Source organism: Odocoileus virginianus, chromosome 16 (genome assembly GCF_023699985.2).
Source record: "Odocoileus virginianus isolate 20LAN1187 ecotype Illinois chromosome 16, Ovbor_1.2, whole genome shotgun sequence".
NCBI lineage: Eukaryota > Metazoa > Chordata > Mammalia > Artiodactyla > Cervidae > Odocoileus > Odocoileus virginianus.
Genome location: NC_069689.1, coordinates 561,246 through 624,466, shown reverse-complemented (window position 1 = coordinate 624,466; position 63,221 = coordinate 561,246). Strand labels below are relative to the sequence as shown.

Sequence of the window (63,221 nt, the reverse complement as noted above, 5' to 3'; positions counted from 1 at the left end):
GATTTTGCTAGACAGACAAGGCCTCTGTCACAGTCAGCCTCTCTGGTCACCAAATATATTCACCTTCTCCCCAAGGGTGAAGACAAAAGTCTTATTCAGTTATTGAATTTCATATCAAAATCATGATTGCAGTCTTTTCTAATTAGCTTGGATGAATTGCCTCATGGTTTAGCAATCTGTGAGCTAAAAGTCAAGTTGTTGCTATCAATACTTCATTACTACTCCACCCAGTACCCAACGATAAGACAGAAAAACAGCAATAAAAGTCCCTATTTGGAAAAGGGAAAATGGGAAACAAAGCAGTCATATCCAAAGCTATCGTGGAATTCTGACATATATATTATGAAGATATTCTTGGGCAGAGGATCGGAATAGACATTTTTCTGAAAGAGACATACAGATGGCCAAGGGCACATGAAAAGATGCTCAACATTGCTAATCATTAGGGAAATGCAAATCAAAACCACAATGAGTTTAAAAGTTAAAAAAAAAAGAAACAATGAGGTATCATCTCATACCTGTCAGAATAGGTATTATCAAAAAGACAACAAATAACAAATGTTAACAAGGATGTGGAGAAAAGAGAACCCTTCTGAACTGTCAGTGAGAATGTAAATTGGTGCAACCACTGTGGAAAACAGCATGGAGGATCCTCAAAAACTGAAAATAGACCTACCATATGATCTAGCAATTCTACTTCTGGATATTTTTCTGAAGAAAAAAGAAACATTAATTTAAAAAGATAAGGTCTGGGGTTGCACTGCCAGGGACTGTCTTCTCTCTGGAGGGAGTATCCACAGTGACCTTCCATTCCCGGAGACTGGGCTGCACTACAAGAAACTCCCAGTTCACTCCTGGAGGGATCCTGACCATCTCCTGGCGAGAGAAATGGCTCCAGAGCAGCGCCTGCTGCACCTTTTCACAAGTGTACAGGGTCTATTTTTCACACCATTTGGTTGAGTTTTATCTGTTTATTTATTTTTACATGATTAAGAAGTTGAATATTTTATTATTAAATTGTTTATTCTCCTGCAAGGCTGTTGCTTCACTGTATAAAAATAGCACCAGCAAATACAGTATATTGCAACGTTAAGACAGTAATATTCTTCACTGGACACTATACAACTAACAAACTTTTCTTCACTGGCAGTTATTTCTAGTGGGAAGATCATTTTGACCCAAATCCAAGGATAGCTGTAAGCAAGTTACAATGTCATATAAGGTATAAGATGTTATCCTTGAATTACATAATTTTTGTAATTAGTTTTATCAGAGATAATTTCAGGAATTCTGAATATTATAACTGGAGCCTAGCCTAAAAATCACAGGATGCTGTGGAAAAGATACACAGTGTTTATCTCAAGACATTAGAAAGTTAAGGGGTATTTTCTTCAGGAAACATTGTTACAAGTAGTTTCTTTTGCTAAAAATTGCTTTTTAAATATCTATCCACCACTAATTTAAGACAACTATGCTAGATTAAGTTGTTTCAAAGTAGTTTATTTAGGGGTTCCATTTTCATTCCTCAATAGATTTTATGTATTTTTCATATGCTTCTTCACTCATTAGTTCATCTAGTTCTGAAGGGTTACTGAATGTCATCTTGATCAGCCAACCATCTTCATAACAAGACTTGTTGACAAGTCCTGGATTTTCTGCTAGAGCTTTATTAATTTCAGTTACTTCTCCTGATAGAGGGGAATAGAGTTCACTAGCAGCTTTCACACTTTCCAAAGCACCAAACTCCTCTTGTTTGTTCAACTTTGTCCCAACTTCAGGCAGACTACAGTAAACATCTCCCAAAGCTTCCGGTGCAAAATTGCTGATTCCCACTGTTTCAACACCGTTTTCTCTTGTTACCCATTCGTGTTTTTCTGTGAATTTCCGCACCGACAGCAGAGCAGGGCCGGTGCGCAGTGCGCGGACGGCACCCGCCCGCAGTCCCAGGGCCGCGGCGAGCAGGGCGCGCTGGGTGCCGAGATGGCGCGCAGGCTGCCGACCGCGCCCGCACGCTCCGCACCGCTTGCAGCGCCATGTTCGCGCGGGTGCAGAGGGTCTCCGCGCGGCTCCTAGAGCACCCCGGCCGGCGGGGGCGGGGCGGGGCGGCCCCGGGCCGGCGAGTTTCATCTGTTTAAAATTTACTCTTTTGTTTGAAAGCCTGAGGCAGTGGAATCAACGATAACACTTCCTACATCATTTAAGAGTAGAACTTATAGGAATTTTCTGCTTGCAATGTCTTCTCACAAGACTTTCAGGATCAAGTGATTCCTAGCCAAGGAACAAAAGCAGCATTGTCCCATTTCCCAATGGATTCAAATGAAAACTGGCAATAAAATTGGTACAACTCCAAGAGAAGACATTGGAGAAGAATCAAACTGAGTCTGTAAGAAGCCTCGCATATGCAGTGCTACTTACCTGCTGAAAGTCTATGTAGGATACATTTTAAGTTAAAATTTTTATAAAACAATATATGTATTATGAATCCATTTTCATAAGGTTCTCAAAATTGTGTATACACAGATATGCATACACACACACACACACACACACACACCCCTGTATGTGTGTATGTACATTAAAGAAACTGGAAGACTGGGACTTCACTGGTAGTGAAGTCCAGTAGTTAGGAATCGCCCTCCAGCGCAGGGGACATGGGTTCGAGCACTGGTCCGGGAAGATCGCACGTGTGGAGCAAGAAAGTCCCTGTTCCACAAACACTGAGCCCGTGCTCTAGGACCTGGAAGCCCCAGCTACCGAGCCACGTGCTGCCGCTGCTGAAGTGCGCCCTGAAGCCTATGCTCTGCAACGGGAAGCCGCCACCATGAGAGGCCCACGCACCGCAACTAGAGAGTGGCCCCTCTCACTGAAAGAAGAGAAAGCCCGGCACAGCAGTGAAGACCCAGCACAGCCAGAAATAAATAAATGAATAAATAAGTAAAATTTAAAAAAAACTGGAAGACTATATACCAAAGTCTTAACAATAGTTAACCCTGTATGGTCCTATTATAGGTGATCTTGATCTCCTTCTGGGTCTTTTCTACACCCTCTAATGACCTACTGTCTGAACACCTCATGAGTATTTTAAGGGAGAAATGGAATGTTTGGCTCTTAGTGTTTCCTCACTAGGGGTCCATCTGGCTCAGTAATAAATAAGTGAAACGTCTTGCTGGAAAAGGTCTACCCTTTAGTGGACCAGAAGGACACATCAAACGGTAAAGTGTGATTATGAGTGAAGTGACTTTGTTTTCTGCTTCTTGTGTTTTTTGGTTTCCTATTATGCACATGTTAACTTTTAAAAATGTTATCTTAAGAACCTTAAAAAAAATATGCATTCCTATGGCTTTGCAACCTTATTTACAATAGTCAATTTACAAAAGCAACCTAAGTGTCCATTAATAGATGAGTGGATGAAAAAGCTCTCTCTATATAAAACATATATATAACATATATAACATATATATAACACATATATATATCATGACATATACACATGCAATGTAATAGCCTAAAAATAATGAAATCTTGCCATTTGTAATAGCATAAATGGGCTTAGAGGGTATAGTGCTACATGAAATAAGTCAGAGAAAAACAAATATGGTTATTATCTCACATGTGGAACCTAAAAAACATAACAAATGAACAAACAACAAAACAGAAACAGACTCCAAGAGAGCAAACAGGTGGTTGTGGAGGGGAGGGGTGGGGGAGGGTGGGTAAGTGAAATGGATGGGGAGATTAAGAGGTACAGTTGTTTTTTTAAGAGGTGCAGTCTTTCGGTTACAAAATAAATGAGCCACAGGGATAAAATGAACCACATAGGGATTATAGTCAATAATTATTTAGTATCTTTGTATGGTGACAGGTGGTGACTAGACCTGTGGTGATCACCTTGTAACAGAAATATCCAATCACCATGCTGCGCACCTGGGGCTATTAATAACAAAATGTTGGGCAGTCATACATCAGTTAAAACGAAAAGTTAAAGGGAGTTATAAAAAAGATGCTCTATCCGGGCAGTGAAGGAAGTTCTCAGATTAGACCCAGTTCTGCTCTTGTCATTGTTATTCTCTTGTTGTTCTCTGTATGCCCTGCTTCTGCCCTCTGGCCAGTCCTTGCTCAGCCACTTTTCTCCCTGGCTCTGTGTGCAGTGGGAGCATGCCTTCCTTGAGGACTGTTCAGCTTTGACAACCTGCTTCCGGATGGTTGGAGACCCAAGCGCTGTTTTATGGTTTTACTTATTTATTCAGGCCAGGCTTGTGGGGGTTTCGGGCAATATAGTTCCCCCAGAAATTTCAGCTCTCTTTGCTTCTAAGCAGCTTGTATTCCCAAAGATCTCTCAGACAGGTTTTCAACATTAGCAAAAAAGTAAGAGAAACTTCAAAAAATTTCAAAAAGTAACAACCTGGTCAATACTCCTTATGTTATTCCCATAATTTAGGTCAAGAAGAGGATCTTTCCTGAGGGTTTAATCTGTAAAAATCTGGATCATGACTTTAGTGAACTTTCCAGTCCCTCTTTATTCTGCTAGTTGTATGTTTATTGATGTTGCAGTCGTATACTCTCTAGTTGGTGTTGGAAAAAGACCCTGATGCTGGGAGGGATTGGGGGCAGGAGGAAAAGGGGACAACAGAGGATGAGATAGCTGGATGGCATCACCAACTCGATGGGCATGGGTTTGGGTAGACTCGGAGTTAGTGATGGACAGGGAGGCCTGGCGTGCTTTGATTCATGGGGTCACAAAGAGTTGAACATGACTGAGTGACTGAACTGAACTGATGTAGTGGCTGCCTCATGAGATGGTGCAGCAGATGAGCCTGAATCAAAAACACATGATGATCACCACAACCACCATTTCACCTGGCAGGGAAAACCATAACCATATCTAAGAATGAATCTAAGAATCCATGTAATCTAGATGAATTAGATCTAGAATTCTAGACTAGGGCTCAGCAAACTGTAGCCTGTGGAGCAAACATGGCCAACCATCTATTTCTTTAAATAAAGTTTAATTGAACACTTACTTGTTTATATATTCATGATGCTTCTGTACTACAACAGCATAGTTGAGTATCTGCAACAGAGATAGTACGGGTCACAAAGCCTGCAATATTTACCTTCTGGCCCTTTGCAAGAAAATAAAAAATTACCCATTCTTTTTTTTTTTTCTAATTTTTGATAAGATGCATCCTGATATATCTGTGCATATATTTTTTAGCATTCTCTTTCATATCTTTTTAAAAAATTGAAGTATAATTGATATACAATTGTATATCAATTGTATAATTATATACAATTGCGTTAGTTTTGGGTGTACAGCACAGCAATTCAGTTATATATATATTTTTTCTTTTCCCTTATAGATTATTTCAAAATATTAAGTTCCCTGTGCTATACAGTAGGTCCTGTTGGTTTTATTTTATTTATTTTATATTTATTTATATATTATCATGTGTTATTTATATTTATTTATTTTATTTTCAATTTTATTTATTTATTTTTGGCTGTGTTGGGGCTTTGTTGCTGCAAACAGGCTCTCTGTAGTTGTGGTGATCAGGGCCTGCTCTCTAGCTGCAGTGTGTGGGCTTCTCCCTGCAGTGGCCTCTCTTGTTGTAGAGCATGGGCCCTAGGGCGCACAGGCTCCAGCAGTTGCCGTGCATAGACTCAGTAGTTGTGGCACACAGGCTTAGTTGCCCCGAGGCACGTGGGATCTTCCCAGACCAGAGATCAAACCCATGTCCCCTACACTGGCAAGTGGATTCTTAGCCACTGGACCCTCAGGCAGGTCCCAGTTACCTATTTTATACATAGTGGTGTGTATATGTTAATCCCAACCTCCCAATTTATCCCTCTCTCCACCCTTGTCCCTTTGGTAACTATACTTTCGTTTTCTATGTATGTGAGTCTCTTTCTTTTTGTATATAAGTTCGTTTGTATCTTTTTTTTTTTTTTAAAGAATTGCCCATTCTTGTTCTAGACAATAGTAGCCTCTTCCATGATCCGTCAATGAGGACCAAAAGGGAGAGAATGGAAAATTCCACTCTATATTACAAAACTACAGAAAAATTCCACTCTTTATACTACAAATCTCCCTACCAAAAGGGAGATGAGAATGGAAAGTTCTACTCTTTATATTACAAAACCAGTATGGTACCAGCACAAAAACAGAAATATAGATCAACAAAATAGGATAGGAAGTCCAGACATAAACCCACACACCTGTGGTCACCTAACCTATGACAAAGGAGGTAAGAATGTTCGATGGAGAAAAGAGTCTCTTCAATAAGCAGTGTTGGGAAAACTGGACAGCTACATGTAAGTGAATGAAATTGGAATACTCTCTAACACCATACATAGAAATAAAATGGATTAAAGACCTAATTATAAGGCTGGACACTATAAAACTCTTAGAGGGAAACATAGGCAGAACACTCTATGACATAAATCACAGCAAGAACTTTTTCAACCCACCTCCTAGTGTGATGAAAATAAAAACAAAAATAAATAAATGGGGTCACAGGTGAAAAATAAATAAATGGAAACTAATTAAACTTAAAAGCTTTTGCACAGCAAAGGAAACCACAAAATAAAAGACAACCTTCACAATGGGAGAAAATATTTGCAAATGAAGCAACCAACAAGGGATTAATCTTCAAAATATGCAGACAGTTCATGCAGCTCAATATCAAAGCCCCCAAACAACCCAATCAAAAAATGGGTGCAAGATCTAAACAGATATTTCTCCAAAGAAGACATACATGGCTAAAAACACATGAAAAGATACTCAACATCACTAATTATTAGAGAAATGCAAATCAAAACTACAGTGAGGTATCACCTCACACAGATCAGAATGGCCATCATCAAACAATCTACAAACAATAAATGCAGGAAATGGTATGAAGAATAGGAAATCCCCCTACACTTGGTGGGAATGTAAATTGGTACATCCACTATGGAGAACAGTATGAGGGTTTATTTAAAAACTAAAAACAAAGCTACCATATGATCCAGTAATCCCACTCCTATATCTGAAGAAAATCATAATTCAAAAAGATATATGCACCCCAGTGTTCATTGCGGCACTACTGTCAATAGCCAGGACATGGAAGCAACCTAAATGTCCACCAACAGAGGAATGGATAAAGAAGTGTGGTACATATATACAATGGAATATAACTCAGCCATAAAAAAGAATGAAATAATGCAATTTGCAGCAACATGGATGGACCTCAAGATCATCATACTGAGTAAAGCAAGTCAGAGAAAGACGAATATGTTGATATCACTTACATGTGGAATCTAAAAACTGGGTACAAATGAACTTATCGACAAAACAGAAATAGAGTTATAAACATAGAAAACAAACTTATGGTTACCGGGGGAAAGGGTGGGAGGAGGGATAAACTGGGAGATTGAGACTGACATATATACACTATTATGTATAAACTAGATAGCTATTGAGGAGCCATGTATAGCACAAGGAACCGTACTCAATAGTCTGCAATGGCTTATTTGGGAAGAGTCTTAAAAAGAGTAACTACATGTATAACTGATTCACTTTTGTACACCTGAAACCAACACAACACTGTAAATCAACTATACTCCAAAAAAATTTTTTTAAAAAGAAAAAAAAATTCCACTCTTGCCTGAAGAAACTTACTCATGCCCTCAGGAATTGAGTCAGGAAAAGGTAAGACTTTTCATTATCAATCTTGGGCTGAATCACCCATGGACACCAAACTTGTTACAGTAGGTCTGCTCTTGAAATCCACCTGATCAATGACTAACCCCACTTCAGTTTGAGCCAGTCATTGCCAGTCATTGCCAATCATTTAATCTAAACCCCTCATTTCCCCCCAAATCTATATAAACCCCATCTTTTACTGTGTTCATAGACATTATCTGTCTCCTTGCAGTTCTCCCTTGCCTGTCAAGAAATAATTTCCACTTGGTTTTTTTTTTTTTCTTTCTAGTTTTAAAGAATTGTGATTCCTTTAATACCGCAAATCTAAACTATTGGACTTAACAAAATAGAAGTTTATTTCCTGCTCACCTAGTAGTCTTGAACAGGTGTTCAGCTTTGTGGGGCAGCTCTTATCTGCCTTTTCATTCATGGATCCAGCTGCATCCAGCTGGCAGAAGAGGAAAGAGTTCCCCTGTGTGTGGATACTGTGGGAGGTATTTACTAGACCAGTCCTGGAAGTGGGACCTCACTTGTTGTAGTTGTTGTTATTCAGTCGCTAACTGTCTGACTCTGTGACTCCATGGACTGCAGCGCACCAGGGTCCTCTGACTCAGATTCATGTCCTTTGAGTCTGTGATGCTGTCTAACCATCTCACCCTCTGCTGCCCGCTCCTCCTTTTGCCTTTAATCTTTCCCAGCATCAGGGTCTTTTCCAATGAGTCAGCTCCTTGCATCAGATGGCCAAAGTATTGGAGCTTCAGCATCAGTTCTTCCAATGAATTCAGGACTGATTTCCTTTAGGATAGACTGGTTGGATCTCCTTGCAGTCCACAGGACTCTCAAGCCTCTTCTCCAGCACCACAGTTTTAAAGCATTAATTCTTTGGTTCTCAGCCTTCTTTATGGTCCTTCTTTATGCTCTCACATCCATACATGACTACTGGAAAAACCATAACTTTGACTATGTGGACCTTTGTTGGCAAAGTGATGTCTCTGCTTTTTAATATGCTGTCTAGATTTCCATGGGGTCGCAAAGAGCTGGACACAGATGAGCGACTAAGCACAGCACAGCTAGGTTTGCATAGCTTTCATTCCAAGGAAGATATATCTAATTTCTTGGCTGCAGTCACCGTCTGTGGTGATTTTGGAGCCCAGGAAAATAAAATCTGTCACTGCTTCCACTTTTCCCCCTTCTATTTGCCATGAAGTGATGGGACCAGATGCCATGATCTTAGTTTTTTGAATGTTGAGTTTTAAGTCAGCTTTTTCAGTCTCCTCTTTCACCCTCATCAAGAGGTTCTTTAGTTCCTCTTCACTTTCTGCCGTTATAGTGGTTTCATCTGCATATCTGAGTTTGTTGGTATTTCTCCTGGCAGTCTTGATGCCAGGCTGTGATTCATCCAGTCCAGCATTTCACATGATGTACTCTGCATGGAAGTTAAGTAAATAGGGTGACAATATACAGCTTTGTCATACAACTTTCCCAATTGTTCCATGTCTGGTTTTAACTGTTGCCTCTTGACCTACATACAGGTTTCTCAGGAGACAGGTAAAGTGATATGGTATTCCTATCTCTTTAAGCACTTTCCACACTTTGCCGAGATTCACACAAAGGCGTTCGCATAGTCAATGAAGCAGAAATATATGTGTTTTTTTTTTTTCCCCAGCCATTTCCTTGCTTTCTCTAGGATCCAACAAATATTGGCAACTTGATCTCTGATTCCTCTACCTTTTCTAAATCCAGCTTGTACATCTGGAATTTCTCATTTCCCATACTGCTGAGGCCTAGCTTGAAGGATTTTAAGCATAACCTTGCTAGCATGTGAAATGAGTGCAATTGTACAGTAGTGAACATCCTTTGGCATTGCCCTTCTTTGGGATTGGAATGAAAACTGACCTTTTCCAGTCCTGTGGCCACTGCTGAGTTTTCCAAATTTGCTGACATATTGAGTGTAGCACTTTAAGAGCATCATCTTTTAGGATTTGAAATAGCTCAGCTGGAATTCCATCCCTTCCACTAGCTTTGTTCATAGTAATGCTTCCTAAGGCCCACCTATTTGAATACCCCAACCCATCTTACATTTCATTGGACAAAATTTATTCTAGACGTTGTATCAAACTGCAAAGGACAGAATATATGTTAGTAGGGAGTCAGAGGTCTCTACTACAGAGTATAAATCAGAAAACATCTTTTTTAAAAAACTTTTTATTTTGTATTGGGGTACAGCCAATTAACAATGTTATGATAGTTTCAGGTGTTTAGCAAAGGGACTCAGCCATACATATACATATATCCGTTCTCCCCCAAAACTGCCCTCCCATCCTGGCTGCCACATAACATTGAGCAGAGTTCCCTGTGCTATACAGTAGGTCTTTGTAGAAAGAATCTTAATTTTTGTCTTCCACTGGCCCTTTAGTTTATTCTGTATGGCTGTTTTTCCCTTGCCCCTTTTACCTAGGTCAAGTCCATCAACTTTTCGAATCACTCTTAGGTGTTAAAAGTCCTCCTTAAACGCTAGTCTCCCTAATAACATTAACATCAGTTAATTAACAGAAATTAACATCAGTTAATTATCAGAAATGCCCAGCTCCCTCTAACAGTCATCGCTCTTAAATTGATTTAAAATTGAGGCCCCTTCCTCTTTCCCAGCCTGGGCCTCTAGGATGTGGGTCACCTCCTATGAAAAAATTTTATGTGATCAATTCCATTCCTTCTTCATTCAGTGCTTCCACTTTCCTCATCTTGTTGCTGTCTCATCCTTCTAAGCTGAGTGGCTGTTTATTCATCTGGTGTGTTTGTAGAGATTAGAAAAAGGTCCCCCTTCTGAGTGAATGCAACCCCATGTGAGACCACTGTGCCTCTGTTTGAAGTAGAAAAAGGCAACTGTTCCTCCAAGTAGGCACAGCCCCATGCCAGGGCATATGGTTTGGAGACTGAAAGCATGCTGGATTTCAGCCCCCTTTGGCACCGACAGCCAGGCACCCTTTACAGTGAATGACTTTATACAACCACGAAACTGGTTAAGGTTGGAACATATGGAGGAAGTAGCAGGGGAGACAGTAATGTTTGTACTTGACTTGTGCTGTCATGGGTGACATCTGCCTTCTCTAGGGTTCACAGATGTTTAAGGTTTACTCTTATTTTTTATTTTTTGCAGGCTGTATTTATGAGTTCTTTTTTTAAATTTCTTTTTTTATTGGAGGTAATTGCTTTACAGAATTTCTGAGTTCTTTGAAGCACCATCATTCCATCTTTGAGGATCTCATCTCTGCACCTTTTTTTTTTTTTTTTTAAAGTATGTATTTACCTGACCAGGGGTCAAACCTGGGCCCCCTGCATTGAAAGTGCTAAGTCTTAGCCACTGAACCCGCATGCAGGTCCCCTCTCTGCACTTGCTTTCACAGAGATGAGTATGTTGCCTTTGTGGTTGTTTGTTTATAATTCTTTGTTGAGACTCGGCATCTGGTGATACGCCTCCACCTTCCTTCTGCTGAAGTCCACTCATTTCTTTAGGCAGCTTTCTTGAACAGGATCCAAGACAGTACTTTCCAGAGTTCTTGCCTGTATGTACCACACTTGGACTAGAGAAAACATGCTCATTTGACCTACTATTGGGAAATCTGTTATATCCCAAACTGTAGCCTCGTCTCTTGCCCACAGGATGGCTAAGCCAGACCTTTATTTTTCATATATCCCAGATATAACTGAGATCTGAGCCACTGTGTCTCAGATTGGAAGGAACATACATATGGCTGCACGATCCCAACCAAATTCCTTATGTCAAGGGGCACACACACCTCTGGATGAGGTTGGGGATGGTGGCAATGACCCAGTACAAAGTAGAATAACTTTCTCTAAAACCCTTGAATCCCCTATCTTTTTTTCTGCCTCTCCAACAGCTTTGGTAAGCTGGAGGTGGGTGGTGAACTAAGTGAACTAAGTGTAAAAAACTGGTTTTTCTACATTCTCCTTCTGGAAATCCTGTGTTGGTGAATTTGCATCTAACTTTGAATATGACCTTACTGTTTTGGGATCTCAGCCAAATCCCAGACTAAGTGAGGTTCATTTAAATGTTTCATCTATACATATCTCTGGAAGTATATACATGGAACAGAAAATATTGGTTATCTTTGAGGGAAATTTGTTGGCACAGGGAAGCTGTGGGAGGGAGAATTTTTCACACATACTCTTTTGAACTGTTTTAATTTTAAACTATATATATGCAGTACCTATTTAAGAAATTTACCTTCTAAATATATACTAAAGTACATTCCTGCAATAGAGCACTTTCCAACTCAAAAAAAATGAACTAAAAATTCTGATGTAGAAAGAAATCTCAAAGACGTTGTTAAGAAAAGGAAGATCCAGAATGTTTCATAATGCACCTATTTATATACAATAAAATTATGTGTAATTACATGTTTTTAACAATAAAAATAATTATTTTTTCATAATAATTTTATTGGGATAGACTAAATTATGTTGTAACAGCATATTAAACTTGAAATATTTCTGGTGCATACACATGTCCATTGAGAGATAAGCAACTCTTTTAGGGCAGCTGTTCTGTTCTCCATGTGGTGATGCAGGGATCCAGGGTGTTTCCATCTTGTGGCTCCTCCACCTAAAGGCAGGGCACCACAGTTGCTGCAGCATACGAGAGAGGTGGCACTAAACACTTTGGCTAAGGAGAACACATATCACTTCTGTTTGTAATCCTTGAAGCAAAACTAGTCTCATGGGCCCTGTCTCATTACAAGGCAGGGTAGGCAATATTGTCATTCTTCAAGTTGAGGAAGAAGAAAATAAAATGGGTTTCAGTGTCTTGTGACATTGTTTCTGCCACAAGGACATGTGCACAAAAAGGTAAGATAAGGAACTTCCCTGGTGGTTCAGTGGCTAAGACTCCTTGCTCCCAATGCAGGGGGCCTGGGTTCTATCCCTGGTCAGGGAACTAGATCCCACATGCTGCAACTAAATAAATTTTTTTTTTAAAAAAAGGTAACAAGAGGAGGGAATCTGAGGATCTGAAATCAGAAGATTTACTTTTCACAGTACTATTCACTACATTCACTTTGTTGTTTAGATTTTTTTAAACCTTTGGGTCATGTATGCCTTTTCAACTAAAGGAACGATTACATTTAATATCAATGCATACTAAAACTAGTTTTAAGAGGAATAGATATAGTGTAAAAATATCTCCCCACATGATACTTATTAATTACAAGTGGACAATTTTACAATGGGAAATGTGACAGACACCGCCTTAATTTAGGAGTCAAGTTAATTAACATCACCAGTAATGGGACAAACAGACATCATGTGCCTCCTGACTTAGTGAACTGAGAAGAACACAGCGTCATTTTTGTGACGTTCCTGCCAAAATTGCATAGCCTGAACTTAATCATGGGGAAAAAAACAGATAAACCTTGAAGGATTTTATACAAACTATGTTGCCTGTATTCTTCAAGTGACAAAATAATGAAAGGCAAAGAAAGACTGAAGAATTAATCTAGGCTGAAGCAACTAAATGCAATTTGAAATCCTGGATTGGATCCTGAACCAGAAAAATACTATTTTCCTCTTGGCTGTAAAGGTTATTATTGGGACTTCCCTGGTCATGCTCCCAGTGCAGGGGGCCTGGGTTAGATCCCTGGTCAGGGAGCTAGACCCCAATGCTGCAACAAACACCTGGTACAGTCACATAAATGAAAATAAATATAAGAAAAAATAAAGGACATTATTAAGACAACTTATGACATTTGAATACAATCTTGAGGTTAGGTGGTATTTTTTTAAAAGAGAGTTATTTATGTATTTAGTTTTAGGTTTTGGCTGTGGTGGGTCTTTGTTGCTATACATAGGCTTCCTGGGCTCTAGAGCACAGGCTCAGTACTTGTACGCACAAACTTAGTTGCTCTGCGGCACGTGGGATCTCCCCGATCAGGGATCGAACTCATGTCCCTTGCATTGCAAGGTGGATTCTTAACCACTGCACCACCAGGGAAGCTCCTGATGGTATTATTGTAACAATAACATCTTTTTGATTTTATAATTGTGCTATTGTCATGTAAAAGAATGTTTTAGGAAACACAAACTGTCAAATATTTAGGGGTAAAGGGTCATCATATCTGCAATTTACTCTTAAATGATCACAGGGCTCAGGAAGTAATTATATATTATATACATACATGCATATATATATAGAGAGAGGGAGGTGAGAGGGAGGGTAAGAACAATAAAGCAAATGTGGTAAAATGTTAACATTTTGAGAATTTGAATAACAGGTATATGGGAGGTCTTTGTATTTTTCACGCAGCCATTCTATAACGCTGAAATTCTTTCAAAATAAAAAGTTTTTAGAAGTGACTAGTTGAAAATTCCCTGGTGGTCCAATGATTAGGACTCTCAGTGTTTTCACTGCTGGATTTGATCCCTGATAGGGGAACTAAGGTTCCACAAGCCATGACATGCCCCCCAAAAGTGACTAGTAACTGTGCATATTAAGTTTGTAACTTCTAAATACAATACTGATGAGCAAATTCTATTTGTAATGGGATAAATGTACAGAGTAATTATTTTCAAATTATATCTCACAGACTTATGGTGAGAATCAAATGTTGTAATATGTATAAATGCAGAGTGTTGTCATTATTGCATTGTTTATGTGTGAATACATTGTTTTGATTATTATTATTATTTTCAATTTGGCTGAAGTGGGTGGTTCCCACTGGAGAGTAATAGAAGTTGAGGTTGAAAGAGGGACAGGAGAAAAAGACAAAATCTTTTAATTTTGAAAAAGATAGTGAATCCCAGGCAAGGGGGCTTAGGTTTTGCCTTGTGAAGGTCAACTTGGGATACTGAAATGTTGAGTACCAAATAGGGATGAGGGAAGCTGAGTTCTTAGCAGCACTGGTAGTCTCCTTAGGGGTCAGCTGAAGAATATTTCAACCTCATTTTAGGTAAGCTGGTGGGTTTTGCAGATGAAGCATCGACTTATGAGGATTCAAAGATTGAGAGGGCAGATAAAGAAAAACAAGGAGATAAGAAATGTCACATCACCAAGACCAGCGTCATAAATTGGGGGGCCCATTGTGAAATGAAAGTGCAGGGCCTCCTGTTCAGAAGTTAAGAAGAATTTCAAAACAGTAACAACAGAAGATTAAATCAAGTCAGGGTTCCTATTGAGCATGGGGCTTCATGTGACAGCACAAGCCACAAACCCGTGAAGCTGGCCTTGTACGCACAGTCCACCAAGGATGTCCACATGTCATTCACCCAGGGTTACTAGGTGCTTTCAGTTGGAAGGGACTGGAACCTGATTCAAAATGGCTTCAGCTATAAGGAAGTGCAGACGGCAGAATGTTGTTCTTCAGGCATAGTATGAGCAATGGCATTTGAAGTCATAAAGGCCCAGGTTCTTTGGGGCAAATCTCTGCACTCAGCATATGGGATTTGCCCTCAGGCCCCATAACATCCAATGTAGGAAATGGGCTACCTCCTCCTCCTCTTTACTTTGAATGGAGTAAAGATGCCTTTCCCAGGTGGTGGTTTAGTTGCTAAGTCATGTCTGACTCTTGCGATTCCATGGACTGTAGCCTGCCAGGTTCCTCTGTCTACGGGATTTTCCAGGCAAGAATATTGAAATGGTTTGCCATTTCCTTCTCCAGGGTATCTTCCTGACCTCGGGATTGAATCCAGGTCTCCTGCACTGCAGGCAGATTCTTTACTGGCTGAGCTACCAGGGAAGCCTCTCCCATTTCCTTAGGAAGGTCCCATATCCATGGCAGGAGGTGTGTGGAGCCATGATTGAATTAAGCAATCAGGATGCTCCTCCTGTAGCTCTGAGTGGGGTCTTCTTCTGCTGAACCTCAGGGAGGAGGGTGGACAGCTAAACAAAATCCGGCCTCTGGTGGGAAAGTGGAGAATGATTTTTTGCAATGGTCTCTGACAAACTGCTGATTCCAGAACTGCTGATACAAAGGCAGGGTGGTGGGTGAGCAACACCATGCTATGTGAGAGGCAACGATGTTACACAGTTTACCCTTAGGTGGGTCACAAAAGTATATTTTTATTTCAACAAAGACATGTTTATTCTTATGTATATATTTAAAAAATAAATTGTAAGGGGAAAACCAAAAGCACCAACCATAAAGAAAAAATTGATAATTCAAGCTTATTAAAATGAAGAATTATTGTTCATCAAAGATACTATTAAGGAAGCAAAAAGGCAAGCCACAGAGAGGGAGAATGTATTTGCAATACATGTATCAGACAACAGACACTTACCAAGAGTACACACACACACACACACACACACACACACACATACACATCAAATATACATATACAGGAATGGGGAGGGGAGAGGTGGGGGAGGTGGGAGAAGAGGATGTATAACTTGTGGCAAGTCAAAGAAGAGTCCCTGGGGTTCTGGAGCAAACCCATGCCATCTACAGTGGAAAATTCAACACCCTTTGAAAAATATATACACATATTACAATACAAAAGATCAATAAGAAAAAAACTAGATAATTAACTAAAGGGCAAAGAACATGAACAAATACTTGACAAAAGAGGATATACAACTGACCGATGAACATGAAAAGTTTTCAGCCTCATTAGTCATCAGGGAAATACAAATAAAAACCACAATGAGATACCACTTTATGCCAGTGAGAATAGCTAAAATTAAAATGACTGATATCAAGTGCTGCTGAGGATGTGAAACAACTAGAACACTCATTCAGTGCTCCTAAGAGGACAAACTGGTACAGCTAGTTGGAAAACTATTTGGCAGTACCTAGTAAAACTAAAAATGTCTATGACTCTTTTAACACTTAGGTATGTATCCTCAGACAGGCATACATGTATATACGAGCAAGAACATTCTTAGCAGTGCTATTCATAATAGCTAAGACCTGGAAGCAACTTAATTGTCCATCAGTGGTAGCAAGGATGAACAAATTGAGGTGTCATCACACACACAAAAATACTATATATCAATGAGAAAAAAGAAATTATTGCCATGTACAGCAAAACAAAAATATGAACTTCACAGACATAATATCAAAAGAATGAAACCAGCCACGAAAGAATACACATGGTATAACTTATTCCATTTATATTAAACTCAAACATGGGTGACTGAGTACACTTATACTCACAGCGGTGTTACTCACAATAGCCAAAAGTTGGAAGAAGCCCGTGTCTGGCGACAGATGAATAAAGAAAGAAAGTGTGGTATAGGTTTACTATGGAATCACTCAGGCTTAAAAAGGAAGGAAATTCTGACATATGCAACAACCTGGATGGACTTTGAGGATATTATACTAAGTGAGATAAGCCAATCATAAGAAGACAAATACTGTACGATTTCCCTTACATGAAGTATTTATTTATTTAAAATATTTATTTATTTGGCTGTGCCAGGTCTTAGCTGCAGTTTGTGAGATCTAATTCCCCAATCAGGGATCAAACTTGGACTTCCTGAACTGGGAGTGCAGAGTCTTAGCCACTGGACCACCAGGTAAGTCTCTGTTGTTGTTGAGTCACTAAGTCCTGTCCAACTCTTTGAGACCCCATGGACTGAAGCATGCCAAGCTTCCCTGTCCTTCACTATCTCCTGGAGTTTGCTCAGACTCATGTCCATTGAGTTGATGATGCCATCCAACCATCTCATCCTCTGTCACCTCCTTTTCTTCCTGCCCTCAATCTTTCCCAGCATTGGTCTTTTCTAATGAGTTGTCTCTTCTCATCAGGAGGCCAAATTATTGTAGCTTCAGCTTTAGCATCCTTCCTTCCAATAAATATTCAGTGTTGATTTCCTGTAGCATTGACTGGTTTGGTCTCCCTACATGAGGTATCTAGAGTAGTCAAAGGCACAGGGATGAAAGGAAAAAATAAATGGAGGTTTCCAGGAGCTGGGAGGTGGGCGGGCAGGGAGGGGGGGAGAGGGAGTTTTTTTAATGGGGGGTTTCAGTTTGGGAAGAGGAAGAGTCCTCAGGATTGGTTGTGTAAGAGTGTGAATGTACTTAGCATTCCTGAACTATACACTTAGAAATGGCTAAGATGGTAGATTTTATGTTGTGTTTGTTTGACCACAGTTTAAAAAAATTTTTTTTAAGGCAGGTAATGGTGACAGAGGGATAGTGGTTACTTTGGAGGAGAGACATGGACTGAAAGGGGGAATGAATGGGGTTTCTGTGGGTGCTGGTAATTTCTGTTTCTTGAGCTTGATGATGATCACCTGGTGAATTCACTTGGAATTTATGCACTTTTATGTATGTATATTACCATGGGATACATGGTGGTGAGTTGCCCAGATTGCCCTTCAAGGAAGGACCTGCTGCTCAGCTGCAGGGAGAGTGGTCATCGGACAGTCTCCAGCTGTCAGTTCCCTCAGAGCCTACAGAGGGCTGCCTTGCCTGGGGCAGCCTGCATCTGGTGACTGAGCAAGGTAGGGGTGTAAAGATCCAGCCATTTAGACTTGAAGTTGGACAAGTCTGATGGGACTTCTCACTCCAGAGTGAGCTGCTGATTGGCTGAGACTCTGTTGAGCCTGCAGCACAGGTTAACTTCCCCTCTGCCCAATCCTGCTCTCACTCCCTTCCTTTCACAGGTGTGGATCTCTAACAAGCATTTCATTTAGTGATTTATTTTTTAACTGTGCCATGCAGCATGCAGGATCTCAGTTCCCTGATCAGGAATCGAACCTGCACCCCCTGTAGTGAAAACATGGAGTCTTAACCACTGGGTCGCCAGAGAAGTCCTCATCTAATAAACATTTTATATCCCAAACCCTGTCTCAGCATCTTCTTCTTGAGAACCTGACCTTTGACAGTTGGTAGCAGAAGCAGATGAGAAAGCTGATGATAAGATGGTGTTTTAGAAACTGATCACCACCCATCTGACAAGGAGGACCCCCTTACTGGAGGCAAGTGGAACGCACCAGTGGTGAGTTGGGAGGGTGGGCCAATGGAACAGAATGCTCTGGAGGGCATAATGTACCAGATGACTGAGATGTGTGGAGGGACTAGTGCTACATGGATGATGGGCTATTGCTAATCTGACTGGATGTGCACATCTCATGCTAAAGTCAAGGTCCTGGTTGGAAAAAACCTGAAATTCTGACATATGGAATGAAGATATCATGGTGGACATTTCTAAACATTTTAACTCCGTGAATTCCTTTGAATCTTCTGAACCTGCAGAAATGGCCCACTCCTCCCTCATAAGAGCCAGCATTGCTCCTCTGCTGGGGGACAGTGCAGATGCCCCTCCCTCACAAATCAACAAGTTCCCATCATGATCTACCCCCACTCCCTTCCCAGTTACTTGGCCACACTAGGTTAACTGCAGCATAATGCAGCTATGGAAGTGCTGATTGTGATAAGCGAAGGAAGGGATTGTGACCCAAAGAAGCAGCAAGGTCTAGCCACATCTACAGGAGCCAGAGGGGATACATATGGAACTGGGTTCTGAGGGTACTTGATGAAGGGGAAAGAAACATAAAGTTAGAAACGGAAAACTTTATTGCCTTGGGATCCTTCTCTTGAATCACAAGATTCAGTGTCCTGGCAAAGACCAGGAGATGGTACAAACTCACCACTAGAATGGATCCTAGAAGCATGGAAAAAGCTGTGATCCATGCTACATGTGTGCATGCTAAGTCACTTCAGTTGTGTCCGACTCTTTGCAACCCCATGAACTGTAGCCCTCCAGGCTCCTCTACTCTTCTCTAGGCAAGAATATTGGAGTGAGTTGCCATTCCCTTTTCCAGGGGATCTTCCCAACCCAGGGCTCGAACCCAGGTCTCCTGCATTGTAGGCAGATTCTTTACCATCTGAGCTACTAGGGAAGCCCTATCCATGCCACAGGAATATTAAATGTGGAAGATGATGAAGGAGGATTAAAAGACTTTCAGGTAAGTGAGAATGTCAAATAGATTATGGATAACTAGACCTGCTAATAAAGGACAGAAATGGTATGGACCTAACAGAAGCAGAACATATTAAGAAGAGGTGGCAAGAATACACAGAACTATACAAAAAAGATCTTTGACCCAGATGATCACGATGGCATGATCACTCACCTAGAGCCAGACATCCTGGAATGTGAAGTCAAGTGGGCCTTAGGAAGCATCACTATGAACAAAGCTAGTGGAGGCGATGGAATTCCAGTTGAGCTATTTCAAATCCTAAAAGATGATGCTGTTAAAGTGTTGCACTCGACATGCCAGCAAATTTGGAAAACTAAGCAGTGGCCACAGGACTGGAAAATGTGTTTTCATTCCAATCCCAAAGAAAGGCAATGCCAAAGAATGTTCAAATTACTGCACAAATGCACTCATTTCATTACTTTTAGCAAAGTAATGCTCAAGATTCTCCAAGCCAGGCTTCAACAGTACATGAACTGTGAACTTCCAGATGTTCAAGCTGGATTTAGAAAAGGCAGAGGAACCAGAGATCAAATTGTCAACATCCATTGGATCATCGAAAAAGCAAGAGAATTCCAGAAAAACATCCACTTCTGCTTTATTGGCTATGCCAAAGCCTTTGACTGTGTGGATCACAACAAACTGTAGAAAGTTCTTCAAGAGATGGGAATACCAGACCACCTTACCTGCCTCCTGAGAAATCTGTATGCAGGTCAGGAGCAACAGTTAGAACTGCACATGGAACAACAGACTGGTTCCAAATTGGGAAAGGAGTACATCAAGGCTGCATATTGTCACCCTGCTTATTTAACTTATATGCAGAGTACATCATGTGAAATGCCAGACTGGATGAAGCACATGCTGGAATCAAGATTGTCAGGAAAAATATCAACCTCAGATATGCAGATGACACCACCCTTATGGCAGAAAGTGAAGAACTAAAGAGCCTCTTGATGAGAGTGAAAAAGGAGAGTAAAAAAGTTGGCTTAAAGCTCAACAATCAGAAAACTAAGATCATGGCATCTGGTCCAATCACTTCATGGCAAAGAGATGGGGAAATAATGGAAACAGTGGGAGACTTTCTTGGGCTCCAAAATCACTACAGCTGGTGACTGCAGCCATGTAATTAAAAGACGCTCCTTGGAAGAAAAGTTGTGACCAACCTAGACAGTATAATAAAAAGCAGAGACATTACTTTGTCAACAAAGGTCCGAGTAGTCAAAGTTATGTTTTTCCGGTAGTCATGTATGGATGTGAGAGTTGGACTATAAAGAAAGCTGAGCACAACTGATGCTTTTGAACTGTGGTGTTGGAGAAGACTCTTGAGAGTCCTTTGGACTGCAAGGAGATCCCAACCAGTCCATCCTAAAGGAGATCAGTCCTGAATGTTCATTGGAAGGACTGATGTTGAAGTTGAAACTCCAACACTTTGGCCACCTGCTGCGAAGAACTGACTCATTTGAAAAGATCCTGATGGTGGGGAAGATTGAAGGCAGGAGGAGAAGGGGATGACAGATGATGAGATGGTTGGATGGCATCACCGACTTGATGGACATGGGTTTAAGTGAGCTCTGGGAGCTGATGATGGACAGGGAGGCAGCCCATGGGGTTTCAAATAGTCAGACACAACTGAGCAACTGAACTGAATTGAACTGAGACTTGCCAGATAGATTACGGTCCATGAAAAGAACCAAAAACATTATTTACCAAGGCCATAAAAATTTTGTTGAGGGTTGGTGAGAGGCCCACCAAAATCTCTAAAATAGTTAAGCGGCAGCACTCCTCTGTAGACTAGCGCTGATGATAGAAGATACTGTTCTAGAACTTGGCTCACTATAGCAATGAGGATAACTGGACCCTGAGACAATAAAGGTCAAGTAGCAGTGCTTAGCTTCCAGAAACTAGGGAATAATAATGATCATAGTGGCTGGTAAGTTTGGAGTGGCAGTCAGGAGAACCTGGCCCAGAGAGTTATGGTTAACAGAGGAAAACATCCCTAGAAGTAGAAAAGATGGGCAACCGTCAAGGGCACTAGCAGCTGCACCAGCTTGTACCAGCTAAAGAAATTAAGGGTAGATGATTTGAAGACTGAAAGTAACAGCCTCAAGAAAAAGTCACAATCCCTTGCCCAGTGTCCAGACTTAAGCCAATTTTCAGACCATGACTGAAGGAGTAGAGAGTCCCTAGGAGGAAGGACCTTCAACTCTATAGCAAGAGTACGTGATTCCATTCTGCTCATAATTGCCCTTTTTGGGGTGGAGGACCACGTACATCTCCATGGGGTAGAGCCCTTCAGTTTGGACTGAATTGTATTCCTATTTATTTTCAGACATGCAGTTTGCAAGCTGGAATGGTGGTCTCTTGGGGTTCTCAGGAATCCAGAGGACTGATGATAAGAGTGGTGGCCATAGACTACAAATTCTGCCATGGAGAAATTGACACCAACATGCCTGGGAAACTGGGGGAAAGGCCCAGGTAGCTCCAAAGGTTTGGGAGGGCTTGTGATCCTCTAGGCTTCCCTATGGCTACTGCAGCCTACTGTCTTGGTTAGGGGAGGTTTAGAGAGGCATGGTTGCCATGACATCACAACATTGTGACATCACTAAAGCAGTAGGCAGCAATGCCTTTGTCACTTCCCTTTGTCTCATGGGAATTTAGAAAGAGATATATGTTAAGGATAAAAGGAGAGGAATTATCTTTTTTATGAGGTCAGGCTGCCTTCCTGATATGCTTAATTTCTTCTTTCACTTCCTGTAAATTATGCCCATTCTAATATTTCCTAGGTCAACTTTACCCATGAAATAGGAATAAGTTCTATCCCAGTTGCATTTCTAAAGAAACAGTAAAAACTCTAAGGGAGCATTAGGAATCTGTGACGATTATCAGTTCACGGGTAAGAGAGTTCTTTACCAGTTACGCCTCCCTGAGAACCTAGGTAGGAAAAGAAGGCCTCATTTGTAATTTGTTATCAGTCTTTCCCTGGTAGAGACCTATGGCCATTTACTTGTGTAACTGCACTGGGAAAGGAGGAATACAGACATATCAAGGTCTGTTGGATACAGCGTCTATGTTCACAATGATCCTGGAGACCTTAAGTATCATCTTCCCTTTCCCCATTAGAGCTGAAGGCCAGGAAATAAGTGGAATCCTGTCTTAGGTTTGACTTACAGTGGGTCCACTGGGTTCTTGGACCCACTCAAGGGTCACTTCCCTGTGTGTATAGTTGAGGTTAGCTTACTCCTGAGGATCAACACAGAAAAGTGCTGAGTGGGGATAACAGAGATTGATTCCATTCATAAGCAAACAAAGGCTGTAGGATGTTGGCTTCAGTCATATCTGTTTAATTCACCATTCACCCCTGTAGAGCCTAGATGAATGGGCTCTGGAGGGTGACCACAGACCTCTGTGAGCTCAGCCAGGTCCTAGAGCCCTGACTGCAGCTGCTGTGCCAGGTGAAGTATGTACACCAGAGCACATTACATTGGCCTCAGGTGTTTGCTATGCAACCACTGACTTGGCCAATCAGAGAAAAAAAAAGGACAGAACACAATTGAATTTACGTGAAATGGACAACTGTATACCCTTAGAGATTTCCCCTAGGGTTACGTCTCTTACCCTAGGTCATAATATAGCCTGAAGAGACTCCAGTATCAGAACATACTGCAGAACATCATGCAGAGGAATCACACTGATGACCTTATGTCACTGGACCAGATGAACGCTGGACTTAGTGGAATGGTACACTGGAGGCCTTGGTAAGACATAGGCACTCCAGAGGGAGCTGTGAAGATTCAGGGCCTTCTACATGTATAAAATTCTTAGGAGTCCAGTCGTCAAGGGCATGATGACTCTCCTCCAAAATAAGAGCCAAATAATTGCCATCTTAACATCTATCACAGAAGGAAGTACACCTCCTGGTGGGCCTCTTCAGGTTTTAGAGTCAGCACATTATATACCTGGGGATACTGCTCCAGTTTATGATATGAAAGGCAGACTGCTTTTTGTTAAAAATTATTTTTGGCTGCAACGAGTCAGTTGTAGCACACGCTTTTGTTGAGGCACATGGGTTTAGTAGTTGCAGTGTGTGGGGTTAGTTGCCCTGCAGCATGTGGGATCTTAGTTTTCCCTCCAGGGATCGAACCCACATCCTCTGCCTTGGAAGGTGGACTCTTAACCACTGGACCTCCAGGGAAGTCCCCAGAGGCAGACAGATGTGAATGAAGCTTAAAGCAGGCCCGGAGCATATTGGATCCCTTCCATCCTGGAAGCGCCCGTGGCTCATTCTCACAGGAGCAGACATGTATTCTAGGTATGGTTTCCCTTTGTTTCCCACAGAGCCTCATCCAGCACCACTAAATGAGGCATATCAAGGATTTGATCTGCTGTCACAGGATCCCACATAACTGTATCCCATCAGGGCCCACTTTACAGTGAGAGTAAGACCATGTAGTGGGGAAGCCCCTGACCATGGGATTAATGGTCATATCATCCGTTGTATCTGATGTAAGAAGATGCTTAGGGCAGCCTGTTGAAGGCACAGCTAAAGCAGAGGCAATGCTCTGCAAAGATGGGGTGTCCTTCTCCAGGATACAGGACACACCCATTGCATCAATGTAACAGTGGTATGCCACAAACGTAGGAATTATGTTAGAACGGATAATATACATTAGTGGCATGGGGATCATAGGTTGACTCTCCACGGCCAACACTTCTTTCTTTCTAGAAATACATCATTCTTTCTAGAAGTTTACAATTATCTTGTACTGAAGTATGTACACAGATACACAAAAATGTAAATCCTAATTATACCTGTGTGCTTTTGTTTTATGTTTCTTTTTACCCCCACCCCCACCATTGGATCAGTGGTTAAAACAAAGTTTTTCTTCCCTTCTCTTAATTTTGAACTAATTTCAAACTTACAGAAAAATTGTAAGATTAGCACATAGAACTTTTTTGTCCTGAACTATTTGAGTATGTTGCCAGCAATATGCCTTGCCACCTGCGCAAACACTTCCTTGTGTGTATTTCCTACAAACCACGATATTCTCTTACAAGAAGTACAATACAACCATCAGAACCAGGACACTGACAATGAAACTTCACTACAATCTAACCTGCAGAGCCCATTCTGGTTTTGATGGTTGTCTCAAAAATGTCCTTGCAAAAGAACCCAAACCAGGATCATACCTTGCTTTTGATTTTTCATCCCTCTTAGTTTCCTTTAGTCTGAAATATTTCCTCAGTCTTTCCTTGACTTTCCTGACCACTTTTGATGATAACAGGCCAATGATTTTGTAGGATGTCCCTTGATCTGGGTTGGTATAATGTCTAGATTCAAGTGATGCACTTTGGCAGGAATATCACAAAAGTGATGCTGTGTTCTGCCTACTGCATCCTATCAGGGGGTGCACAATTTCAATTTGGTGTGTTACTTGTGATGTTAACTTTGACTACTTGATTCACTTGATTAAGATGGTCTCTGCCAACTTAAACTGATGTAGTTACAATTTACTTTCATATTTCAAGATCAAATCTCAGCTTTAGGGACTTCCCTCATGGTCCAATGGTTAAGGGGGTGTGGATTCAATCCCTGGGGAACTAAGATCCCATATGCCTCATGGTCAAAAAACCAGGACATAAACAACAGAAGCAGTGTTGTAACAATTCAATAAAGGCTTTAAAAAGGTGCTTCAGTAACCAGCTTTAGGTCCAGTCGCCATCGCCACGTTGCTGCGGGGACCCAATTCCTGTCTCACGGCTGGCTGCCCCATTCCGACTACAGAAAAATCTGAGCAGCTGGCCAGTTTCCCTCTTGTTCTCCCTCCCCCAATTTTGTTTTCATGTAAAAGACAAATCAATGACTTGACTCCCCCCCCCAAAAAAAAATGGTCCACAGCAAAAAAAAAAAAAAAAAAAACTTAAAAAAAAAAATCTCAGCTTTAGCTAGAACTCACAAAGTATAAATATCAGTTTTTTTTACTGGATCTTACATAAGCTTTACAACTTTCACTTAAAGAGGAAAGAAAAAACACCATTATATCTTCCCCTAAATAGAATACAAAAGACTGGGTCCATCTCTCAGTATAGTTCATACGTAAAGTGTAGGAATAATATATATCCAGGATGGAAAGGAACCTTAGGAGCCAGGTCGTTTAGCCCTCCTACCCGCTTCAGGCCTTTCCTGGTGGCTCAGATGGTAAAGAGTCTGCCTGCAATGCAGGAGACCCACGTTTGATCACTGGGTCAGGAAAATACCTTGGAGAAGAAAATGGCAACCCTCTCCAGTATTCTTGCCTGGAAAATCCCTTGGATGGAGGAGCCTGGTGGGCTGTAGTCCATGGGGTTGCAAAGAGTCAGGCACGGCTGAATGACTAACACTTTCACCTTCACCCTCTTCAGTCAAGGTCACAGGATCTCGGACAGCCTCGGTGACAGGCAAGGTGAGCCAGCACCTGCTTGCACATCTCCAGTGAAAAGAAACCAACCATCCCCGGGGACAGAACGTCCATCGTCAGATGACAATGATGATAAGAAAGTCCTTTACTTTGCTACCAAACTTTACATACCTGAATTTTCACCATTTATACTACAAAGTAAACAATGTCACATAAATCATTTACTCTAAAATTAAAAAAAAAAAAGATGGTCTCTGCCAGATTTCTTTTTTTTTTCCATTTATTTTTATTAGTTGGAGGCTAATTACTTTACATCTGCCAGATTTCTTCGGACTCAGAATCTAAGATCTGACTGCTAAGTGGGCTCCTTACTTTGGGATGTTGCCCCTCCCCAGTCTCTCTCAGTGAATAGACTTGGGGAAAATCTGTTCTATATATACATACATATACTTACACATACATTGTTACCTACTTAAATATTTTTGTTATATTTTTAAGAGTTTTTATTGAATAATAATTGACATAAAATATTAGTTTCAGGTATATGGCATAGTGATTCAATATTTTATATATCATGAAATGATCATAATAATCTAGTTACCGTCTTGTCACAAAGTTATCACCGTATTACTGACTGTATTCCCTATGTTATACATTACCTCCTGTGACTTACTATTTTATTTTATACCTCCTTATATTAAGTGAAAACCATTCCACTTCCAATCCAAAACCAGAGTTTTTCTAATTTCTCCAAGAAAGTATCTATCCTTTCATTAAAAAAAAATTATTGAAGTATATTTGATTTACAATGTTGTGTTAATTTCTGCTGTAGAGCAAAGAGACTTAGTTATACACATATATGTTGTTTTCCATATTCATTTCTATTATGGCTTATCACAGGATGCTGACTATAGTTCCCTGTGCTATACAGTAGGACCTTGTTGTTTGTCCTTTTGTTTTTGATAGTGGCTCCCATTATCCCCAAGATGCTTACTTTTTTTTAATATATTTACTTATTTGATCAATCCTTTGTATCTTCTGTGTCTCTGCTGTCCCTTTCAGGAACACTCTCCGCACCTGGCTTGGACTCTGACGTTCCCAGTTGGGCTGCTGCCGTATTCCTGTTGTCCTGCGAAAACCTTCCTCATGCTTGGACTAACATCTCACCCTTGACCACTGCTGATCTTCCTTTCCCCACCATGGACTGCCCCCTCACTCTGTTGGGCTCTGACATTCTACCTGACACTTATTTTTGCAAATGGTATAAAATGGGCCTCTAGATTTTTTTGCTGGTAAATAATATCAGTACTGTTTATTATATAGTCATCCTTTTGTCATTGAATTAAAAATTCATCTTTGATATGCTATATTTTTATAATCAGATATCTATTCCTGGATTTTCCAGTCTGTTACACTGGTTCATTTGTCTAAGCCTATGCCAATATCATGTGGATTTTATTATGGTTGCTTTATAGTGTCCTGTGACATCTGGTAAGCCAAGTGCACCTTAAGCACACTTCTTCCTACATTTAATGGCTAGTCACAGGTACCTTATTGTTTCCAAATGAATTTCAGGGTAATTTAATCCAATTAAAAAGAAATACATGGGGATTATAATAGGAATTTTATTAATTTTATTTTATTAATTAATTTTATTAATTTGTAAAGTTGGCCTTTTTGTGACATACCCAAGAAGGAAACAATGAAGGCCTTCAATGTTTTTTTCATTGTTCAGATCTTGTCTTATACATTTATCCAATGGGTATTGTTGTTGACCATCTACCATGTGCTAACACTGTACTAGATGCTTGGGATACAAGAGTGAACAAAACAGACACAGTCCTTGCCTTTTTGAAGTTTCCATTCTATTAATAGTAGGGGGAGACAGGTAATAAACATATAGTATATGACACAGGTAAATACGTAATATGTCAGACAGTGTTAAATACTATTGCAAAAAAAAAAAAAAAAAGACTCCAGTTGAGAGTGATAGAAAATGCTGGGAAGAGGGTTGTGTTCCATTTAGGATGATAAGGTTACTTGGTGACATTTGAGCATTGCTGTGAGGAGTGATTCATGCCTTCCAGGCAGAGGAGATGGCAAATGTGAGGGTAGGAGCCTGCTTTGTGTGTTAAATGGTCAGAGGAAGAGCAAGAAGCCCAGCACGGCTTGAGTGGGCTGAGTAAGGGGTAAATGTGTTGGCGGATAGTGAGGACTTTCGTTTTAACTGTGAGTGAAAAGAAAAGTAATTCCTGAGTTTTGAGCAAAGGAGTAACATGATCTGCCGAGGGTATTAAAAGATCAGTCTGGTGGACAGGAGTGGGAGAAAGGAGATCAGTTAGGAATTTCTTAGGATAATTCTCACCTGAGATGATGGTGGCTTGGAGCAGAGTGGCAGAGATGGTTAAGAAGCGGGGGGGGGGGGGGAATTCTGATCCACTCAAGTGCCGCCATCGTCCACCAGAGGGCGCTACATATGAGTCCTGGTGAGGCTGGGCTGTGACAGCCGGTCCTTTCCTCACCCTCCCAAAACGACAGGTTGTGGCATCTACCTACATAACCGCTACCCCTCCCCTTTTGATTTTATTCAAGACTGGTGTGTCCAGCCTGAAGGGATGAATCACGATAGTATAAGCACCATTCCATTTCCACGATGATATTATCTAATGTCATAACCTTTTCCTTCCAAGACTGTACACTCTCTCTGTTAACCCTATACAGGTACATGCATCAGCTAGTTTCTGAAGGTACCTGGGAAAACAGGTCTACTGACTGTGAAAGGAACTCCTTTCTTTGCCATTTCTTTTGGGAACACTGCCTCTTTAAACCTATAGTGTTGAAAAGAAAATGAAATAATGTTTTTAAAAATGTAATTCATGTGCACTTAAAGAAAAACAGACATACAAAAGAGTTTACAGCAGTACCGTCCAATAGAACTATAATGGGAGCCGCATACATAATTAAGTTTTACAAATGTTTAAAAGTAAAAAGGAACCATTTGAAGTGAAGTTTAATAATGCATTTTAGTTTAATCCAATATATCAAAAATATTATCATTTCAAAATTTAAACAATGTAAAGTATACTCAATGAAATATTTTACATTCCTTTTTTTTTCATATGAGGTCTTCAGAATCTAGTGGGTATTTTACACTTATAGCGTATCTCAGTTTAGACCGGCCACTTTCCGAGTGCTCAGTATCCACATATGGCCACTGTACAGGGCAGTACAGCACAGTGCAGGTTTTCAGCGTGTAGAAGGACATTTTATCATCTCTTCTCTTTCCTTTACACTAAACTCTCTCCTGCACCCCAGCTTGGTAACAATCATGACTGTCTAACCAGATACACCATTTCCCAGTCTCCCTAAAAGTTGTGTGTGTATCCATTTTTCTACTGCAGTATAACAAGCTTCCACAAACAAGAGTGTAAAAAGAAAAACCACCCACTCACTATCTTAGAGCTCTGTAGGTCAGAAGTCTGGGCTTGGCTGGGTTTTCTGCTCAGGGTCCCACAAGGCCGAAATCAAGGTGTCCACTGGGCTGGGATCTTGCCTGGAGGATCTCGGGAAGAACCTGCCTCTTTTGTTGGCAGAATCCAGTTCCTTGTGGCTATGGCTCTGAGGTCCTGCTTCCTGGCTGGCTGGGCACTGGGAGCTGCTCTCTGTTCCTACAGGCTGCCTAGACTCCTCGTGTGGTCCCAATTCCTCACGCTTTGAATCTCTGACTCTCCCTTCCACCTACTAGTTGGAAAAACCTGTTCCTTTAAGGGGCTTGACAGCCAGTCCCCTGAGATTATTAATAGATTAGGTCCACTTGGGTAGTCTTCCTTTTGCCATATAACATAATCACAGAAGTGAGATCATATCCACATTCAAAGGGCAAGGATTATGCTAGGGGCATTGGGGAATTCTAAGAATTTGGCCATGTGACTAAATTCTAGTCAATAGGAGGTTAGTGGCAATTCAATCCTAGTTGCTCAGGCCAACATTTTGGCTGTCATCCTTATTCTCTTTCTTTTCCTTACACCTCACTGATCAGAGGTCACATTCTGTCAGCTCAACTTCCAAAACACACTCAAAATTCAACCACTTCTCATCACCACCCTCTGCCTCTCTTGAGCTGGCTGAAGTTATCTCTCACGTGGTTAGCGCAGTCACCTCCTAATTGGCTAGACCTCGGCAGTCTCTTCTCAATACAGCAACCAGAGTGATCCGGGTACAACTATAGTGGACCATGTCGTTCCTTTGTTCAGCACCCTTGGATGGGTGCCCATCTCAGAATGAAAGTCAAAATCCTTAATATGGACTGTAGGCCACTTTGTAGTCCTTGTAAGGTTCTACTTTGGTTTCCTTATTAGATCTGCGTGTGACCTTGAAATCCTACCTCTTGTCCCTTTTTTCACTTCACTGTAGCCTCACGTGACTTCTTACTGTTCCTTAAACATATCAAGACATCCTTAGGGTTTTTGTGCTTGCTATTCACTTTGGAATGTTCTTTCCTCAAGATATCTGCATGACTAGCTACACTCACACACATAGAGTCGGGGGAGACTTCGTATTCCCCCACATTTCTCTGTTTTGTACTTTGTAGTACTTTTCACTGTACCACATACTCTATTTTAAATTTGATTCTTGTCTTCCCTGTGCTCAGTCACGTCTGACTCTTTGTGGCCCCATGGACTGTAGCCCACCAGGCTCCTCTGCCCCTGGAATTTTCCAGGCAAGAACACTGGAGTGGGGTGCCACTTCCTCTTCAGGGAATCTTCCCGACCCAGGGATTGAACCCATGTCTCTTGCATCTCCTACATTGGCAGGTGGCTTCTTTACCATTAGTGCCACCTGGGAAGCCCGTTTGTCTTACCTGCTTAGTCACTGCAGTTGTGTCTGACTCTGGGTGACCCAATGGACTATAGCTTGCCAGGCTCTTCTGTCCATGGGATTCCTAGGCAGGAATACTGGAGTGGGTTACCATGCCCTCCTCCAGGGGATCTTCCCAACCTAGGGATCGAACCTGGGTCTCCTGCACTGCAGGCAGATTCTTTACCACTGAGCTACCAGGGAAGCCTTTGTCTCCCCTACTAAAACATAAATCCATTAGAACAGGGACCCCCAGTCCCCCTACCTGCCACACCCATACATTTGTTTATTACTGTATAACCTGGCGCACGGTAGGTACTCAAAGTTCTTTGGTATGTGAATAATAACATGAGAAGGCGATGATGGGAGTTAAAGCATCCTCAGGTCCTTATATTGTGTGGAAGGAAGATAGTGATATTGATTAATTTTAGACTTTGCTAAGCTAAATGTACATGTTACGTTTTTCAGGATTACTTTTAAAAGAACAGAAATAGAACTGCAACTTCAATGTTGTTGAGAAGGGAAGGGCAAAAGAGGAAAATTTAAGCCATTGGAAGGTAGGAATAAAGGAAAAGTGGCAGAGATATGATAAAAAGAAATCACAGAGCTTTCTGATTCCTATGGAATAATGGCAGATGCCTAAATCCCTTCACAATCCTGCAAAACCCAAACAGATCAACAATGAAAGCAAATTACATTACCCCAGCCTTCACCTACAGCATCCTAGGAAAGGGAGAATAGCTCCAACTTCAATTTACATGTAAATGGAAAGATTAATATCTGAAACCAGAGGAGCCTGCTCCAGAACTAACGTCTGAACAGAGGAGTGGCAGGTAGGGATGTGGGGTGGAAGGGAGAGGAGTGTAGCCTGGTCCTAGAGGAGGCCAGGTACTAACAACATCAGCTAGAATTATCCCAGAAGGAGGGAGGATCCTATTGTGAGAGGAGGAACACTGAGGACAGGTCTGAGACCTGGTGGATCAGAGCACTGGCAACTGCGTGATTGAAGCATTTGTGAAAATTGATGACATAAGTCACAAAAGAATAATCTCAATTTTCTTTAAAGAGAGCAATGATATAAATAACAAATTTATTGAGATTTTTTGAAAAATCTCAACTTTCTTAAAAAGAACAATGATATAAATAGAATTCTCCAATCACAATGCAATAAAAGTTTTAATCACAAAAAGAATCTTTCACCTAGAAAATTTTAAAACTCTGTACCAAGCAACTCTTGGGTTAATAAAATAATACAAACCAAAATTCCCAAATTTTATGAAATAGCAGTAATGGAAACACAGTTTATCTGAATCTATGTGATACTGCAAAAGTAAGTTAGGAGAGAATGTATTACATTAGACATCTATGTAAAATTAAAATCAATTTAAAAGCTAAAAAAAATGCAAAGAGAACCAAAAGAAAGCAGAATGAAGGAACTATTAAAGATATAAGCAGAAATTAATGTTAGAAAACAGAAAAAGAAACTAAAAGGAATAAATAAATCCAAATTCTGGTTCTCAGAAAAAAAACTCAACTAACAAATCACTAGCTAATCTAACCAGGAAAAAAAAAAAACAGAGAGGGAGAAAAGGCATAAATATGCAAGATAAGAAATGACAAGGAGGAAATAGCCATTGAAACAGAAGAATTAAAAATTTAAAAAACACATTTAGTTTCGTTGTAACAAAGCAACTTGTACACTTTTAACTTTTAAAACTGAGCATCATCTTTACTTCTCAGTGAAGCAAAAAGAAACATTTAAAAATATACAGGAACAAAATTATAATAGGGAATGTCAATTGCACCTAATTTCCTACAGGTTCTGCTGATTCTCCCATCAAGTGGCAGGGCTCAAGTCATTAGGACAGAATTTTGTTTTAAAAGGGGGGCTTCCCTGGTAGCTCAGCTGGTAAAGAATCCACCTGCAATGCAGGAGACCTCGGTTTGGTCCCTGAGTTGGGAAGATCCTTTGGAGAAGGGAAAGGTTACCCACTCCAGTATTCTGACCTGGAGAATTCCTTAGACTGTATAGTCCATGGGGTCACAGAATTGGACACAACTGAGTGACTTTCATCTTTTTGTTTTAAAAGTGTCATCTTAAACTGAAAGTACATCCGTTAAACATCACAATTAAACTTGCCAAAGAAGTAGTCATATTGTCAAAATACTCATTTAACCCACCCAAACATCTCAAACCCACCTTTTGTTGACCTTCTGTAACCCCATTGTTTAAAAGTTTTTTTTTCTTTTTTAAAATAGAGAAAGTAGACAAATATATGTTGGTAAATGCTAACTGTCTGTATTCACATAGAGACACAATGTAATCTCTGAGCACAATATACAGAGAAAGGAGGGGAAAAGGCTAGAATTCTATACACTATCACACAGAGGCCTAGGACCCTCCAGCTTCCAGCAGAGCTGAAGGAGCAGAAGGTTTTTCTTTTTTCCCACAGAGCATGGTGGTGTTGATTCTATAGCCTTTGTTGTGACAGGAAGGGATAAAAATGAATTTGGAATAGAAAGGAGTAGAAATTCCTTTTCCATTGAATTCTGCTCAAGGTATTCCCAAATAAGTTGTGAACCTTGGTATAAAGGGGAAAAGAGATCTTAAAAACAGGGTGAATTCTGCTCAAGGTATTCCCAGATAAGTTGTGAACCTTGGTATAAAGGGGAAAAGAGATCTTAAAAACAGGGTGACTGAGCACAGAAAAAGAAAAAAAAAAAAAAAAAGACTGCAAGTTGCTCCCAGGGACTGGAGAAAATTAAAAAAGGAAGGTTGAAATCCATCCATGTTCCATTAGTCATCTTCTCCTTCATCTTCCTCCTCCTCATCTTCTTCACTTTCATCCTAATCTCCTTCATCAATATCTTCCAATCCTTCTTCCTCTTCATTGTCACCATCATCTCCTTCTCCTTCCCCTTCCTCATCATCCATGTCAGGAAACAAGTAGCACCGTAATGGACTTGGCCAAATATCATCTTTGATGACCTCTCCTAACTCATCTGCACCTGCATCAGAATGATCAATAAACCAGGTAAAGAAGCTCTCTGGTTGCTCATGTTGTCTCCCTGCTGGCTTTATTCTGCATTTGACTTGATCAAATGAAATCCTTTCTGAATTTCCATTTGATTTCAGTGGACTTTGAAGATAGATCACCACTCTCACGTAGATGAAAGTTTTTGGAGACAACTTTATTTTCAAAGTAAGTGAAAATAATTTTCTATTGTCATCAGGATAAAAATCTGTTCTGTAACCTGATTTAATATCTTCAAATTCCGTCACTTCAGTGCTTGTCAAATAAGGCAGTGCCTCTTCATCCTCCTTCCCAAGCAGTGCAGACGCTTGCGGATAGTTAACAAATGTTGTTACCCCCAAATTTGGGATTTTGGCAATCAGTTCCAACTTCTTCTGAAAAAATGATTGGCAGAATTTGTTATATTTCTGTTCTACTTTCAAAATCTCCTCACTGGCTTGTTCATTCAGTCTATTTCATTTTGTACTCCATCAATATATTTCATTTTGTACTCCATCAATATGTCCAGTTGCTCCTTGCTGTTCTTGTTCTTCCTTCAGCAAGTTCGGAGGAGACATTCTGTCTGGCCTGGAGGCAGGAGTCACTTTTGGTTTCTTTGGTTTCTTTGTGTGGGATGGAAGTGGAGACTGGTGTTTGGGGGCCCTGCTGGGAAAGAAAACAAGAATCAATCCAGGGGGAGAGGCCCATAACATGAGCTCTTAGAACTAAGGCTGCCCCAGCAGACAAAGGTTTAAATACCTAAAAATCTTAAGAAGCTACTTTTCACAAGTCTAGAACAAACAGATTTGAAAATGTAGCATAAATAGACAACTTCCTAGGAAAATATTATTTGCCAAAATTTACCCTAATAAACATTAAAATTGTATGTAAACTAAATAATTACTCTTGAAGAATTCACAAGGCCCAGAAGAATTCATAGGAGAACACATAAAATCTTCAAAGCTACTTAAGAAGTTCCAGAGCATAGAAAGAGAAATTCCCACATTATTTTTATTTTATTTTTTAAAATTTCCCCCCACATTATTTTTAAATAGCCACATGCAATTTAAGGAAATCAAGAGGGAGAAGTAATCTTCGATATTTATTCAAATATTCACCATTTCTGATACTCTTCACTATTTCCTGAAGATTCAACTTCCCATTTAGTTCCAGGCAAGAAAAGGAGAAATAAGTAAAAAGGGGAGAAGTGGTGATACTTATAACCAGAAAGCAAAGCTTTTCCAGACATCTTTGGCAGAGTTTGCTTAAGTCTCAATGGCTGGAAAACTCTGCTCTCATTTTTAGCTGGCATATGGCTTTTCTAAACAAATTCAGAGTTCTAATGGTAAAGAAGACATGGAAAATGCTTGTTGGGTAGAAAGAAAGCAGTAACTCCCACAGCCCACCCTTTTGGCTATCCATCCTCCCATATACAGAACACACTCCATCCCTAATGAAGACAGTTCTAAGGTCTCATTTAGACATTGCATCCATCTCAAAAGCCAGAATGTCTAGTTCATTGGCAGTTTCTCCACTTAGCCCTGGTGTGAATCCTCATACCAAGTCCAGTAACCTATGAACTAAAAGCCAAGTTATCATCCCCCAATGATTCCATATATAATAATGGGGAAGGAAAGGGAAGAATGGGGAACTTATCAAAGCTATTGGGATTATTAGATCTATGGCAAATACCAAATTCTGCTAGACAGGAAAAGCCTCGTTTGATAGTAATTTCCTTACTCAGACAACCTATTCCCTGGGAAGAACTTTATCAATTGTGCTTCATAGTCCAAGTTTCATCTTTTTTAAAAACAGGCATCTTATTTTTAGAAAGTATTTATTTATTTGGCTGCAGTGGATCTTAGTGGCAGCACTCAAGACCTTTGGTCTTTGCTATGGCACATGGGACCCCTAGTTGCTGCATGCAAACTCTTAGCTTCGGTATGTGGAATGTAGTTGCCTGATCGCGGATTGAACCCAGGCCCCCTGCACTGGGAGTGCCGAGTCTTAGCCGCTGGACTGCCAGGGAATTCCCTCCATCTTCTTTAGAGTGGCTTCTTATACATTACCCTCTTGAACCATATTTGAAGCAAACTTTGGGGAGGATGCCCTTTCTGTTGTGTGTGTTCGGGGACCTTGGGTTGAATAATGATAAATTCTTGCTGATCAGATCCTTAAATTTTCATTTTTGGTGATATGATTCCCTCAAAAATGTTGTAGGCTTCCAGTCTATTTACCTCTTCTTCAATCCTTTGTGTGAGTAACCACAGCTGAAGCTCCTGTGAGGTCACAGTCCATGGACCTAAACATCTTCCTCTATTATCTGTTGGCGTCTGTGTTCTGCTTATTCTTCTGGCCTTCAACTTAATGCTCACTGTCGTGAGACAATTGGAAACAAAGGGCTCTAGCTGAAGAGAATGCTTTGCAGACACACCACCCCACCCCCCGGTTCTTCTGTTGAGTGGTGATTCTTTTTTTTTTAAGTTAATTTTATTGGAGTAAAGTTGCTTTTTAATGTTGTGTTAATTTCTGCTGTACAGCAAAGTGAATCAATTATATGTATGGATATACCCTCTCTTTTTCAGATTTCCTTCCCATTTAGGTCACTACAGATCATTAAGGAGAGTTCCCTGTGCTATATAGGTTCTCATTAGTTATCTATTTTATACATACTAGTGTGTATAAGTCAATCCCAGTCTCCAAATTTATCCCATCCCCTCCTTCCCCCTCAATATCCATAAATTTGTTCTTTACATCTATGCTTTGCAACTAAGTTCTTCTGTACCATTTTTCTAGATTCAACATATAAGTGATATTATACAATGTTTGTTTTTCTCTTTCTGACTTCATTCTGTATGACAGTCACTAGATCTATCCACCTCTTTGGAAATGGCACTGTTTTGTTCCTTTTTGGTCCTGAGTAATATTCCATTGTGTACATGTACCACATCTTCTTTATCCATTCCTCTGTTGATGGACATTTAGATTTAAAAAAAAAATTTATTGGAGTATAGTTGCTTTGCAATGTGTTAGTTTCTGCTGTAAAGTGAAACAGTTATACATATATGCGTATTCACTCTTTTATGGATTTTCTTCTCATTTAGGTCACCGCAGAGCATTGAGTAGAGCTCCCTATGCTATTCAGTAGGTTCTCATTAGTTATCTATTTTAAGTAAGTGTGTGTTAGTCGATCAGTCTGATTCTTTGCAACCCCATGGAGTATAGCCTGCCAATCTCCTCTGCCCGTGAAATTCTCCAGGCAAGAATAGTGGAGTGGATTTCCATTCCCTTCTCCAGGGCATCTTACCGACCCAGGGATCGAACCCAGATCTACTGCATTGTGGGCAGATTCTTTACCATCTGAGCCACCAGGGGATCCCATTTTATGCATGGTACTATATATATGTCAATCCCAATCTCCTGTGGAGCAGTGATTTTTAAAAGAAGGTGCTTACTGTTTATAGTAGCCAGGACATGGAAGCAACCTAGATGCCCATCAGCAGACGAATGGATGAGGAAGCTGTGGTACATATACACCATGGAATATTACTCAGCCATTAAAAAGAATTCATTTGAATCAGTTCTAATGAGATGGATGAAACTGGAGCCCATTATCCAGAGTGAAGTAAGCCAGAAAGATAAAGACCATTACAGTATACTAACACATATATATGGAATTTAGAAAGATGGTAACGATAACCCTATATGCAAAACAGAAAAAGAGACTCAGATGTATAGAACAGACTTGTGGACTCTGGGAGAAGGCGAGGGTGGGATGTTTCAAGAGAACAGCATCGAAATATGTATATTATCTAGGGTGAAACAGATCACCAGCCCAGGTTGGGTGCATGAGACAAGTGCTCGGGCCTGGTGCACTGGAAAGACCCAGAGGGATCGGGTGGAGAGGGAGGTGGGAGGGGGGACCGGGATGGGGAATACATGTAAATCCATGGCTAATTCATTTCAATGTATGACAAAAACCACTGCAATGATGTAAAGTAATTAGCCTCCAACTAATAAAAATAAATGGAAAAAAAATTTTAAAAAAAATTAAAAAAAAAACAACCTTTCTAAAAAAATAAATAAATAAAAATAAAATCAGGTTTCTTCTCAAAAAAAAAAAAAAAAAAAGAAGGTGCTTAGGAAAGGCCCAGGACACCAGTCTCATCTTGTAAGCTATTGCTTGGAGGCCACATTCCTATTTGGAGAACAGATGCAATGATCTTTTTCAGCCTTGCAAATCTCCAAGTTATAGAATCATCAAATTATACCAATAGGATCAGATTATCCCAAATTATGGGATCTCAAAGGAGATGGAAGGCCCTAAGCAGAGTCTTCCTTAGTGAAGTGGTACTTCCTTCCTTTTTTTCTTCAACCTGGATAAAACTAGCTCATTGGTCTCCTTCAAGACTTTGTTGAAAATGGAACGAAGTCACCAGCATGTGCCAACATTCTGAATCATTCCAGCTATTTTCCTTAACACAACAAAATAGGCTGGCATGTGAGAAGAGCAAGTTGACCATGTGTTCCACCACTGCACAACAGAGTCATTGGAATTCCAGTTTGCAATGCATGTACCCTCCCAGCCCAAAAGCCCATCTCTACCACTCAACAAAGTTCATGTTTCAGATTATGTCACTTGCGGTATCCCGCTTCAGGGTATTGAATTCTCTGAGTGATAGAACTGTATCTGGCTGCATTTAGAAACCCAACAAAGTGGCCAAATCCGTATGAGGTTTACTTTTCTCCTATTACAAGGAGTCTGAGACAGGCCATCTGGGAACTGATGCAGCTGCTCAAGGAATCAGTCTCCTTCTCTCCTTTCCTGCCATCCTAAAAGTGAACACATTAGTTGCTCAGTTGCATCAGACTCAGACCTCATGGACTGTAGCCTACCAGGCCCCTCTGTCCATGGAATTCTCCAGTCAAGAATACCAGAGTGGGTAGACTTTCCCTTCTCCAGGGGATCTTCCCAATCCAGGGCTCGAACCTAGGTCTCCTGCATTGCAGGCAAATTCTTTACCATCTGAGCCACCAGGAAATCCTGCCATCCTTAGTGTATGTCTTTTGGTTGCATGATCACAAGTTGGCTGTCTCTATTCTGGATATTGTGTCTGCTTGGAAGACAGGAAAAAGGGGGTTGGGAAAGGCAGAATGCATGTGCCAGTTGAATCTTCCCTCTTTAAAAAAAATTCAGGAAATCAATCACTTTTCCAGAAGCACTACCCAGGGACTTTCAGTAGTATCTTCTTGGCTATAGCCACCCTTAGCTCCAGGGGAGTAAGGGAGATAAATATTTTTAAACTATGACTAAAAAGAGGGTTCTATTAGTAAAGAAAAAGAGGATACTAGATACTGGACAGTAATTAGGTCTGCCAGACCAATATGAACTGTTTAATACAAGAAAAGGGATATCATGGCTCAAGGATCTGAAAAGTCCAGAGGCTGCACTTGCTTGATTCAGTGGCTTAAGAAATCACAAGGAATCCAGTTGCTTTCTGCTCTCCACCCTGCCTTCAAATAACCTGAGGCTGACTCCCTTCATGGTCCTCAGACAACTTGCAAGGTTACAAGCTTTCTCATTCATGCTCAGTGGGAAATAGAGAGTATCAGGATCCCAGCATTTGCAGCTGACATGCTCAGTCCATCGCTGGGCTCAGAGGATGGAATGCACTGATTGGTTTGGCCCAGGTGGTGAGCTTGAAGCTAGGTCTAGGATGGAACCATTCCAGGAACTCCAAGGATCAGGTTCTCCATGGAAAGTATGGTCTGTTGAAAAGGGGCCAGGGACCTCTGGAGAAGGAGCTGGGGAAATGGACGATACGAAGATGACCAACAAATGTCCTCAGAATATCCAGAGAAGAAGGAGTCAATTGGAAAGGGAATTAATCAGCACAGGAAATACTGAAAAAAGGAAAGTCTCTAAAGGGACATGGTCAGTGTTCATCCGAGCATTGGCTGGGGACAGGGAGGTCTAGTCCAAAGTCATATCCTGTCTAGTCCTAGTGTCACATGCATTTTTACTATGAGGGTCTTGGAAGCACACTCCTGCTATTCTTGGCACCCCACCCCCCTCCAATTTTGGTGCTCTGCTTCCAGCTTACCACACAGCCTTCTGATTATACTTGACTTCCCAAGTTGTTTTCTTATAGGGAGTGAATGTCTTAATCAGAGACTGGAATGCTTGGCAATTCTGGTTCATGGTGTGAATTAGTACATCAGCATTCTGATTTTCACATTAATTTCTGACTCCCTGTGTCAGCAAAAGCTCTTTTCTGAGACCGTGTGTCTGAGAACCAGACCCTGAAGTCCTGGTGTTTCTAGGATACTGGACGATTCATTGTGAGTCTACTAGTGACCAGCCAGTGGCTTTTCCTTGAAGATCCCCACGTTGTCATTGTCTAACCTATTGTCTACTTCCTGGGTACTGATTTGAGGTTTTCTAGAGTTAACTGTCTTAATGCTAGAATCCCACTGTATCATACCTGATGTGGATAAGGCTGGGTTTGAGCTGATACAAAGTTCTTTTTCATCTTTAGGACCTCTTTCTGTGAAGACTCATTACCTGCATAGCTACTCTTGTAATTCTACAATAAAAGAGTCTGAAGTACAAACTTGAATCTTATATGAACAGATATTTCACACGAAATTCAAATTGAAAATATACTCCTGCTCATAAGTCATAGTTCAGTTCAGTTCAGTTCAGCTGCTCAGTTGTGTCTGACTCTTTGCGACCCCATGGATCGCAGCACGCCAGGCCTCCCTGTCCATCACCAACTCCCAGAGTCCACTCAAACCCATGTCCATCGAGTCATAAGGGATGTGTAAATTAAAATTAAAATGAGATATTACTACATATCCATTAGAAAGGCTAAAATGAAAAAGACTTGGCCACACCCGGTGTTGGCAAGGATGTGAAGAAAGTAGGACACATACATTTCTGCTGGAAGTGTGAAGTCAAGTGGGCTTTGGGAAGCATTACTACCAACAAAGTTAGTGGAGATGATGGAATTCCAGCTGAGCAATTTAAAATCCTAAAAGATGATGCTGTTAAAAGTGCAGTATTCAGTTGTTGTCATTGCTGAGTCTCTCAGTCATGTCCAATTCTGAGGCCCCATAGACTGTAGCCCACCAGGCTCCTCTGTCCATGGGGTTTCCCAGGCAAGAATACTGAAGGGGGTTGCTGTTTCCTTCTTCAGGAGATATTCCTGACCCAGGAATTGAACCTTCATCTCCTGCAAGTTTCCTGTATTGCAGGAGGATTCTTTAAAGCTGAGCCACGAGGGATTCCCACTGCACTCAATATATTAACAAATTTGGAAAACACAGCAGTGGCCACAGGACTGGAAGAGGTCAGTCTTCATTCCAATCCCAAAAAAGTGCAAGGTCAAAGAATTTTCAAACTACCGTATTATTGTGCTCATTTCTCATGCTAGCAAGGTAATGCTTAAAATCCTTCCAGCTGGGCTTCAGCAGTATGTGAATCGAGAACTTCCAGATGTACAAGCTGGATTTGGAAAAGGCAGAGGAACCAGAGACAAATTGCCAGCATCCACTGGATCATAGAAAAAGCAAGAGAATTCCAGAAAAATATCTACTTCTGCTTCATTGATTTTTCTAAAAACTTTGTGTGTATCACAACAAACTGTGGAAAATTCATGAAAAGATGGGAATACCAGAGCACCTTACCTGTCTCCTGAGAAACCTGTATGCAGGTCAATAAGCAACAGTTAGAATTGGACATGGAACAATGGACTGGTTAAAAACTGGGAAAGGAGTGTGTCAAGGCTGTATGTTGTCACCTTGCTTATTTAACTTCCTGGCAAATAGAAGGGAAAAAAGTGGAAACAAGGACAGATTTTATTTTCTTGGGCTCCAAAATCACTGTGGACAGTGGCTGCAGCCACGAAATTAAAAGACATTTGCTCCTTGGAAGAAAAGCTATGACAAACCCAAGCAATGTATTCAAAAGTAGAGACATCACCTTGCTGACAAAGGTCCACATAGTCAAAGCTATGGTTTTTCTAGTAGTCATGTACAGATGTTAGAGTTGGACGCTTAAAAGGGTAAGTGAAAATCGCTCAGTCATGTCCAACTCTTTACGACCCCATGGACTATACAGTCCATGGACCTCTCCAGGCCAGAATACTGGAGTGGGTAGCTGTTCCCTTCTCCAGGGCATCTTCCCAACTCAGGGATCAAACCCAGGTCTCCCACACTGCAGGTAGACTTCACCAACTGAGCTATCAGGGAAGCCCAAAAAAGGGTAAGTGCCAAAGAACTAATGCTTTTGAATTGTGGTGCTGGAGAAGACTCTTGAGAGTCCCTTGGACAGCAAGAAGGTCAAACCAGTCAATTCTAAAGGAAATCAACCCTGAACATTCATTGGAAGGACTGATCCTGAAGCTGAAGTTCCAATACTTGACTGAGGCAAGGAGCTGACTCACTGGAAAAGACCCCGATGCTGGGAAAGACTGAGGGAGGGAAGAGAAATGGCCAACAGAGGATGAGATGGTTGGATGACATCACCAACTCAATGGATATAAGTTTGAGCAAATTTCGGGAGATGGTGAAGGACAGGGAAGTCTGGTGTGCTGCAGCCCATGGGGTTGCAAAGAGTCAGACATGACATAGTGACTGAACAACAACAACTTGGGAAGTCTGTTTGGCAATATGTATTAAGTGGAACATACATTTATCCAATACCTTGACAATTCTACTCCTAACTATGTGTGGAACAGAAATGCATACATATGCTCACCAAAAGACATAGGTAAAAATACTCATTTCAACACTATTCCTAATAGGTCTACCTGGGAAATAATCCAAGTGTGCATTGATGTAGCGACTTAGCAATATCACTGATAGTAGAATTTATAAAAACATTGTGTTATAGCCAAACCATTGTTGACTTAAAAAGTGTTCATAACCTAAAAGTTGAGAGCAATGTTTATCCCGTGGAAATTTTTAGGACTTCAAGCCTGGAAGACAGCATCTCAAGTGACCCTGAGTCAACTGCTCTGGACAGGTAGGGGGAGGGGCCATGTTAGAGAGAAATTTTGCAACAAAGGGCAGGTAGTCTGAATATCAAAAGATTGTTGTTAATTAAAGAAAATCAGATAACCCAAGTTAAGGGATTTAGTGCTTTTGGGGCATACCTGGTGCCTGGAAAATCCCATGGACAGAGGAGCCTGGTAGGCTGCAGTCCATGGGGTTGGGGAGTCGGACACGACTGAGCGACTTCACTTTCACTTTTCACTTTCATGCATTGGAGAAGGAAATGGCAGCCCACTCCAGTATTCTTGCCTGGAGAATCCCAGGGATGGGGGAGCCTGGTGGGCTGCCGTCTATGGGGTTGCCCAGAGTCGGACACAACTGAGCGACTGAGCGCACACACACACACACAAACACACATATGGGAAGATGTAAGAGTCTGGCTCACTGAGACTACCCCTTTCACATGCATCTCAGCCATCTGGGACCAGTATCCTGTTTTCACATCCTGAGCTTCCTTTCCTCAGGGCTTATTGTAGGGAGTGGGTAACAGTCTGATGACTGCTAGATGGTAGATATTCTCCTTCCTGAGTTCCCTCAGGGCTCACTGGCTCATGTTGGAGGGCTGCAATCACTGATGACTGTGACATCCCTGTTTACTGATATGGCAGGAAATATTCCATTTCTCATTACGTCATACTATAAAGCAATGAAAATCAAGGAACTCCTATTGCTATTCACAACAACCAGGACGACTCTCATTACTATAATGTTAAATGAAAGAAGCCAGACGCAAAAGATTATACTTGGTACGATTCCATTTAGAAGACGATCAAGAACAGGCACAAGCTATTTTAATGGTTAGATGTCAAGGTAATGGTTACCTTTGGAGGACAAGGTGGGTAAAGAGTGGGAAGGGGTTTGCAAGCTGCTTCTAAGTGCTGCTAACGTGTTCCTTTTTGCTTTGGGTAGTGATTACATAGATGTGTACACTCTGTAAACAATTCATCTAGTTATACAATGATACTTTGAACACTTTTCTTGGCTGGGCTGTGACACATCTATAGGTCCTCTGATCAACAGCTGGCCTCTGCTAAGGCAGTTTAGGAGACTCAGCTGTGCTACGTGGCCTTGAGCAGGCTAGCCCAGGCCTGTTCTCCTGGTAATGGCTGTGGGGCAAAAGGGCAGTGTTCAAGTCCACTTCAAGACTCTGCCTTCATCATATCTGCTAACATTCCATTGTCCAAAGCAAGTCACATGGTAAATGGGCCTGTTTCAAGGGAGGGTGATGAATTGGGCCATCAACACAAGTCTACCAGTTAGTGGGAGAAAGAAAAAGAAGTTAATGACAATACAGTGAAACACATACAATAACTGAGAGAAATACAGGGTCCTTTAAGGGCACAGAATGAGGCACATTTTATATTTTATCTGACATCAAAATCATTCACGGAAAAAATTTATGCATGGACATTTCCCCTTCCAGACTATGAACTTTTCTATATGCTTCATTTTCACATATTCCAGCTCTTGTCATAGTGCCTTGCATAAAATGGCACTTCAATGTTTGTGAAATAAGTGCTCAGTCATAAAGGTAGTAATTTCCTCTTTGTCCATTTTTATTTCAGACTCTAGGAGAAGAATGAGACCTGCACATGTAGCAAGACACATTTTTACATTTTACAGCCATTTTAGTGAACTCATAAACTCCATTCATAGAATAGGCTCCTGTCAAGCGAAGGGTTGGAGGAGTTCCAGCACAGAGATGGGTGGAATCATTCAAATTTTGATGTGTGCCTTTTTGCTGGTGGTGGGGTGTCTTCTATATATTTTTAGAACTTGCAGTAAAATATACGTAACATGACATTTACCATTTTACCCATTTAAGTGTAAAGTTCAGTGGCATTAGGTACACTCAAACTGTCGTGCAACTGTGACCACCATCTGTCTCTGGAACTTTTTTTATCTTCCCAAACTGAAATTCTGCACCTATTAAACAGCAACTCCCCATTCTCCCTGCTCCCCAGCTTCTGAAAATCAGCACTTTACCTTCTGCTTCTATGAACTGGACTACTCCAGCTGCCCCCTATAAGTGGGCTCATACAGTCCTTTTGTGGCTGGCTTATTTCACTTATAATGTCCTCAGGGTTGTAGCATGTCCACATGTTGTAGCATGTGTCAGAATTTCCTCCCCTTTTAAGGCTGAATGATATCCCATTGTATTTATATACTTAATTTTGTTTACTCATTCATCTGCTGATGGACACATGGTTGCTTCTATCTTTTGGCTATTGTGAAGTAATGTACAAAGCAAATTCCACCCAAGTATGGAATTTTGGACAGAGGAGCCTGGCGGGCTACAGTCCATAGGGTTGGACATGACTGAAGTGACTTAGCACATGGAATTCCGGGGTGGAAAATGCCTCTTCACTCAATTTGAAAGTGAGTGGAATCACAGCCACATTAGGGCAGTATGGCTGAAACTCATGGCCTAATTAACTTTCACCAGAGGTCACTTTAAAAATAGAGATTCTGATCATGCTAATAAAAATAGGGATTTCTGATAAGAAAATAAGAACTACATTTCTGAAGGTGATAAAATTGGCTGAGAATTTAAGATTAGGATGAGACATTAAACAAAGCCTCATTATTAACCCCAGGAATGATATCCAGAGGGTGGCAGGCACCATGATTTCAAAACTAGTCTTGTGGGTGGAAGGTCACAGGTAGACAGACACAGGCCATTTCTAAGGTTGGCTGCTTCGGCCTAGATATCACATTCCCTCAACCAAACAACCGCTTCCCTGCCTGGCTAACCTCTAATTGATTCCTTGACAGCCAGTCCAACACCTCTTCCTCAGGAAAGTTTTGCTTGACCTAGGCCCTCACCTTGAAGCCTGGGTTGGGCTTCTCTCCCTGTTCGTCCCTCAGTTCAGTGACTGCCTGGCGCCCCTCCATGGAGGAATGAGGACTGGCTGGCCTCTACCCCAGCTGCTCAAGACTCAGTCAACACTCATAGGATGGATGTGTTGACTTAAAAAAGTATATATCCACAAACTAAAAGTTGAGAGCCATGTTTAATTTGGTGGGAATTTTTAGGACTTTAAGCCTGGTAGACAGCATCTCAAGTGACCCTGAGATAACTGCTCTGAGGAAGTAGGGAAGCCAGAATACAGAGAACTTTGGCAACAAGTGGCAGGCAGTCTGAACATCAAAAGGTTATGGTTAATTAAAGAAAACCAGATAACCCAAGTTAAGGAATTTAGCGCCCTTTTATGTATGGGAAGATGCAAGAGTTTGGGCTCATTGAAATCGTTCCTTTCATGTGTATCTGAGCTATCCTGCGCCAGTACCCTGTGTTTTTCACATCCTGAATTCCCTTGGGACTCACCATAGGAAGTGGCTGCCATCTGACAGCTGCCAGATCTCAGGTATTCTCCTTCCAGAGTGCCCTTAGGGCTCAGGAGCTCCAATGGAGCGCTGCAGTCGCTGATGACTGTGACAATGTTGTGTACTGATATGGCAGGAAATACTCCGTTTCTTAGATGAGTGACTCCTCCATTGAAACTGCCACAAGTACCCAAGCCAGGTGGTCAGTGGAGCCAGGCCATGGGCACTGGCTGCAGGAGTGGAAGCTGCAGGGACAATACCGCCCTTGCTGCGAGCACCCTCTCCTGTCATGCTGTCACGCCCCAGCTGTTCCTGCAGCAAAGCAGGCCAAGTGGGAAGGGCCTCAGAGAGCAGAGAAAATCTCAGTGTCCAAAATACCAAAGAAGCCGTGTGAACATCAGAAGGGGGAAGACTGACCTGAAGGCTGGGCTGCCCGGAGGCCTGCAGGGCGTGCTGCAGGGCTTGGCTGAAGAGATCGTTGGTGATGGGCGTCCCTGACTGGACGCTGGAGGACATTGGGGAGGTCCCTGAGGAGTGGCCCTAGAGACAGACCACAGTCAGTGCCACCCTCAGAGCCACCCCAGTCTCCCAGCACACACCCACTGCTGTCACATCACCCCAGGGTGCCCTGGGCGCCTCACCACTGCCTCCCAGCAGGGGCCAGCATGAGACAGCCACACAAAGCTACCTAAAAGCTCTCTATGTGGGCACAAAGGGTTCTGTACTCTTTTGCTCCAGGGAGATGGAATGGGACCCCTGACCGAGCCTAGGACCCACACTGGGAGAGGAGAAATGGCCCTGCTGACTGGAGTGACCATCACCAGGAATGCTTAAGCCTGTGATGCATGCTTGGCCACTTTCAGGAATAAGTAAGGACTATTCATTATTGACAGGAGGTTCTTCCAACTGCTGAGAAGAGTCAGTCAGGCCTGGGATGAGCCCCAGACTTCTGAGCCTAAAGGCAGGTGAAGGGAGGTCACCTGAGCTGCAGTGGGAAACCCACTGGGGCTCCAGGTAGAGCTCAGATCAAAGCAGATGGAGCACAAGAATCAGCAAAGGTAAACCCACTCTACCACTGGGCCCTTCTCCCTGGGGGCCCAACCTGGACCTTCCCACCCCTTCTCTCCATACCTGGGTACCAGGAGTCGGCGTGTGAGAGCTGCTCTCCGGAGTGCTGGCCAGGGCCAGGGCGGTGGCCAGCTCGCTCTGGGTGATAGGCCGGGGCCCGGCAGCTCCACTGTACCCCAGGGAAGCTGGGCGAGAGCTGGGGGTGCTGCTTGAGGGCGTGGACCTGGCACTCTGGACAAGGGAGGTGCCCACATCAGGGCGGCAGCCCTGAGTGGTTCTCAGAAGAACCCCACCCCTGCTCCAGGAACAGTTCTTGGGGAGACTCCCCAGGCTGCCAGATTCACAGCAATAGAGTGACACACCTGGGCCCCCACAGGGCCTCTGACCAGCCCCTGCTGGGCATGCCAGGTCCCGGGAAGGGTGCCTCCCAGCACCATCTCCCCCAGATGGCAGGCAGCCCGGTCACTTACTGGGTGAAAGTCGTCCTCATCATCAGAGAGCCCGTCAAACAGGAAGCCACCTGGAGGAGGGAGGACAGATTTCAGGAGGAGGAATAGGAAGGCACAGGCGCTGCTCCAGCATCTCGGCGCTAGTTACTCCAAATTCATGTTCTCATCTCTCCCCTGGAAAATTACAGGACAGATGCTCTCCCTGACTCAAACCCAGAGTTCCCAAGGAACACCCTCTGCCAGCACTATACATAGCTGCGAGTAAAGCAAAGCCCTGGGCCACTGCCCACTCCCCAGAGGGCCCGCGTCCCCCTGTCCTGGGGCTCACCTGGCATGTCCCAGTAGGCGCTGGAGGGCATCCCCTGGGAAGAGGAGTTGGCCCCCACCCCCCTCCCCCTGCCACGCTCTGACTAGGGCTGCTGGCAGTCTTTGAGCTTTACAGATCTTTCTGGCGTGGCAGCGCGCACACTCACTCACCCAACCCACACGCTCCCTGTAGGGACCGCCTTGGACCCACAGAGCCATGTGCACGCACTTCCTGCGGTGCCATACTCCTCAGGCATCCAGGTGGCATCTTATCCTGCTTCCCGGTTCCTGTGCTGGCTCCCTATGGCTCCAGACAGTAGAGTTGTGAGGTCTGCTCCTTGGGAAGCCTTCGGAGGTGCTGGCTTTCCAGAGCAGCAGCAGCATGCAAGGCTGCAGGGGAGCAAGGCTTCGGGTGATGGACATCAGAGCGGAGGTCGTGCTACCCACGGCCAGCAGACAGACTGAGCCAGGGCAGGACCGCAGGCAGATCCCAGCACGAGGAGGCAGAATCAAATGCCTGACCCCACTCAGTCCCTCACGGCCTTCTGGCTGGCCTCCAGCCTACAGGAGTAAGCGGTGCCAGCAGCCAGGGGAGACTTGCCGCTTGCTCTCCCCTCAGAGAGGAGTGGTGGGGAGCGTGAAGGTTGGCGGAGGATGGATGATGTGTGGGGAGCACTCAAAGCCCCACCATTGCTTTGTTGTGAGAACACTAGGAATTTTCAACTTGGGCTGTTTTCCCCCCTTTATCATTTTTCCTCCCATTCCCAGGCAGCAGTCTTCTGGGCTGCCCTGCCACACACAAACACCTTCCTCCCCAGATGGTCTATGCTTAGAGAATTTAAACTCATTTCTATGTGAGTGGGAGGGGATAAAATTAAGAAGACATTTTATTATCATGTTGAGGTAGTTTCCTTTTATTGCTTTTTGCTGAGCATTTTTATCTTGAAAGGGTGTTGAATTTTGCCAATGTTTTTTCTACATTGAGATGTGCATGTGTTTTTTTCCCCCTTCATTTTGTTGATGTGGTATATTACACTGATCACTTTTTGTGTGTTGAACCATTTTTGCAATCCAGGAATAAATCTCACTGGGTCATGGTGTGTCACGGTGCATCTTTTTGATATGCTACTGAATTCTGTCTGTTAGTATTTTGTGATTTTTGTATCAATGTTTATAAGAGATATTAGACTGTAGTTTTCTTGTAGTGGCTTTGTCTGGCTTTGATGTCACGGTAATATCCTTGTAAAATTAGTTAGAAAGTGCTCCCTCTTCTTTAGGCCTTTGGAAAAGTTTGAGAAGAATTAATATTATTTATTTAAATGTTTGGCAGAATTCACCAGTGGAGTCATCAAGTCCAGGAATTTTCTTTGTTGGTAGTTTTTTGTTTTCATTGTCTTTTTCTTTCCAAAAGTTTCCCAGCATCATGTAGTTAATAAATTTTTGATTACTGAATCTCCTTACTAATTATAGGTCTATTCAGATATTCTATTCATGGTTCAATCTTTGTAGGTTTTGTGTTTTTAGCAGTTTGTGCATTTTATTTAGCTTATCCAATTTGTTAGCATAGAGCTGTCTTAGAACTTTCCTATAGTCTTTTCTATTTCCATAGAATTGGGTACTGTTTCCATTTTCATTTCTGATTTTAGTAATTTGAATCTTCTCTCTTTTCTTCTTAGTCTAGTTAAAGGTTTGTCAATTTTGTTGATCTTTTCAAAGAACCAACTTTTGGTTTTATTGATTTTTTCTACTGCTTTTCTCTTCTCTACTTCACTTATCTCTGCTCTAATGTTTACCATTTCCTTCCTCCTACTAGCTTTGGGTTTAGTTTTTTCTTTTTGTTTTAGTTCCTTAAGTTGTAAAGTAGGTTGTTGATTTGAGACCTTTGTTTTGTTTTCTTTTCTTCAGTTCTATTGAGGTATAATTGACATACAGCACAACAGATTTACTCTGTTAACAACTTTCATATATAACATACAGCACTGTTGACTGTATTTATCATGCTGTACATGATATCACATCCCTAAAATTTATTTATCTTATAACTGGAAATTTGTACCTTTTGACTCCCTTTATCCAATTCTCCCTCTCACTTCCCCCCACCTCTGGTAATCATAAATATGATCTCTTTTTCCATGAACTTGTTTGTTTTTGAAGTATAAACAACCTACAACACTATGTTAGTTCCTGTTACACAACATAGTGATTTGATATTTCTCTACATCTCAAAATGTTCATCACAGTAAGTCTAGTTACAACAGGTCACTATACAAAGATATTATGCAATTACTGACTGTATTCCCCTCACTGCACATTTCATGTTCAAGACTTATTTATTTTGGAACTGGAAGTTTGTACCTCTTAATCTCCTTCATCTATTTCTTTTCTCCTCCTACCTCTCTCCCCTGTGGAAACCACCTGTTTAATCTCTGTATCTGTTTTGTTTTGTTCTATCTGTATCTCATTTGTTCTGTTGTTTAGGTTCTACACATACGAGAAATCATACAGTATTATCTTTCTCTGGCTCATTGTGCTTAGCATAATACCCTCTAGGTCCAGTCATGTTGTCACGAGTGACAAGATTTCATTCTTTTCTTATGGCTGAATAATATTCCATTCTGTGTGTGTGTGTGTGTGTGTGTGTGTGTGTGATTGTACACAACACATCTTCTTTATCCATTCATCTATTGATGGGAATTTATCTTGTATCCATATCTTGGCCATTGTAAATAATGCTACAGTGAACTTATGGGTGTATATATCTATTCTAATTAGAGTTTTTGTTTTCCTCAGATAAATACCCAGGAATAGAATTGCTGGATCATATGGTAGTTCTATTTTTCATTATTTTTGAGGAATCTGCATACTGTTTTCCATAGTGGCTGCACCAATTTACATTCCCAACAGTGTGCAAGGTTCCTTTTTCTCTCCATCCTCATTGACAATTGCTGTCATTTTGGATAATGATAGCCATTCTGACAGGCACAAGGTAATATCTCATTGTAGTTTTGATTTACATTTCCCTGATTAGTGATGTTGAGCTTCTTTCATTGCCTGTTGGCCACCTGTATGTTCTTGTTTTTTAATGTAAGTATTTATAGTTATAAATTCCCATTATTACCACTTTCACAGTGTCCTAGAAGTTTTGGTGTGTTGCTTTCATTTTCAATAATCTCTAAATATTTTCTAATTTCGTTTGTGATTTCTTCTTTGATCCATTGGTTATTTAAAAGTGTGTTGTTTAGTATCCACAGTTTTGTATACTTTCCAGTTTTCTTTATGTTAGTGATTTCTGATTTTATCTTGTGGTAAGAGAAGATGCTTTGTATGATGTGTCTCAAAATCTATTGAGACTTAACTTGTGGCCTAATATACAGATTTTGGGCTCCAAAGTCACTGCAGATGGTGACTGCGGCCATGAAATTAAAAGACACTTGCTCCTTGGAAGGAAAGTTATGACCAACCTAGACAGCATATTAAAAAGCAGAGACATTACTTTGCCAACAAAGGTCCATATAGTCAAAGCTATGGTTTTTCCAGTAGTCATGTATGGATGTGAGAGTTAGACCATGAAGAAAGCTGAGCACTAGCGAATTGATGCTTTTCAACTGTGGTGTTGGAGAAGACTCTTGAGAGTCCCTTGGACTGCAAGGAGATCCAGCCAGTCCATCCTAAAGGAGAGTTAGACCATAAAGAAAGCTGAGCACTAACGAATTGATGCTTTTCAACTGTGGTGTTGGAGAAGACTCTTGAGAGTCCCTTGGACTGCAAGGAAATCCAGCCAGTCAGTCCTGAATATTCATTGGGAGGACTGATGTTGAAGCTGAAACTCCACTACTTTGGCCACCTGATGTGAAGAACTGACTCATTTGAAAGACCCTGATGCTGGGAAAGATTGAAGGCAGGAGGAGAAGGGGTTGACAGAGGAAGAGATGGTTGGATGGCATTACCAACTCAATGGACATGAGTTTGAGTAAGCTCCGGGAGTTGGTGATAGACAGGGAAGCTTGGCGTGCTGCAGTCCATGGGGTCGCAACGACTCGGACATGACTGAGTGACTGAACTGAACTGGTATAGAAAATGGAACAGAAAATCTTCCGTGTGCACTTGAGAAAAATGCATTTGCTGTTGTTGGGTGGAGTGTTCTGTATGTCTGTTTGATATAACTGGTTTATCGTGTTGTTTAAATTCTCTGTTTCCTTGCTTATCTTCTGTCTGGTTGTTTCATATGTATATATGTGTCTTTATGTATATATATATCTGAAACTACAAATTAAAAGAGCATAACACATGGACTTCCCTGGTGGTCCAGTGGTTAAGAATCCACCTGCCGGTGCAGGGGACACAGGTTTGATCCCTGGTCTAGGAATATTCCACTTGCTGTGGGGCAACTAAGCCCATGTGCCACAACTACTGAAGCCTGCATGCCCTGCAACCTGTGCTTTGCAACAAGAGAAGCCACTACAGTAAGAAGCCTGCACAACACAACTAAGGAGTAGTCCCCACTTGATGAAACTAGAGAAAGCCACTGTGCAGCAGTGAAGACCCAGTGCAGCCAAAAATAAACAAATTGATTAATTAAAGAAAAAGGAGCATACCACATGTTTGAGACTATTGTCCTAAAACAACCAACACCAAGATGTAGTCTGGTAAAGTTACAGGTTAAAAAAAAAAGAAAAAAAAATAGGTAACTAGGCAAAAAAAAAAAAAAAGAAAAATGGCTGGGTATAAGCAGTCCTCCTGCATCACAAGCCCCCAGCCAGGCCATCCCTGGGGCTCTGATCCTGTGGGAACCAATCAGACCTGACCCCTCTGGTGGCCCCCACCCTCCCAGCGCAATACCGGCAACCGACTGTCTGGGACAAGTGTGACCTTCCACGGAGGGGGTTTTCCTAAAGCGGGGCTGCCTGGTGGAGCATCATTCTTCCTCATCAGCACTGGGTGCTGTCACCCTCTGGTCCTCAGCGTCCCCACATCCTCACTGCCCGTGAGAGAGGGCTGCTCAGTGGAGGCAGGAGAGGTAGCCAGAATGGGGGGCGGTGTCATTATCTGTGGAGGGAGCAACAAGGGATGGGCCCCACAGTCTGGTCTGGACAAGGACAGCCTTCCAAGCTGACCCACTGGCCCGTCAGGCCTTGAATGCTAACCTCAAGGAGCCCTTTGAGAGCAGGCATCAGGGCGGGCTCTGAGAATGGCAGGAATGCGGTATCCAGCAGGGAGTGCCTGCAGCAGGCAGCCAGGGAGGCCCGGGCACGGGCACGGGGCAGGAGCCAGGCCACCCTCCGACTGGAGGCCCAACCACAGCTGTCAGGAGCCTCCTCCCATAGTCGGGCCCCACCTTGGATCACCAGACCCACCTCACACCCTCGCCAGAGGAAGAAGAGGGAAGGCCCACGCGGGGACCAGGAATTAGCCCTCAGGCTCGCCATCCTGTGGGAGCCCACAGGTCAAGGAGAAGGGAAGGGAACAGTGGCTGACCTGAGGGGGCCTGGAGGCCAGAGAGACCATGCCACTGGCCCAGGTTTCTGGAGGTCATCACCCTGCTCCAGCCCAGGACCACAGCCCGGACTTCCTTGAGAGTGTCCTGATCTTCAAAAACCGTCCGTCCCCTTCTCTCAGCTTCCCTGGGTCATCTGCTCTCTACCCTACATTCCCTTGCTGGCCAAGGAAAAAGTCACTGACCTGGTAACTGGAAGGATCAGCCACCCACCATCCTTCCAGGTAGGACTCTGACCTCCAGGGGCTTTCAGCAATCAAAGCCTTAAACTTGAAGGAATGACTGTGGAATTCTGTGTCAGATCAGTGGACGGAAACCTTTCTCCTGGAGGAGGTGAGGGGCAAAGGAACAAATGTTTCATCATCGTCGCCTCTCGCAGAATGGCAGGGAGGAGGGCCCGGGAAGCCACTCCCTTGTTATCCAGAAGCCTAGTTTATGGGGTGGCATGGGCCCGTGCTAAGGAAGGGTTGTGCTTGCTGTTGGGGTGCTGGCGACACTCAGCAGGGCAGGGCAGGGCTCCAGACAGCTGCCTGATGGGGGAGAGCTGGTGTGCTGGGGCAGGTACTCAGCTCTCGGGGGCCTTGGAGGTGTGCCTCTCTTTATCAGCCATGGGAAGGGTGAGCTGTGTGCTGGGCCACTGGGGAGGGTCCTTCCACCCACCAAGGTCAGCCGTGGGTGGGAGGGGAGCATACCTCACGTGCGGAGGGAAGTAGCAAGAATAGAATGAAAGGGCATATGCAAATATAAATGTAAACTTTTCTCTTAATTATATCGCTGATTGTAGTATTCATATTCTTATGCTGGAGACTGTTGTGTATGCAATGTGGGATAGGGTGAGTAATTATGGAATACTCCTTATGTTCTTGAGAACTAGGATTCTCAGTGTGAAAAAGAAAAGAAACATGTAATATAAAAAGGTTACATAAACCCCTGTAGTCTTGAATTTGAAGTAGCAGTATAAATTATCTCTATTTCTATCTTTTAAGTATAGCTCTAGATATAAATAGATATAGCATAGATCTAGCTCTCTCCACTAAAGCGGCTTAGAAAGAATGACCAATCCAGTAGAAATGAGCATCCCAAGTGCCAGGTTGTGGTCTTGAAATTCAATTTACCACTAAACACCATCTGAACTTTCTGAAGAAATGCCTCATTGTTTGGTGCAGGAAATGTAAAGATGAGGCTGGAACTCTTGCCATGCCAGATGGTAAGGCAGTGATCAGAACCTTTTAGGTTAAACGTTCAAATGACTCGGGCAAAAGCTGAAGAAACTCCACTGTGATGATGGTACTGATCTTAGGTGGCCTTGGCCTGCAACTGCTTGAAGTGGAGCTTGGGTCCCCAGCTGGAGATTGAGGACAGATTGCAGCCGTCAGAGCACCAAATCCTAATCACTAGACCAGTGGTCAGTGACAAGGGCCTTAGCCTTTCAGCTATGCAGAAAATAATTGCCACAAAGACAGAAAGTAGTGAAACAAGTATTTATTAGGAGGTAAAAAAGAGTACAGTAAATGTAGATAGACACACAGGGAGACTCAGAGAGAGAGAGAGAAAAGAGAGAGGGAGGCTGATATGTGTCAGTGTGGCAGTTTGAATTACTTTTATGAGGCACTGCTTCCTCCCATGTGTACACACGCATCTCTCCAAGATGGATTCTATTGCAAAGGCCTGTGGATAGAGCATCTCTTGACATCACTCCCCTTTGACCTCCAAGGAGCCTTTCTGTGCATGTGTGGTCACGGAGGTCTTCTGACTCCGAGAATGAGAAATATTTGATTTGGGCAGGGCCCAGCCTCCTCCCTTGTCTTGCTATGCTCATTTGACTTCCCTGCTGGCTCAGATGGTAAAACGCCTACCCGCAATGTGGGAGACCTGGGTTCAATCCCTGGGTCAGGAAGATCCCCTGGAGAAGAAAATGGCAACCCACTCCAATACTCTTGCCTGGAAAATCCCATGGATGGACAAGCCTGGTAGGCTACAGTCCATGGGGTCGCAAAGAGTCGGACACGACTGAGCGACTTCACTTTCACATGCTCATTTGAAAAGACCCTGATACTGGGAAAGCTTGAAGGTGGGAGGAGAAGGGGATGATAGAGGATGAGATGGTTGGTTGGTATCACCGACTCAATGGACATGAGTGAGTCAACTCTGGGAGTTGGTGATGGAAAGGGAGGCCTGGCGTGCTGCAGTTCATGGGGTTGCAAAGTGTCAGACACGACTGAGGGACTGAACTGAACTGATGTTCATCTTGGAGTTTCTGTCCAAAGGGAATAAATCTCCAATAGCTTTACTCTTGCCCACGGGGAGAGGTGGGTGGTCCATCTACTTCCTGTCTCAGTACAACAGATTTCAATATGAGCAAATGCAGGTAAATATATTGTAGAAAATGGGAGCCATTTTGGAGAAGGTAAAATTATAGAGGGGAAAACTAGGAAAGAATATGTAGTGTGAGTTGGAATTTGAAGTATTGGTAATAGAACATATATAATAAACTGTTGTTGTTCAGTTACTTCAGTTCAGTTCCGTTCAGTCGCTCAGTTAAATAAGTTAAATAAGCAGGGTGATAATATACAGCCTTGACATACTCCTTTCCGGATTTGGAACCAGTCTGTTGTTCCATGTCCAGTTCTAACTGTTGCTTCCTGACCTGCATACAGATTTCTCAGGAGGCAGGTCAGCTTCAGCCACTAAGCTGTGTCTAACTCTTTGCAACCCCATGGACTGTAGCACACCAGGTTCCTCTGTCCTCCACTATCTCCCGGAGTTTGCTGAAACTCATGTCTATTGAGTCGGTGGTGATATCTGACCATCTCATCCTCTGCAGCCCCCTTCTCCTTTTGCCTTTACTCTCTCTCAGCATCAGGGTCTTTTCCAATATGTTGGCTCTTTGCATCAGGCGGTCAAAGTATTAGAGCTTCAACTTCAGCATTAGTCCTTCAGATGAATATTCAGGGTTGATTTCTTTTAGGATTGATTGGTTTGATTGCCTTGCTGTCCAAGGGACTCTCAAGAGTCTTCTCCAGCACGACAGTTTGAAAACATCAATTCTTTGGTGCTCAGTCTTCTTTATGGTCCAACTCTCACAACGTTATGTAACTACTGGAAAAACCATAGCTTTGACTAGACGGACCTTTATTGGCAAAGTGATGTCTCTGCTTTTTAAATTTGATGTTTAGGTTTGTTATAGCCTTCCATCCAAGAAGCAAGGGTCTTCTAATTTCAGGGCTACAGTCACCGTATGCAGAGAGGGTAATGGGGCATCGTATCGACAACTTGGTTTCAAATGACTTAGGGGTGGAGGTGGGAGAATAATACATAGGGTGAGAAAGAATGATAAGGTAAAAATGTCAACAATTTGGGGCTTTGGGTGGTTAGAGGGAATTATTTTGTACTATTTTTGCAACTTTATTGTAAACTTGAAATTACTGTAAAATAAAAGTAAAAATGTCACATTTGCAAAGACAATCTAAGCACATGGGGAAATATTCAAGTTACATGAATTATGCAGTTTACTAACATGTGCAGTATGACCTAAATTTTGTTGAATAAAAATTTAATTCAATAAAATTATATAGTTTTAGAAGGATTAAAAAAGTTAATTGTTATTTGTTAGTGATAGAACCATGTTAAAGCAAATTAAATTTGGAGGACTTAAGCTACTAGATGCCAGGACAAGCTACACAAAGTGGCACAAAAATACATTAGTGGGACAGAATAGGGTCAGAAATTGACCAATACATAACAGTCACCTTATTTATGACCAAGCTGCCAGGGAAATTCAGTGGGGACACAATTTAAAAAAAAAACATAGTGATCAACTGATACCCACAAGGAAAATAAGAACCTTGATTCCTATCTCACTTTATACATAAAAGATAATATGAAATTAATCATAGGCCTAAATGTGAAAGATAAATCTTACAGAAGAAAACATAGAAAAATATCTTAATTAGGGCAAAGAGTTTTTAAATAGGACACTAAAGGCTCTATCCATCAAAATAAACTTTTATAAATTATACTTATAAGAAATTCTTTAAAAGTACCATTAAGAAGGACTTCCCTGGTGGTTCAGTGCTTAAGACTCCACGCTTTCACTGCAGCGGCACAGGTTTGATCCCTGGTTGGGGAACTAAGATCCCACATGCCATGCAGCGTGGCCAAAAAAACCTCCCCCCCAAAAAAAACATTTTGAGCATGCTAACTTTGAATTATTTTTTTTCACATCTTTAGTTTTTATATTTTTTATTTATACAGATCTGGGTTTTGTTGCTTTCCGTAAAAGAATGAATTTGATTAAAATTTTAAAACTGTAGACCTCATGTGACATGTTGTCTGCTTTTCCGCCTTATTAAAAAAGCAGACTTCAGCTAGTCAACTTCACTCACATAAAAGTCACTGACTACACACTTCCTCCTGCCACTGAATCTTTAATTTCTTAATAGAATGCCCCAGTTTAACTGTATGTTAAAATGCAGATCTCAGGACCAATCTTGGACGCTTCTGGGAAAGTTTCGCCACAAAGTTACACAAAGAACAGTGCTAGGGTTTCAAATTCTCAGGGAAGACTATTCCTTCATACATCAACTGCCCTTTCACTGCCCTGCCTTCCGAGCCAAGCAGAGAACTTTTCTTGTCCTCTTAGTGCTGATGTATGGTTTTGAGTTTTTTGGTTCTTTTGTACTCTGCCCTTTTACTTAGGATGCAGCTCTTTTAACGTTTTCAACTTTATGTAGTGGTATATGGTATCAGTTTTAATTGCTCAGAGGCCCAGTCCAGTGTTTTGGTGTTAAAACAAAAATCTCCAAGCAAGGCTTCCAGGACCACTTACCTATCTGTAGAGGTGATCATCAGCTTCCAAAGCTCACTGCCTTTTTCCAGTTACCCCTTCATTTCTGGTATCAGAAGATTCCCCACAACTATGTGATTTTTTTTTTTTTTTAATTGGAGGATAATTGCTTTACAATGTTGTGCTGGTTTCTGCCATCTAACAATGGGAATCAGCCATAAGTATATATATATATATGTTCCCTCCCTTTTGAACCTCCCTCCCACCCCCACCCCCAATCCCATCCCTTTAGACATCACAGAGTGCTAGGCTCCCTGTGTGTGATTTTTAATAAATGTATTATTTTATACATTTTTGTTTGTAGCAGGAGTACTTGCAGATGATTTTCATTTGCTATCTTGCCATTCCTAGAAACTGCCATATTAACTTTATAAAGTTACTTTAAAAATGCAAATGTACACTCTTATAATTTGCTTTCCAATAGCTAATGATTGGCCAAATAAGTCTCTTGAAGGATTAATGAAAAACTTTTCACTACTTTCTCAGGGAAAGCTAATGAGGGTATTGTCTCCAAATATGGACAGACTGACTGAAGGACTGGGCCTGGACACTTTCTTTTTCACCAAGTATGGTCATCCTTCTTTGTCTTCTGTCCAGACCTCTGATTCTATCTGGAATCTGACCCTGCTTCTGACTACAGCACCTACTTGGTAAACTGGTTCCCAAAGAACCTGCTTGGTCCTGGGTTACTTCTTCATTCATTTACTCATTTAATAATCTATCACTACAAAACTCAGAGAAGCTTACCTCCTTTCCTGGGAGCAACAAGTCATAGCAAGACAACCACATTTGGTAGATGACTTATTTACTCAATACCTATTTATTGCTCATCTACTATGCGCCAGGTCCCGGTCAACTGATGAAGATAAAGTGGAGGGTAAGACAGTCATTGCTCATTCTCTCATGGAGCGGATAATGAAATCGTCAAAACAAAAACCTCATGAGCACCTAGTATATTTAGATCCACGGTGAGGAAAACAAGATGACAGGGTCTTCATTTCACATGCTACTAAGGTTATGCTCAAAATCCTCCAAGCTGGGATTCAATAGTACGTGAACTGAGAACTTCCAGATGTATAAGCTGGCAGAGGAACCAGAGATCAAATTGCCAACATTTGTTGGATCATGGAGAAAGCAATGGCGTTCCAGAAAAACATCTACTTCTGCTTCGTTGGCTCCACTAAAGCCTTTTACTGTGTGGATCACAACAAACTGGAAACTTCTTAAAGAGACAGGAATATCAGACCATCTTACCTGTCTTCTGACTGGTTCAAAATTGGGAAAGGAGTATGTCCATGGTTGTATACTGTCACCCTGCTTATTTAACTCATATGCAGAGTACATCGTATGAAATGCCAGACTGGATGAATCACAAGCTGGAATCAAGATTGCCAAGAGAAATATCAATAATCTCAAATATGCAGATGATATCACTATAATAATGGTAGAAAGTGAAGAGGAACTAAAGAGCCTCTTGATGAGGATGAAAGAGGACAGTGAAAAAGCTGGCTTGAAACACAACACTCAAAAAACTAAGCTCATGGCATCTGATCCTATCAGTTAAGTTCACTCAGTCAAGTCGGACTCTTTGTGACCCCAGGCTTCCCTGATCCCATCACTTCATGGCAAATAGAAGGGGAAAAAAGTGGAAGCAGCAACAGATTTCATTTTCTTGGGCTCAAAATTACTGCACATGATGACTGAAGCCATGAAATTAAAAGAGGCTTGCTTTTTGGAAGGAAAGCTATGACAAACCTAGACAGCATATTAAAAAGCAGAGATATCACTTTGCTGACAAAAGTCCATATAGTCAAAAGCTATGGTTTTTCCAGTAGTCATGTACAGATGTGAGCGCTGGACCATAAAGAAGGCTGAACACTAAAGAACTGATGCTTTCAAATTGTGGTGTTAGAGACGACTCTTGAGTGTCCCCTGGACAGCAAGATCAAACCAGTCTATCCTAAAGGAGATCAACCTGAACATTCATTGGAAGGACTCATGCTGAAGCTCCAATATTTTGGCCACCTGATGAGAAGAGCTGACTCACTGGAAAAGGCCCTGATGCTGGGAAAGACTGAAGGCCAAAGAAGGGGGTGGCAGAGGATGAGATGGTTAGATAGCATCACTGACTCAATGGACATGAATTTGAGCAAACTCTGAGAGATAGTGGAGGACAGAGGAGCCTGGTGTGCTGCAGTCCATGGGGTGGCAAAGAGTCGGATACAACTTAGTAACTGCACAACAGCAACAATGAGGAACCTAGGCTTTAGGAAGATGGGGTGACATTCATGAAAATCTCCTATATTAGAAGAGTTCAGTTCAGTTCAGTTGTTCAGTCGTGTCCAACTCTTTGCGGACACGCCAACTCTTTTGGACTGTAGCACACCAAGCTTCCCTGTTCATCACCAACTCCTGGAGCTCGCTCAAACTCAAGTCCATTGAGTCGGTGATATCATCCAACCACCTCATCCTCTGTCATCCCCTTCTCCTCCTGCCCTCAATCCTTCCCAGCATCAGGGCCTTTTCAAATAAGTCAGTTCTTCGTATCAGATGGCCAAAGTATTGGAGCTTAAGCTTCAGCATCAGTCCTTCCAATGAATATTCAGGTCTGATTTCCTTTAGGATCAACTGATTTGATCTCCTTGCAGTCCAAGGGACTCTCAAGAGTCTTCTCCAACATCACAGTTTAAAAGCATCAATTCGTCAGTGCTCAGCTTTCTTTATGGTCCAAGTCTCACATCCATACATGACTACTGGAAAAACCATAGCTTTGACTAGATGGACCTTTGTGTCTGCTTTTTAACATGCTGTTTAGGTTTGTCATAGCTTTTCTTCCAAGAAGCAAGAGTCTTTTAATTTCATGGCTGCAGTCACCATCTGCAGTGATTTTGAAGCCCAAGAGAATAAAGTCTGCCACTGTTTCCATTATTTCCCCATGTATTTGCCATGAAGTAACAGGACCGGATGCCATGATCTTAGTTTTTTGAAGGAGGTTTGGTATTCCTATCACTTTAAGAATTTTGAATGTTGAGTTTTAAGCCAACTTTTTCACTCTCTTCTTTCACTTTTATCAAGAGGCTCTTTAGTTCCTCTTCACTTTCTGCCATCAGGGTGGTGTCATTTACATATCTGAGGTTATTGATATTTCTCCCAGCAATCTTGATTCCAGCTTGTGCTTCATCCAGCCCTGCATTTCACATGATGTAATCTGCATATACATTAAATAAGCAGGGTGACAATATACAGCCTTGACTTACTCCTTTTCTAATTTGGAACCAGTCTGTTTTTCCATGTCCAGTTCTAACTGTTTCTTCTTGACCTGCATACAGATTTTTCAGGAGGCAGGTAGTCTGGTATTCCCTTTAAGAATTTTCCAGGTTACTGAAGAGTAGAGGAATAATTAGCTTCCATGCTAGGCCCTCCCAGAACCTGCAGTTTATCTGCTCTCCATAGTCAAGCTCTCCTGCTCAATTGTCGCCTTTGTCTCAGTCCATACACTGGAATGTTGCAGTCCTGCTTTTACGTTTGTGCACACCAAATCAGTCTTTAGTTGCTAGGATCAACCTCATTATTTTCTTAAATATTTACCTGTTTGGGTTTTTTTTTTTTTTTTTTGCCTTTCCTTAGTCCTTGAATGAGTTCCTCCAGTAGAGTTCGAACAGAATAGTTTAATTCTAACCTCTGGGCAAAAACAATTTGTTCTAACTACGCATCTAAAATACAGTTGACCGTACAATACCAGTTTTACGCATCGGATTTAAGTATCCGCGTATTTTGGTATCCACGAGGGGCTCCTGGAAGCAATCCCCTGCGGATACCATGGACGACTGTATGCAGTTTCTCTGAGAGTTCAGTGAAATTCCCCTTCCCGAACTGATTCTATGAATGACTGATATAAACCCCACTACTGCACGTTGGGGTGTAACAGGAACCCTTGGTAACTTCTCTCAACGTACCAACTTTCAGAGGAAGTCATCGTTGGGTTCCTAGTATGCCTTCGCAGGCATGTTCGCCACGAAAAGCCAGAAGCGAGGAGCACAAATGAAGCTGACCACTCAAAGACAGGCCGTTTCCTGGTGAGGAGTACGAGGCTGGGGCGAGTCTGAAGAGGCCGCTCGGAAAGGGTCCTTGCCGAGCGACGACTGGTCGAAGCTGGAGACCCAGGGCCGAGAGTTAGGAAACTGGCGTTCCCATCTGCAGTGCCGTAAGGACCTGGCGTAACCTGCGGACTCTGCATGCGTGCCAGGACATTGCGGGAATCGCGAGGCTGTAAACATCACACCTGGGACCCATCTGTCAATGCAGGAGACAAAAGAGACGCCGGTTCGATCCCTGGTTCGGGAAGATCCCCTAGAGCAGGGCATGCAACCCACTCCAGTATTCTTGCCTGGAGAATTCCACGGACAGAGGGGTCTGGCGGGCTGCAGTGCGTGGGGTCGCAAAGAGTCGGACAGGACCGAAGCGACTTAGCACGCGCGCACGCAAACCTCATGTCAGACCTCGTTCCGGTGACCTGCGCCTTGGAAGACTGACTGATACATAACACTCTCACACGAAAGCAAGAAGACACCCTCGCGCCCGGACTTTCAAACTGTAGAAGAGCCACAGCCCCGGAAACCGGAAGCTTTGCAACTAGCGCCCCCTTGCCGGCCGGTTATTTATAAAGGGGCGGGGGTTGGGTGGATGGGGGAGCGGCCTCAGGAACTGCAACTCCCAGAATGCAGCGCGGAGCTTCCGGTTTCCGGCGAGAGGACCTGAGTGAGTGTTTACACCGGCGGCCCTGCGG

The 63,221-nt window shown here is 42.2% G+C and overlaps 2 protein-coding genes, 1 long non-coding RNA gene and 1 pseudogene across 11 annotated transcripts in view; 3 read left to right on the top strand and 1 right to left on the bottom strand.

The window, feature by feature from the left end:
- Positions 1-2,232: 2,232 nt before the first annotated feature.
- LOC110124905 (large ribosomal subunit protein eL39-like) lies at positions 2,233-2,387 on the top strand (annotated as a pseudogene).
- A 19,086-nt stretch (positions 2,388-21,473) lies between these two features.
- On the top strand, positions 21,474-27,382 carry LOC110124906 (uncharacterized). 5 transcript variants are annotated; one of them, XR_011491613.1, is made up of 4 exons: positions 21,479-21,552; positions 21,952-22,097; positions 26,022-26,062; positions 27,080-27,382. It is a non-coding gene; the product is annotated as an uncharacterized lncRNA (long non-coding RNA). The 5 variants fall into 5 exon arrangements; XR_011491611.1 differs by having other exon boundaries at positions 26,022-26,215; XR_002309913.2 differs by lacking the exon at positions 21,952-22,097 and having other exon boundaries at positions 21,474-21,552; positions 26,022-26,215.
- Positions 27,383-33,151: 5,769 nt separating this feature from the next.
- Positions 33,152-48,367, bottom strand: LOC110124892 (ubiquitin-like protein 7). Of its 3 annotated transcripts, none has more exons than XM_070477553.1 (5): positions 48,325-48,367; positions 47,811-47,860; positions 47,404-47,571; positions 46,690-46,812; positions 33,152-34,554 (listed from the first exon to the last, which is right to left on the bottom strand). In XM_070477553.1, the coding sequence occupies exons 1-5, from the start codon at positions 48,350-48,352 to the stop codon at positions 34,405-34,407; spliced, it is 519 nt and encodes a 172-aa protein (XP_070333654.1). In that variant the 5' UTR covers positions 48,353-48,367; the 3' UTR covers positions 33,152-34,404. The 3 variants fall into 3 exon arrangements, with proteins under 3 accessions (XP_070333654.1, XP_070333652.1, XP_070333653.1); XM_070477551.1 differs by lacking the exon at positions 48,325-48,367 and adding an exon at positions 48,118-48,163; XM_070477552.1 differs by lacking the exon at positions 48,325-48,367 and adding an exon at positions 48,118-48,163 and having other exon boundaries at positions 33,152-34,551.
- Positions 48,368-63,110: 14,743 nt separating this feature from the next.
- Positions 63,111-63,221, top strand: part of LOC110124867 (ubiquitin-like protein 7) — a 13,174-nt gene continuing 13,063 nt past the window's right edge. For 2 of the 3 annotated variants that reach the window (XM_020873568.2, XM_020873571.2), the window contains exon 1: positions 63,111-63,193. In XM_020873568.2, the coding sequence (XP_020729227.1) occupies positions 63,154-63,193 (40 nt within the window). In that variant the 5' untranslated portion in view covers positions 63,111-63,153. The other variant, XM_020873569.2, reaches the window with a different exon arrangement.

Bases quoted from the DNA above. Each gene is read 5' to 3' on its own strand.
- LOC110124892 (XM_070477551.1), bottom strand. From the start codon at position 48,148: ATGCCCTCCAGCGCCTACTGGGACATGCCAG. The intron at 47,861-48,117 runs GTGAGCCCCAGG...TCCCTCCTCCAG, and splicing joins CGCCTACTGGGACATGCCAG to GTGGCTTCCTGTTTGACGGG. The intron at 47,572-47,810 runs GTAAGTGACCGG...TCCCTTGTCCAG, and splicing joins ATGAGGACGACTTTCACCCA to AGTGCCAGGTCCACGCCCTC.